The 72,089-nt window shown below is 39.8% G+C and overlaps 2 protein-coding genes across 2 annotated transcripts; both read right to left on the bottom strand.

Moving 5' to 3' along the window:
- Positions 1 to 33,793: 33,793 nt before the first annotated feature.
- On the bottom strand, positions 33,794 to 38,459 carry LOC149200694 (putative pectinesterase/pectinesterase inhibitor 51). Its single transcript, XM_089399622.1, has 2 exons — positions 38,031 to 38,459; positions 33,794 to 34,794 (listed from the first exon to the last, which is right to left on the bottom strand). The coding sequence occupies exons 1-2, from the start codon at positions 38,455 to 38,457 to the stop codon at positions 34,106 to 34,108; spliced, it is 1,116 nt and encodes a 371-aa protein (XP_089255748.1). The 5' UTR covers positions 38,458 to 38,459; the 3' UTR covers positions 33,794 to 34,105.
- A 3,115-nt stretch (positions 38,460 to 41,574) lies between these two features.
- Positions 41,575 to 43,967, bottom strand: LOC149200693 (putative plastid-lipid-associated protein 2, chloroplastic). Its single transcript, XM_089401033.1, has 4 exons — positions 43,899 to 43,967; positions 42,272 to 42,554; positions 41,995 to 42,110; positions 41,575 to 41,808 (listed from the first exon to the last, which is right to left on the bottom strand). Exons 1-4 carry the CDS (start codon positions 43,965 to 43,967, stop codon positions 41,575 to 41,577), a joined length of 702 nt encoding a protein of 233 aa, XP_089257159.1.
- Positions 43,968 to 72,089: the final 28,122 nt, after the last annotated feature.

Raw genomic sequence — 72,089 nt, 5'->3', positions numbered from 1 at the left:
TCGGCTTATTCCACCACCAAAAGTTGTGGCTTCCAGAGGAGGTTCAAATGAACCTACAATACAATTTAGATGAGGAGATATTTTAGTCCACGCAGGTCAATCTTTACTTCTGCAGTTGCAGCTTCAGTTTCTGTAGCTTCCGACTTCAAACTAGGGCAGTCAATATCTTGCAAACCGTCAGTCGGATTGACTTGATTCCACCACCAAAAGTTGCGGCTTTCAGAGGAGGTTCAAATGAACCTACAATGCAATTCAAATGAGGAGATATTCCAGTCCACGCAGGTCAATCTTTACTTCTACAGTTGCAGCTTCAGTTTCGGCAGCTTCCGGCTTCACATGTGTGAGAGAGAGACCCTTTTCTGCGCAGTAGAGAAGAGACTCTTTTCTGCGCAGTAGAGAGAGAGATGTGATGAGATGAGTGAGTCCAAATGAGGAAAAGTCCTCCTATATTTATACACAATGTTGGTGTTTGAATAGATGTGACTATTGGGCTTCTAAGCCTATACGAGTTGTAGGTCGGCTTGATAATAATTCCATAATCAAAATAAATTCATATCTCCATGAATACTTATCGGAATCGGATGATATTTATATCAATCCTACACCTCTCGATGAGAGAAATCTAATAAAAATATTATCAGCCATGAATAAGATGACCCACATGAAGTTTTTCCCTGGTTTCCAATTTTAACACTCCCTCTCAACTAGGGAGAACTTCATCTGCAATCTGTCTATCGGTCGTTACTATTCATCCATCAAAGGCATTGCCCTTGTATAGCCTGACCCTTACCCTGCTCTACTCTATTTTTCCTGTTCTGCTTTGTCTTGTTCTACCCTGTACTGATCTGTATTGTTCTGCTCTATTCTGCTCTGCTCTTGCATTGTTTTGTTCTACTCTGATTTTGTCCGAATTATGAAGAAGAAGAATTGATCGAGGATGTATCATACTAACTCAAAAGTCAGTCTCAGAGTATGTACCACTGGTCCCAAACTAGTCTCAACCAACCCAAAGTCAGCGTCATAGTGAGTACAACTCCACTGGTTCGAGACCAGTATCATCCTCCACTGACTCAAAGTCAATCTCAGAGTGCGTACCATTGGTCCCAGACCAATCTCAACTGACCTGAAGTCAGCTTCATAGTAAGTACCACTCCTACCACTGGTCCCAGACCAATATCGCAGTCTCAGAGAGTGTACCACTGGTCCCAGACCAGTCTCAACCGACCCAAAGTCAGCGTCATAGTATGTACCACTCTCATTGGTCCCAGACCAGTACTGCACTAACATGAAGTTAGTCTCAGAGTATGTACCACTGGTCCCAGACCAGTCTCAACCAACCCGAAGTCAGTGTCATAGTAAGGTACAACTCCTACCACTGGTCCTAGACCAGTATCATTGATCCCAGATCAATGGAGGTCATCCTAGCATAGGGAGTATGGTAGATACAACGATGCGTCCATCGGTACTACTATGGTCCTTAACTTCATTTCCCTGCTCATTGATCAGATGAGAGGTACTTCCCATGAGTCCCAGACTGCATGGGTAGGATGCCTCGACAAGAGAACTAATCAATCCTATCCTCATAGGAGAACACATCAATCCTGCTACAATCGCCATGGAGAAAACATCAATCTAGACCGCCATGGAGAACACATCAATCCAGGCCTCACAGGAGAACACATCAATCCTGCTACAGTCGCCATGGAGAACACATCAATCCAGGCCTCACAGGAGAACACATCAATCCGCTACAATCGCCATGGAGAACACATCAATCCAAGCGTCACAGGAGAACTAATCATCCTGCTACACAGGAGAGTGAATCATCCTGTTCCATAAGAGAGAGAATTATCTTGTCCCACAAGAGAGCAAATCATCTTGTTCCAGTGCGCATCACCAGGGAAGGGTGAGTCACCCTATGGTCGTATGTTTCTCCAGTAAGAATCGCAAGCCCTCAGAGCTCCCAGAGCTCAATGTATGCAACATGTAGGACCCTTGTACAAGGGTTTCTTGACGACTCCGAGTCGTTTGGGAAAATCACAGATTAGATCTTTCATCGGGCCTTTGACAAGGTGTATCGACCTGTACATCATCTTAATGCGATGGAGCCTCCTTTCTCATTAACTTACCATATCCCAGATGATGTCTATCTGCTGGAGCAATCGACGAATATGGGATTCCTAAATAATCGAATCCCACCTCTGGTTGTTACAGAGAATCATAGTGGTATCAAATGTAAATCCAAATAGCTCACTGAAGAGATTTCGTAACCAGACTGCCTCACACGAGGTCATGCTAGCAGCAATATATTCTGCTTCGACGGTGCTAAAAACCACCGACTTCTACTTCCTGCTCATCCAGGATATCGAAGAAGATCCCAAGGTGAAACAGCACCCGGAAGTGCTCTTATGGTCCACCACGTTGCCTGCCCAATCAACATCAGTATATCCAAGTAGTCTCACATCTCTGGCAGTGTATCTTAACCCATTGTGCCACGAAGATATCTCAGAAGATTCTTGGCATCAATCGAGTGAGGCTCAACCAAATATGAGCTCACAATGCTAACTGCAAAACATATGTTTGGACGGAGGTTCACCAAGAACATCAATGCGAATGAGTTTATGAAACTCAGAGGCATTTCCTAAATCTAGTTTGACATCACTACCATATAACTTCTAAAAGTTAAGATCCTCGAGGTAGTCATAGGCTTGCAGTCCATCATACCGAATCTTTCCAATATCTTTACCACATATTTTCCTTGAGATGGGAAAATTTCCCCTGGCTTCTACCACACTTCAAGTCCTTGGTCCTTCATTTCAAATTCAGAAGCCAACTCCCTCTTACATTTGTGAATGAGAGGGTTTGCACCTGTTAGAAAGAGGTCATCCACATAAAGCACCAGTATGAGAGGCTTGTCATCTTCAACCTTAAAGTAAAGGTTAGGATCAGCTTCACTCCTAGTGAATCCGAGCTTCATCAAGTAGCTATCGATCCTCTCATACCATGCTCAAGGTGCTTGCTTTAGCCCATAGAGAGCCTTCTTCAACCTACATACATGAGATTTTCGATCGTAAATCTCAAATCCTTCGGGTTGCTCCACGTAGACCTCTTCTTTGATCGAACCGTGCAAGAACGCGGTCTTGACATCCATCTGATGTAGGTTCTATCCTTGTGAAGCCGCAAGGGCTATGATCGAGCGGATGGTCGTATATCTAGCAACAGGTGAAAATATCACATCATAGTCTATACCTTCCTTCTGGGAGAAACCACGAGCAACAAAACGAGCCTTATACATTTCCGTACTTTCATCTGTTGCATGCTTTATCTTGTAAAGCCATTTAGAAGTGACAATTGTCTTGTCCTGGGATCTGGGAACTACTTCCCAGACATCATTCTCCATAATAGACTCATATTCTTTAGTCATAACATCCTTCCATACTTGATGCTTGACGACATCTGAGAATGATGGAGGCTCATTTTGTATGATCGTGCTCACGATGGTCAGGTATCCCTGATACCTATTAGGTTTCTTACTTTCACGGAAGGTTCCTCGGGGTGCAGCATGTCCTTCAGCATCATCAAGTATCTCCCTAAGCCATGAAGGGCTCTTCCTAGAAGAGGGAGGCTCAGGTGGATAAATAAGATCCATGGGTTCCTCCACATCAGGCATTGTTACATCATCTACCCATAGAGATAGTTTCCACAATCATACGGTTCTTCCTTTTCACCACACCATTATGCTCAGGAGTATGTGATGTAGTAGTCTCCATCTTAATGCCAGCCTCAAATATGCTTGAGTGAGCCAACTGTAATATATCAGAGGTCTTGCTATGGCTTGAGGGGAATGGTCCCCTTTTTAGCTTTCCTTCGACACATCATGGACATACACCTTCTTTCTCTACTCAGAATTTGGGCATCCCTGTCACCATTTGTCTTACATCGGGTAGAAATTTATAATGAAGGTGGGAAAACCTCCGATGCCAAAGTTTGGACTGAAGAGATGTGTCATAAGATATGACACCTAGCAGACTTCCATCGACCTGATATAATAAATCAACACGAAACCCAAGAGTAAAGGCATCTTTAACATTATTTTTCCATATATGTACCTTGCCATCGCTGAAGGTTACCTTGTAGCCTTTGTCTTCCATTGCCGAGATGGACACCAGGTTCTTTTTGAGGTCAGGTGCATTTAATACATCCTGGAATTTCTAGCCTTCTTGAATGGTTGTCCTCTTCCTTGATTCCCAGCTCTCCTCTTACCTTTGCTATTGAATTTGTCATTCCTTTGATTGCCATTAGAGGTATTTTGATCATCTTCCTGGTGTGAGTCCTTTCTATCAAGGCACTCCCTTGCATAGTGACCTGCTTTATCACAGATGTAACATCGTCCTTTTCTTCCACCCTTAGGTCCAGCCTTTCCTTTTGATTTAGTCCCGGAATTATTTCTTTTCTTAGCATGAGAAGAAAAGGCAGCAGGAGGACCTTTAGGCATGGGCATTTCTTGCTCTTCTTCCCTTGTTTCTTCTTGAATGCATCTAGCCATTAATTCCTCGAAACCAGGAATTACATTATTGTTCAGAAGAGTAGTCTTGAACACGTAATATTCAGATGGTAATCCTCCAAGAGTCATGAGTGTCATTTCCTTGTCAGTAATAGCCTCCCCAATAGATAGGATATTGTTCCTGATCTCGGTTATTCTTAAGAAGTATGCTTGCATACTCTCATCTTTACCCTTCTTGATTTCCCTCAGCTTATTTCTAAGAAACAAAACTTGATTTGCATCATTAAGTTTAAATAAAATCACCAGTCTAAGTAGATTTCCTTGGAGGTGTTCAGGTCAGAGATGTAGACCACCAAGTGCTTGTCGATAGAGTCTCGGATGATCTTCTTTGTTTTGACTTCTCCGGTTTTCCATTTGTTCCATGCAGCAGCAGATGCATTTGATGGAGGCTCAACAATATTTCCTTTTACATGGTCCAGCACTCCTTGATCCTCAAGGGTTAGATCGATAGACATCTTCCATCCGTGATAGTCAGCTTTCTCACGGAGCTTGTCTTCAGCAGGAAAGAGTGTTGACGACCCCATCGTTCTTTTAGGATAGCCTTCCCAATCTTCTCTTCACTGATTGCTCTTGATCTTGCTCGGGCTTTGTCTTCACCTCAGCTCTGATACCATGTTAAGTTATGGTATGTTCTATGCTTATAACAATTTACTTCTTTTTCTTATTATATTCCACAGATTAGCAATCACATGTACATAAAGTAAAGTGCAGATAGAACATTAAACAATCGACAGAAAACAAGCCAAGACAAGAGACACAAGATGTGGCGGCTAGCCAGGGACAAACCCCACAATGTGTGGGGAAATCCTTTGATCAAATCTTCTTTTATCTTCAATAATTTAGCAGAGAGAAACAATACAATAAATCTGATTCATATCAGCAGTAGCAAACCCTAGATCAGCAGCATTAGCATTAGCGGCTTCATCATCAAAATAGGGCAAACGATATCTCACAAATCGACTGTCGGATCAGCTTGATTCCACCACCAAAAGTTGCGGTTTCCAGAGGAGGTTCAGATGAACCTACAACGCAATTCAGATGAGGAGATCCTCTAGTCCACGCAGGTCAATCTTTACTTCTGCAATTTCAGCTTAAGTTTCGGCAGCTTTTGGCTTCAAACTAGGGTAGTCGATATCTTGCAAACCGTCCGTCGGATTGACTTGATTCCACCACCAAAAGTTGCAGGTTTCAGAGGAGGTTCAGATGAACCTACAATGTAATTCAAATGAGGATATCTTCTAGTCCACATAGGTCAATCTTTACTTCTGCAGTTGCAGCTTCAGTTTCAGCAGCTTCTGGTTTCACATGTGTGAGAGAGAGACCATTTTTTGCGCAGTAGAGAAGAGACTCTTTTCTGCGCAGTAGAGAGAGATGTGATGAGATGAGTGAGTCCAAAAGAGGAAAATTCCTCCTATATTTATACTCAATGTTGGTGTTTGAATAGATGTGACTGTTGGGCTTCTGAGCCTACATGAGTTGTAGGTCGGCTTGATAATAATTCCATAATCAAAATAAATTCATATCTCCATGAATACTTATCGGAATCGGATGATATTTATATTAATCCTACACCTCTCGATGAGAGGAATCTAATAAAAATATTATCAGCCATGAATAAGATGACCCACATGAAGTTTTTCCCTGGTTTCCAATTTTAACAGTGTTTAACCTATTTGGAGGTGCAGTCAATTGGATGAGTAAGAAACAATTTGTAGTGGCACTGTCAACTACAGAGGCAGAATACATGGCAGTGACTCATGCAAGCAAGGAAGCAGTTTGGTTGCAGAGATTGTGTTCAAGTATGGGGTTAGTATAGGGAGCTATAAGGATAGACTGTGATAGCCAAAGTGCAATCTTCTTGGGAAAGAACCCTGCATATCATTCAAAGACAAAGCACATTGATGTTCAGTATCACTTTGTGAAGGATATGATAGAATACAAAAAGGTGTTGCTGCTAAAGACAGACACTTTGAAGAATACTGCAGATGCATTGGAAACATCTATGAGCTCTAAGAAGTTCTCTTTGTGTAGAGAAACAATGGGCATTGCAGGGCTGGATAAATGACTAAGCTCTCTTGTGGCTCGTGGGCTCCAGTATTGCAGCAATAATGCTGCAACTCCTGGGACTCCCGTCTTTACTTTTTATCAACCCGGTAGTTCGTAACAAACTTAGAAGCGACGGTGTTGTATGCACAAGTACTAGCTCTTACCGCATCTGTCACTTGGTTAGGTGGCACAAGTCCGCTAGGGGCTTAAGCAAACTTCTATGAGCTCTTAGAAGAAGCTTTTTAACTGATGGATGAAAGCTAACTCCAAGGAAGCTAATCTACTTGCGGAAAGAAACTGAAAGCCAAAAGTAACGCAAACCCTAACAAACCCTAATTCTACCAGCTAATCCTACTGATGCAAAGGAAAAAATGCAAACTATTGAATGAGATGCCATTACTTCTATGAAGGTAAAATACATGTGTCTAGAGTACCTCTATATGAAGAAAACATCTTTTTGTATTTTTGAATAAGTTATTAGAATTATCATCCATGTGCTTTTAACTAGCTTTTTACTGTGCAGGGGTGGATCAAGGAGGAGAAATGCTTGGGAAAGGTTGGGAAGGTTCAGAGAGGGTCTAAGGAGTCCCTAACACCCTTCTAGAGAGTTTCACAGAGTTTGGCTATCAAGAAACCTCATTTATGAGCTTCTACAGGAAGTCTGCAGGGGTTCTACAGGATGTTTCAGGAATTTCTACAGGATGTTCAGAAATTTCTACAGGATGTTGAAGCATTGGATTTTGGAGGATGGGTGAGTGAGGGAAGATGCATGGATGGATATGGAGGTAGGATAGGGGTCTGAAGTGGCCTAGGGAGCGGTGGATGGAGTGGTGAGGAGGTGTAGATGGCTAAATTGGCTCAAAGAAGGCTAAAACAATGATTGCACAAAAAGGTAGGGTTACGTGGCAAGAGGAGAGATGTGAGACAAGGAACCTGGCCAGGAGATGGATCAGATGGCTCTGATGAAGCTTAGGCAGATGAGAGAGTGGAAGATATGCCCTGCACAATGTACACTTAACCGAATCAACGAAGTCCTACAAATAATAAAAGTCCTAGCTAATCTGATCTAACTGTCAATGAGACAAATGAACAACAGCTTTATTTGGAAAGAAAACCATGTACATCAATCATGCAAAGAAACATTTCAGAGATTTGAACCCATAACTAACTTCTGCAAATGAAAACAGTACACTAAGGATTGCATGGTCAAGCAAACTAGTGTTTTTGTTGGGGCAGCACTGTTTCTTCAATTCCAGCCCCTGATCCAATAAGGACGAGGTGAAATTGAGAGTGTTGTTGACCCTTTTCTTGGAGCTTCTTTCTGTTATTATCCTACCAATCTATTCTAAACATTTGAAGCAATTCTATTCATGACCAGTGACCTATTTAATCAACACAACTAAATCTATCCAACAGAAATATGTTTCAAATGCATAAAAGGAAAACAACAATGCATAAAGGAAAGGTAACAGTACAAAGAAGGAGGCCCTAGGCTCTCAGGTTGGGCCCAACCCTGAGAGCTATGGCTCTTATAGAAAACTCATAGTTGATATAAAATCGGACTGCTTCTCATTATCAAAAAATAGTCATAAGTCAAGAGTTATGCCAAAAATGGCTACAAGAGAACAAAATAGAGCTAGCGGCACTGTAGTGCAAAATATGCAAGAGTTTCCAAAAGTCCCTCACGAAGGGTGAGGCCTTAACATTTATACACCACGAGGGCCCTAGCTAGCCTCCTAAATCTATGGGACTTGGCTGCCCAAACTGTGAGTAGACAACTCCTTCCAAAATCTGTTTGGCTGCCTGCTAGATCCGGTTTTGGTGGCCTTTGGAGCTCGGAGTTGGGGGTGAGGATCCCGAGGAAGGCTATTTAATGCCATAGACACCCCCCTACGAATCCTCAACCCAAGCTTGGTTGTCTTCTTAGCCCATGATTGCTCGGTTTTGCTCCAACATGTGTCAAAAAACCTGAAATGAGCACGTGTTAGCCACCTAGGAAGAGTGACTACCCTTATTCGTACAAATGACATAAACATACTGAACAATAATGCATAAGCTATGAAAAATGAAGGATTGAACAAGGATAATTAGGACAAATGAGCCCAAAATGTTACCAAATTTGGGGCTCATCATCACCCCCCTGCTAAAATGATTGCTCATCCCTGAGCAACTAGTCCAGCTTCTCGTCTTTCATTGCTTTAATCGCCACCCTCACATCCCAGGCTTCTGAAGTAGTATCCTCCTCTCGGTCAAGGAATCCGGCCTTCCTTTCCACCTCTTCCCACTGCTCATGCTCTTCTTTTTTTGTTCTTCCTTCTAACAACCCCAAAAGCAAAGGTGGACTTAGCTTGAGGCCGATCCAGTTGGCCTGGAGATTTTGCATAAACTTCTTGTAGAGAGGCACCTGCGCCAAGGCTTCCCTCATTCTAGTTGGAGTGTGATATTCCCTGATTTTAAGGCTGTGGGACAATGTTTTCCACCTACGGGTGCAAGCATGAACACAATTGTCCCCTAATAATCGCTCCATATCCTCGAAGGTAGCTATGGCCTGAGCCTGCTGATCCATGTATTCTAATAAAGCCTGAGAGTTGGTTGCTAGGTGCTGGCGGGCTAATATCAATGCTGTGGGGTCCCCTGGCTCTGCTCTAATCAGCAGTGGTTCATGTAGTTCTCGGTTCATGACATTTTTGACCTCTGCCACTCTCTTTTCTTCGTGGTTTAACCATGAGGTCATTGCCATCAACTGCATATCCCCTACTTCTGTGTTGGGGTCCCATGAGGTTACATTTGGAAGGGCCAAATTATGAAGGTAGAACTCCGATAGCTTGGCCTTGTCCTCTAATGAACTGTTGTTACATAAATCCATGAACTGCTAGGGGTTTTGGATTTGGGAGATACCCCTCTGTGCCAATGTATTAATTTGGAATTGCAGCCACTGATCCCTGAGGTACAGGCCATAGGATTTGGCCAGCTGCCTACATTGCAGAGTGTCCATTGCCCAACTGGCCATGCAGGCCAGTTGTGCCTCCTTTTCTTGCACCTGTTGTTTGAGAGATTGTATCTCTATTCCTGCCTATAATTCTCTCTCTTGTAGTTGCTGGTTTAGTTCCTCAAGATCAGCTTGCATTCCTTCTTTTTCTTGAGGTTCTTCTGTGGTGTCCTCTGCTGCTGTGTCCTCTTCTTTCCTCTGTCCTTGTAGCTGTAGTTGTCGCTTGAGCTTCTCATTTTCTTCCTGTAGAAATATTCACTAGCAGTTTCCCACATGTTTTGCCATAGGCAATTCTCTTCTTGCCTCCTTGAGTTGTTCCTCCAAGGGGCCTATATCTGCTACTCCTTTAGACTGGGCTATTCTCATCCATGTGTGGGTCCTCACTCTTTCTTCCTCTAGTTCAAAGATGGTGGTCTCCCTCGCTTATAAGTGACTGATGCTTTGGAGGGGGACTTCTCCTTTGGCGAGGTAGGGGTGTCTTCAATGGTAATCGGGTCTTTTGATGGAGGTTGGGGCCTACCGGTTTTAATTCTTACACTTCTTCTCGCTTTGAAATACAGAGGAGTCTCCCTCTTTCGTTTTTCCTTTGGCTTGGGAGAGGTACCTAGGGTGGCCAACACAACTGCTGCCTCCCTAGCTAGAATTTCGGCCGATTTCTCCTTCTGCTTTCCTTTTTACGGACTTCCTGTAGAAAGTCCTGTAGTGGCTGGTTTCTGGCTTCCTGTAGAAGCCATTTTTAAACTTCCTGTAGAAGCAGACGACATTGTTTTAGCTTGCTTGGCTGAGGGTGCTTTTCCTTTTAGCTTGGCTGAGGCTGCCTTAGAGGTGCCCTCACTGCCTTGGACTTTTTCAGTCCTTTCTACCTTGCTCTGTAGTCTTTTCTCCCTGGGTGTTGGTGTAATTTTATCACCCCCTGTTTTGGCAGCTTGGTTTTTTTCTTGTGTTCCCTTCTGTTCTTTCTTTGGTGTTTTGCCCGGGGTTTCTTGTCCTTTAACCTTCTCCTCTGCTTGAGTGTGCTCCTTCTCCTCGCTGCTGGAGGAAGTGAGCTCCTCGGCCAAAATTCGGATGTCATCATCCTTGGACAGATTCCAAAACTTTTCCCAGGAGAGAGGGAAGGTGTAAGTGTGGAGTGCATCTTCCACGAGGAGCTTAATAAGCCCAGGATGGGCTAGCTGGTCTGGCGTCCCCTCTCTCAGTTTGGTGGCACACTCAATCATGGATTGCAGGAGGAAGTAAGGAATGCTCAATTTTTGCTCTGAGGGTAGGTCCATTTGGTGCCTGAGTTCTATGAGCAATCGGAAATGATAGCCATACACGATGCTAAATCACCCCTCACACGTAATATACTTCATAATCTAGAGGCTAACTTCACTCCATAACGGCTGTAGGCTAGTTCTTCGAACTCCATTCTTGTCCTCTGAAAATTGTTCCTCTGGCAAGAAGAACTCTTTTTTAGCTTTCTGACCCAATTTTCTCTCTTCCTTATCCCGGGGTACCCCCATCGGTAGATCAGTTACTCTGCTAATGAGCTGTGGGGTGAGTCTGAGGGTCAATCCTCTGAAGTTGACAACAGCCAATGTCTTTGACTTCGGCTTTAAAGACCTCAGGAATTCTTCTGTAATTTCGTCATCGTGACCTTGCAGCTTGTCACAGAATGACATCCATTGTGCACGGGAAAACAAGTCCACCACCTCAGGGGTTTCCTGTAATTTCTTGGATCCTGAAGGCTCTTTTCTAATGAACCCTCCCGGCATGGTAAAAACTGTTTTTGGTTGTTCTGAGCTTGCCTGCTCGTGTACAGAAGGAGAAATTCGGGGTTTTTCTATACAGAGCGCAGAGCTATGTCTTTGTGATGCACACAGTCATAGAAAATTCACAATTTCCCACCGGTGAGCCTTGACAGTGGCTCAATTATAATTCAAAACCCTGGAGAAAATCCTGCATGCAGACTACGACGACAATTTCATGCAGCGATAAAAAAACAGCTTTTGAATTCATAAATAGACTTCATTCACCTTTTTCCTACGTCGAATTCACCACCTTTCGAATCAATTGCATGGGAGAGTTATGTTCAGGCCTACCTTACTAGGAATTGCCACCCTCGACGTGAACAGTCCAAGCTACCTCTTAATGCCAGGCTCCCTGTAGTGCAGCTTCCTGTAGAAATTGTGCATGGCTTCTGGAGAACGTTACAGTGGTTCTGGCTTTCTGAGCGGCAACAGGATGTTAGAACAGGCCGAGAACTCGGGCTAACAACCTTCAGGGGATTGAGGACGCGTACTCGGCTGCAAAAAGGTTGTGAGTAAATGACTGCAGTGCATCATAAGTTATTCAGCCGGCCAATGTTGAATTTCTGTGGAATCCATGGCGCGGGTGTGAGCTGTCCCAGCCGATCCGTTGGCCGACGTCACCGCTATCATTCCGTGGCATGTCCCTGACTGCCGAATTCTCCCCTCTGCATACACCGCCACCATTCCTGTTAGACTGTCGCTTCTCTCCGACTGGACGCTTCCCACGTGTCCATTTCCCGTCTTTTCGACATAACCAAAGCCGTTTGGATCCAACGAGGCCATTGGACTGGTTGTGGTGGCCAGTTGAATGGCTACCTGATTTTTTCAATCCGTTCATTCTCATAGTCATGCACATTTAGAGTAATGCTTATGCAATTTGACGAAATAAGGTTAGGCACTTACCTCTGCGGCCATGGACGTGGGTTTTCTCAGGCTTCAGGATGGGAATGCTGGATCTGCTTGCTGCTGCTTCGTGCATGGGTGCTGGAGCTCCTCTTCCTTGGCTGCTGCTGGCTACGAGACCTTGAGACCGATTTCCTGGTGGTGAATGCTGCATGCACCGGCTTCATGAGCTGCTGGTGTCTTCATGGTATTTTCTCTAGTCGGATCAGCTGCTACAGGATTCCTATAGGACATCCTGTAGTTGTTTCTCCTCCTGGGGTGCATGCCGAAATAATTGAGTCGCGTTCACAGGTGCATGGTCCTGAGATCACCTTGACAGGTACAATGTGCGAGCCTCTGCATGCTTTATTTCCCACTTAAATTTTTTTCTAAGAAAACAAAGCGCTGGTATGATTGTGCATGTATATTCGACCATATGGCAGCAATGGTGGTGAAAGGAGGTGACACAAGTGGAGGATGGAGGAAAAGAGTGGTTGCATGCCTCCTCAACGGTCTTCAAGCTTCAAATTCCTCTTTATAATCGGTCCTAGCCCGCGCAAAGGTTCTACAGGATGTTTCTTGTAGAAATACAGAACTTCCTGTAGAAAGTCTTGTAGCTTCCTGTAGAAGGCTAAACCATGACCAGATTGTGTCGAAACCTTGGAAGAAATGAGTGTTCATGGAGGGAGTGTATGTGAGGTTGCCTGGTAGCTTGATAGGGATCCTTGTCTTTGAGTTGAGAGGCCTCCTTTTTGCATTGTGTTCCTGCAACCTGCAACAATTTCCAGAGATTAAACTTGTTTTTTTTCTGTCTTTTCTTTTTTCTCTTTTTTCTTTTTTTTCATCTTTTTTTTTTAAGAGACAGCAGGGGCGCCTCAATGAGGTTTTCACCCCTACTATTTGCCTTGGGTGCCTCAGAAAGGTTTTCACCCTAGGATCTTTTTATTCCAGTTCTTTTTTAGAGAGACAGCAGGGGCGCCTCAATGAGGTTTTCACCCCTACCATCTGCCTTGGGCGCCTCAGAGATGTTTTCACCCAAGGATATTTTTTATTTGCAATTTTTTTTTTTTTTTTTTTTTTAATGATGCTCAGCGTATGCCCAAAACAGAGGCAGAACCCTTCTCTATGACCAGCATCGATTTTTCCACATTTTTGATGAACTCTTGCCTCGAAAGAGGTTTCCTGTAGATCTTTAGTAGATTCTTCATCAATGGTCCGGATAAGGATAGAACCATTGTCATTACACTTCTCCACTACATATGGTCCTAGCCATCTTGTCCTCAACTTCCCCTTGAAATCCTTATGTCTGGAATCATACAGCAGCGCCCAATCTCCCGGCTGGAACTGTTTGTCATTGAGGTGCTGGTCATGCCATATCTTCCTCTGAAGTTGAACCACTTCTGAGTGGAGAAGGGCCTGCATTCGGTGTTCATCTAACCCATTCAGCTGCAATAACCTTTCTTGTTGGGCATGGTTGAGATCTAGGTCCAGCTGAGCTGCCATCCTCAATGTGTTGTACTTGAACTCAATTGAAGGCAAAGCTCTCTTCCCATAGACTAGCTCATAAGGTGTGAAGCCGGTTGTGGTCTTCCAAGTGGTGTTGTAAGCCCAAGTGGCCTCAACAAGGCGATCTGCCCAATCCTTTATGCTGCTGCTCACCACCTTAGTCAAAATCCCTTCTAATGCTCTATTGGTGACTTCCACCTGCCCATTTGCTTGAGGATGATAGGGGGTGGAAGTCCTATTCTTGATCTTGTGATGAGCGAGCAAGTCTTCAATTAAGTTGGAGGTGAATTGGCTTCCTTGATCGGTGACTAACTCTCTTGGGTAGCCAAATTTGTAGAAGATGTTTTCTCTTAAAAACTCAGCCACCTTTTCTTCTGTCGCTGCTTTGATTGCCTTGGTTTCTGCCCACTTTGTCCGATAGTTCGTGCACACAATGATGTAAGACCTTTTCCTTGAGGGAGGGTTGATAGGACCCACAAAATCCATACCCCACTTCTCAAATGGCTCAAGAGTCACTTGAGGTTGGAGAGGCATTTCGTCCCTTGGAGTCGGTTTCCCCATCCTTTGGCATCGGTCACATTAGCTGATATATCTTCTGACATCTTGATGAAGTGTGGGCCAATAGTAGCCTGTCTATAGAATTTTGAAGGCAGTTCTCTTGGCTGCAAAATGTCCTCCACAAGGCCCATCGTGACAGGTTAGGAGAATGTCAAAGACTTCCTCCTCCCTTACACAACTCCTTAAGATCTGATCGGGGCCAAGTTTGAACAGGTTACCCCCGATCCAAGTGAATGAGGCACTTTTCCTCACGATTCTGCTCTTTTCCTTTGAGGATATATGCGGAGGGAACTGTGCTGAGACCAGGTAGTTTGCTATGTCTGCAAACCAGGGAGAGAGTACTGAGATAGCGAACAAATGTTCATTTGGCATCTGGTCATCCATTGTTCCTTCTTCACCTGCAGGTAAATCCAATCTAGACAAGAAGTCAGCAACAACATTTTCTTTACCTGGTTTGTCAACGATAGTCAAATCAAACTGCTGCAACAAAAGTAACCATCTAATAATACGAGCATTCACATTAGATTTATTCATTAAATATCTAATTGCAGCATGATCAGTATGTACAAATGTTTGATAGCCAGTGATGTAATGTCGGAACTTGTTCAGGGAATGGACCACGGCCAAGAATTCTTTCTCAGTTACAGTATAATTCATTTATGCCTTGGATAAGTTTTTGTTGACAAAGTATATGGCATATGGAAGTTTTTGTTCAACTTGTCCTAAGGCTACCCCTATGGCTTTGTTCGAGGCATCAGTGTGGATGTGGAAAGGTAGGGCCTAATTTGGACCTCTCAAGATAGGGGCGGACACCAACTTATCCTTTAATTCGTTCAGAGCCCTCTGACAGTCGTCAGTCTATTTAAACTCAACATCTTTTGCTAAGAGGTCGAACAATGGCGAGGCTAGCTTATTGAAGTCTTTAATGAATCTTCTATAATATCCTGCTAAGCCTAAGAAACTCCGAACATCTCTTACCTTTTGAGGAGGTGGAACCTTTTTGATGAGAGCAATTTTGTTAGGATCCACCTGTAATCCTTGGCGAGAGATGGTATGTCCTAGCACGGTCCCTTCAGTCATCAGGAATTCACATTTTTCAGGATTGAGGGACAGGTTCATCTCAATGCACTTGGTTAGAACCTTTCCCAGATTGGACAATGCTTCCTGGAAGTTGGACCCATAAGGAGTGAAGTCATCCATATAGATTTCCATCGAATCATGGACCAGCTCAGAAAAGATGCTCAATACTGCTCTCTGGAAAGTGGCAGGAGTGTTGCATAGCCCAAAGGGAAGGACTCGGTAAGCAAAGGTACCCCAAGGACAAGTGAAGGTGGTCTTATCTTGGTCTTCCGGGCTGATTTGGATCTGATTATACTCGCTAAACCCATCTAGGAAAGAGAAAAACTTCTTTCCTGCCAGTCCATCCAACACTTGATCTATGAAGGGCAGAGGGAAGTGGTCTTTCTTGGTGCCTTTTTTCAGTTCTCTGTAGTCCACACAGATTCTCCACTTCCCAATTTTCTTGGGAACCAACACCAGAGGGGAAACCCATTCGCTGTCTGAGATGGGGTAGATGAATCCTGCATCCAACAATTTTTGCAATTCTTCTTTGATAATGTCCTTAAGGGCTGGATTCATTCTCCTCTGAGGTTGCCTAACCGGTTTAAAATCCTCTTTAATGTAGATGTGATGTGTACAGACCGAAGGATGGACTCCTTTCATCTCCTTATAGCTCCAAGCAAAAGCATCTAGATGACTGGCCAGCAAGATACACAGCTCCTTTTCCTGGGAAGGAGATAGGGAGGAGTTGATCTTTAAAGTTCTCTCGGGGCCAAACTCCACATTCTTAACTCTGGGAGAGGTTGGATCAGTCACACAGAGGTCCACTAAGGTACTGGCTTGAGTATCCTCCACCAATTTCTCTAAGGACAATGCACTGGGAGGCGGATTCTGAATCAAGGTCTTAATCAAATCATCCTCAGTTTGAGGACCTCCCCTGGTGGTTTCTAAGGTGCACAAGGGTGCAGAGTACACCTCATCCTCTTCTCCTTCTTCCAACCGAAGTGGTAAGTCATTCTCTAACAGAGGTTGGGCAGGAGGGTATATGACTAGCTGCTTGGACATAGGACCATTTTTGATGGTCATGTTTCCCGCTCGGCAGCTTATGTAAGCATCCGCAGTGGATAACCAAGGCCTTCCCAAAATAAGGGGGTATCCAGTAAGCTTTGCCTTTGGTTGAAGAACTAAGAAGTCCGCAGGATACTCCCAAGAGTCAACAGAGACCAAGACATCCTCCACAATCCCTTCGGGAGTCACGGTGGAGCGATCTGCCAACTGCAGGACTGTCGAGGTCTTCCTTAAGGAACCTTGGAGGTTGAGTTTGAGCTTGGTGTCCCTGGTCATCACGTTAATGGCAGCCCCTAAATCAATCAAGGTGTGGGGTATGATGGTGCCATTGATGTGGACATCAACTACAGGACTCCCAAGATCCAAATACTTTGGACAGATTACTTGCCCCAACATAAGATCATACAGTTGTCCTATGACATTGATAGTTGAGGCATCTCTTTTTCGCCTGTCTGGGTGCCTGAAACACTTTTCCTTAACCAATTTGTTGTATATCGGTACATCTTTGATGGCCTGGAGAAGTGGTATTCTCACACACAACTGTTTGAGTTCTCCCAGAAGTTCATTCTCTTGTGGGTTGGGTTGTGTGGTTACTGTTAGTCTCTTAGGAAAGGGTGGAATGGCTTTGGGTTCACTTTCCTGTTTATCTTCCCCGTCCTCTGGGGGAGGAGGTTGGCGATCTGGGAGAGTCTTCCCGGATCGCAGGTTGATCTCCTGGATCTCCACAGCATAGGTAGGGCATGTTGTTTCCCCAGTATATGCCTGCTGGGCCTGTCGATTGTTGGGGTTCGGGTTCGGTTGAGCAGGCATTTGGGGTTGTCTTAGAGGAGCAGGAGGTAATGGTTGTGGTTGAGCTAGTGGTGGAGGCAAAATGGCGGGAGGAGTGTTGTACTGGGGCCTCCACCCCGGTTGAGGTGCATTCCACTGAGGCTGTGGCTGGACATGTGAGTGAAACGAATGAGTAGTGGGTTGAGTATGGTATTGAGGTGGGTAAGACCATGGAGGAGGTGCAGACCAGGAAGGATGAGCAGGGGGACCCCAAGAAGGCATAGGAGCAGATTGGTTGGGGCTATAATAAGCTTGGGATGTCCCTTGCATCCCCTACTGGTAAGGTCTAGGTCCAAGCGACCTCCTTTGGTGGAGGAAGTAGAGAGGTTCAGTGGGTGCCTCAGTCCCTTGGTATATGGCTTTAAATCCTGGTAAGGTTGGGCATTGGTTTGTGGGGTGGTCCTCCTCACAAACGAAACATACCTCTACCGAGTGTAATGGACACTCATTCTTAGGGTGCTTCCTTGTACACCTAGGACAGAATATGGCCAAAGCCCTCTCAGCTTCCTCTTTCTTTTGCTGGATTCGGAATGTATCAAGTTGCATGGCAATGGTCTGTCTCACCTCACTTTTGAGGTCCTCCAGCTGATTAGCAAACTCATGCTTGGAGAAAGTAGTACTAGCTGAAAGTGGGTTTCCCCTACCTCTTTTACGGGCTGCCCTAGAGTGGTTTCTAAACACAGTCTTTATATCCTCATAAGGTAGTTGGTAAATATCTCCTCCAGCTAGCATGTGAAGGGTATCTAGAAGGTAATCAGGGTCTCCTTGGAGCAGGACCAACTTGAGAGATTCAGGGTCAAGTGTGCACCTGGCCCTTTTATAGCTAAGTTGGAACCTTTCCTCGCAATCTTCTAAAGACTCATCGTTTCCCATGGTCATCCGAAAGATTTCTCCCTTGGCTTCCTTGGACCTACAGTAGTCCCGGTATTTGGTATTGAAAGCTTGCTGCATCTGAGCCCAAGTGGTGATACTGTTTCCAGGTAACCCCATGAACCAGCGTAATGCTGCATCCTTGAGGGTAGAGGGAAAGAGTTTCAATTTTTGCTCATCTTCTGTATAATCATAGGTTCGAAAAAGGATAGCAAACTCAAACATGAAGGTATCAGGGTCTTCAGTAGTCAATCAATGGAAGTGAGGTAAAGCGGAGGGGTTTATGTTTTTCATTTTCATGTCTCCATTGGTCTCTCGAATGGGAAAGGCACCTTCTATTCTCTCATCTTCTCTTCTACCGTTTCGGTTTTCATCCATGGCTTCAGATGGAGTGTTCTCTAACTCTTCTTCTATTATAGGATCTTCGTATATCTCAGGAGGTTCACCTATAAGTTCTTCTGGATCACTGTCACCAAAGAAGAGAGAAGGGTGAATCAGTGAAGTGGTGGGGGTGTTGGGTAAGAATTTGCCGGTTTTATCTATGTTCCTACGAGGCATGAAATGGAGAGACTTTTGATTGCTTTTGTTTTTTTTTCTTCTGGTACCTGCAAAAATAAAATAGCTTGAATTGCAACTAACTACCTTGCTGAAATGAAAATGCAGAATTGAAAGGAAAGCATGAAAGGACTAAGGACTAATCTATCTTGCTCAAATGAAATTGCAGGAATTAAATGCTAGTCTACGCTTGCTGAATTGAAATGCTAATCTACGCTTGCAAAATTGAAATTTCGGAATTGAAATGCTAATCTATGAAAGCAGGAATTATCTACCTTACTTTTGTGGAAATGAAATGAAATAAACTACTTAGCAGAAGGTTGTAGGAGAAAATAGAAGAAAAGCAACAATCACCAATACTCTTACGCTTCCCCAGCAACGACGCCAAAAAGATGGTGGGCTCCAGTATTGCAGCAATAGTGCTGCAACTCCTGGGACTCCCGTCTTTACTTTTTATCAACCCGGTAGTTCGTAACAAACTTGGAAGCGACGGTGCTGTATGCACAAGTACTAGCTCTTGTTGCAGCTGTCACTTGGTCAGCTAGCACAAGTCTGCTAGGGGCTTAAGCCAACTTCTATGAGCTCTTAGAAGAAGCATTTTAACTGATGGATGAAAGCTAACTCAAAGGAAGCTAATCTACTTGCGGAAAGAAACTGAAAGCCAAAAGTAACGCAAACCCTAGCAAACCCTAATTCTACCAGCTAGTCCTACTGATGCAAAGGAAAGAATGCAAACTACTGAATGAGATGCCATTACTTCTATGAAGGTAAAATACATGTGTCTAGACTACCTCTATCTGAAGAAAACATCTTTTTGTATTTTTGAATAAGTTATTAGAATTATCATGCATGTGCTTTTAACTGGCTTTTTACTGTGCAGGGGTGGATCAAGGAGGAGAAATGCTTGGGAAAGGTTGGGAAGGTTCAGAGAGGGTCTAAGGAGTCCCTAACACCCTTCCAGAGAGTTTCACAGAGTTTGGCTATCAAGAAACCTCATTTGTGAGCTTCTACAGGAAGTCTGCAGGGGTTCTACAGGATGTTTCAGGAATTTCTACAAGATGTTTAAGCATTGGATTTTGGAGGATGGGTGAGTGAGGGAAGATGCATGGATGGATATGGAGGTAGGATAGGGGTCTGAAGTGGCCCAGGGAGCGGTGGATGGAGTGGTGAGGAGGTGTAGATGGCTAAATTGGCTCAAAGAAAGCTGAAACAATGATTGCAAAAAAGTTAGGGTGTACGTGGGCAAGAGGACAGATGTGAGATGAGGAAACTGGCTAGGAGATGGATCAGATGGCTCTGATGAAGCTTAGGTGGATGAGAGAGTGGAAGAGATGCTCTGCACAATGTACACTTAACCGAATCAACGAAATCCTACAAATAATCAAAGTCCTAGCTAATCTGATCTTACTGTCAGTGAGACAAATGAACAACGTCTTTATTTGGAAAGAAAACCATGTACATCAATCATGCAAAGAAACATTTCAGATATTTGAACCCATAACTAACTTCTGCAAATGAAAACAGTACACTAAGGATTGCATGGTCAAGCAAACTAGTGTTTTTGTTGGGGCAACACTGTTTCTTCAATTCCAGCCCCTGATCTAATAAGGACGAGGTGAAACTGAGAGTGTTGTTGACCCTTTTCTTTGAGCTTCTTTCTGTTATTATCCTACCAATCTATTCTAAACATCTGAAGCAATTCTATTCATGACCAGTGACCTATTTAATCAACACAACTAAATCTGTCCAACAGAAATACGTTTCAAATGCATAAAAGGAAAACAACAATGCATAAAGGAAAGGTAACAGTACAAAGAAGGAGGCCCTAGGCTCTCAGGTTGGGCCCAACCCCGAGAGTTATGGCTCCTATAGAAAACTCATAGTTGATATAAAATCGGACTGCTTCTCATTATCAAAAAATAGTCATAAGTCAAGAGTTATGCCAAAAATGGCTACAAGAGAACAAAATAGAGCTAGCAGCACTGTAGTGCAAAATATGCAAGAGTTTCCAAAAGTCCCTCACGAAGGCTGAGGCCTTAACATTTATACACCACGAGGGCCCTAGCTAGCCTCCTAAATCTATGAGACTTGGCTGCCGAAACTGTGAGTAGACAGCTCCTTCCAAAATCTGTTTGGCTGCCTTCTAGATCCGGTTTTGGTGGCCTTTGTAGCTCGGAGTTGGGGGTGAGGATCTCAAGGAAGGCTATTTAATGCCATAGAAAACCCCCCTACGAATCCTCAAACCAAGCTTGGTTATCTTCTTAGCCCATGATTGCTCGGTTTTGCTCCAACATGTGTCAAAAAACCTGAAATGAGCACGTGTTAGCCACCTAGGAAGAGTGACTACCCTTATTCGTACAAATGACATAAACATACTAAAAAATAATGCATAAGCTATGAAAAATGAAGGATTGAACAAGGATAATTAGGCCAAATGAGCCCAAAATGTTACCTAATTTGGGGCTCATCAGTGGCCCCCTGTGGAAAGAAAACAACAACTGGGAGAATGTTGGGTTGTGTTATATTCTTTCCATGACTAGCCCACTTAGTTAACCTGGGGGTTAGAAGGGGGGCGGAGCCCCTCCTTCGTTGCACCGATTGCGTAGCAGGGGGAGTCACAAGGGGTTTGAGGGGTGCAGGTAACCCCACTCTATGGGATCCGGGGTAGCGCCGCGGAAAATTTTGGTTTTGGACCCTATATTAGGTTGGGTGGACCTACCTATGGATTTGTACATGATTTTTGCACATGGTTTTGGACGCGATGGTTTTTGGTCCATGGTTTTGGACGCGATGGTTTTCGGTCCATGGTATTGGATGCTTCGACATGTATAAATATGTAGTGTAACATTGAAAGGAATATAATGAAAAATCAATCTGGTAGTCCCAGTTTTGGGATCCAAGGGAAAATCTCTATGTATATGTGTTTTATGTGTAATGCTCTCGCATTGTTTATTTTCTGTGTTTTAGAATTCGTATGCAGGTAATTTCTGTACGGGGTTAAAACCTACATATATCGATCGAGCACTTGAATGGATCGATTGAGCCATTGTTTTTTCCACCAAAACATAACCTATTTCACCAAAAAAATTAACCCAGCTCCATGCTTTTGCCCATAATTGATATTAATACATCGCTTTATATAATTGACATGAATACATTAAAAGGATTGTCGAGGCCACCTCAATATAATGATCTTCATCTATGTGTTTGCTGATAAAATCCTTAGGTAGCATGTAGAATCCCAATGAGGCATCAATTAATGGCTCCTCATTGAATGTGGATGGATTGATAGGATTTCAGTGAGCAAGTTGATGCATGGGTGCAGTACTGTGACCGATTACATACTTTGGTATATCTCTTAAAGTATTTGTTTGCATGGGTTTCCTTGTAACAATGGTTATCATGCTATTCATTACATGATTGTTCTCTAGGGGTGGGGGAGGAGGGAAGGGGGGACTGTTGCCACGTCACATCGAGTCATCGGTTGGTGGGGCAATAAAAACACAACCACTCTCTCCTCCCCCCCCCCCCCCCCCCCCCCAACACTTTTTCCACCTTAGTCACCCCATATGCAGATAGTAAATGTCTTATTTATTATTATTGAATAGTTGATTAATATTAGTAAATTACATAGATCATAAATCTTAGGTTTCTATGTAATCATGATTCATGATGACTATATAGATGGGATGGTCCATTGTGATACATTGATATTGTAGGGGGGTGATAACTCTTATATAAAACGGTATCAAAGTAAGAAGAGCCTATGAAATGGGAGGAATAAAATAAAAATGAGGAAGAAAATGTTATGTTAATAGAGGATAAGATGATGTTGCATAAGGAAGATTTGTTGCTAGACTTGTTGGAAATGTAATTAGTTTCGGTGATCATAATTGTTGTTGTACTCATTTCAATATGTATTTTATGTAATGAATAAGAGATGAAAAGAAAAAAGTTATTATTTTAAAGCATAGGTTTCATGCTCATTATTGATGGTATTCTAGGTAAAAGCATGTTCGTCATGCTTCTAGGGTTTGTTAGGTCATAGGAGTCACTGTCATGAGTTAAGAAAGTCAACATCATGTTTATAAGACCCTTCTAGGAAAAATTTAATTAAATAAGGAATTATTTTTTAGTCTAGAAAGTCCTGGAATCTCCAAAAGTACAAGTCGGCCCTGATAGCTTCAAGTCAGCATAAAGAAGGCAATTCAACCCCTTGGAAAGGCTATAAATACAAGTACTTTGACCCCATTTGTGACTCACTCACTCACAAATTCAATTTCAAGAAGGAAGTTGGATATATAGGTGGGAAGCAAGAGAAAAAGACAGTGGAGGCCTAAAAGAAGAAAGGAAGGACGGAAATCTTGTGTTTGGGCTCTATCTCTCACACACATGCAAAGGATTAGGGTTTTTGCAGCTTCCAAGAAGGAAAAAAATGCAGGTTCAAGTTCCAGTATCAATTAGCTAGGAGAGAAAGATATTTTGGTTTGACTTCATTGATCTTGGAAGGAGATGCCTTGATCAAGGAAGAGTTCTTGAAGCATTGACTTAGATTTTCTACAACAACTATAGGGCTAAAGTTGTAGGTCAAAGCAATAGTATTAAAGTTGGAAAGTTGAAGTTGCGGTTTGAAGTTGGTTGGTGCTAGATTATGGAAAGACATGATTGGAAGGGCTGACTTGGTACTTATAGGATGACTTGGGCTAGGGATTGGGTCTTTGCTGTCTCATTGAAGTAGATCCTATAAGAAGAGAATATTTTTTGGGTTTTCCCATTGGAGGGGTTTTTTCCCTAGCTGAGAGCCTGATTTCTGTGTCCTCTATTGCTACTATTTTTGTTCTTGATATTTGTTTGATAATAATATCTAAATAAATAACACAAGAAGACTAACTAAGTTCACAATCAAATATTAAGGTTAAGGAAAGTTGGAATTAATAGCTGCCACTTTGAATTTTTCCAACAAAACTAAGAGAAGGGGAAGAAAGTACCATATATGAAGTGTTGGACATGGAAGTTGTAAGATGTAGGAACACGAGGAACCCATGACGAAAGAAATGGTTGAAGAATGAATAAACTAAAGAATGGTTGAGGCTACAATGCTCTTTAGCTTGACAACCCAATGATCTTTGAAATTAAGAAGAAGAAGGAATTAAGGCTCTTTTTTTAATATTTATGTAGAAAATGATTAATAAATAAAGAAATTAGGCTAAGCACATTGTTAGTGTTTTCTTCCTTTGAGTCTCCACATTTAATGTATCATGTTTATATGATGATATCATTATTTATTACAACAAATGATCTATCAATTGTAGTTGTCCATACTTAATTAACATGATTAAATGATATAGATCATGCATGTTGTTGGGGTTTTGTATAACCATGGGATTCATAAAGACAATGTAGAAGTAATTTATTATAAAAAATTGACATGGTAGGAAATGGTTTCTCTTGCATCACTTTCTCATACCTACACACAACTAGCACTACCATTTCCTTAAAAGTTTTATATTAAATTACATTTGAAATTTTCAAGTCACATCATTAATTTTATTGAAGTAGTGTTTGAATTTCCTTGAATTTATGACATTTGTACTTAATTTAAAGAGATCATTTTCGTTTCTCTATTATTGCCTTTGAATTTTTCAACTTAGTTTTTTATAATTTTCTCACATTTATACCTAAATCTTTGATGATATAAAAAGTATATACTACTAAAATGGCTATATATATAAAATGGTTGGTACATATTGATAGCTATAAAAACACTTACATCATGATGCATCTCAAATTGCCAAACTTAAAAAATTCATAAAAAATAAAGACACATCACCACTTATTCACCACTTATTCTTATAAAGACACATCAACACTTATATTTTGTTTTGAACGGAACAAATAAAGACACATCACCACTTATTCTTATAATTTTTTGGGGGAAGGTGAGGAGATATATATACATGCTCATCCCTCCATTTATCATATTAAATCGATGGTTTTATTGTTATAAAACTAAAGATGTTATAAAATGTTATAGTGTCCCACACCCATTCATCTTTCCCTAATTTTATAAAAATATTGTTATTATAAAATGTTTTAGTGTCCCACACCAAAAGACCGGAAGCTTATGCGCATCTTTCCCTAATTTTTCCAACTCACGAAAAGACCAGAAGCTTACGCGCATTTATCTTTCCACTTTCTTTGAACTTACTCATCGCATTTTCTCAAATGGCATCTCTCATCATTTCAATCAAATTTTTAGCCACATGCCATTGTCTTTTCCCACTCTCACCACCCACCTAAGAGTCAACAGGTCGAGTCAATACGACAGTTTCCACATTTTTACAGGCCGACCCAAGACCCTAGGAGTCAATAGGTCTTTCTATCTCCCGCTCTATACAACAATTTCCGCATTTATCGCTGCAAGACGAGCAATCGATACCGCAAATTCTTCCTTCACCCCTCTCCTCTCCTCTCGCGCTCAATACGGCGATTTCTCTATCCCTTCCTTTCGTGTTATTGCGGCGGGGCTTCATGTAGCTATGACAGCTGCTCTCCTTATAAATATGTAGATATATATAGCAACATAACTCACTCAACTTCGCAGGGTGTTTTGAGTTTATGAGACGGAGAAATGGATCCTAAAGGCATTGTTATTATGATGCTACCGCGCTTCCTATTCATAGTGGTCACTCTAACTGTAAGTACAACAGCTGTTAATTATTCACTCTCGAAAGTACACTCCCGTGCTCCCCATGTCTTCTGCCAAATTATGATGGGCAGATTGAGTAATGATTGGACTGATAATGGATGTGCTATAATGGACGAGAAAAGTGACAAATTCCGATCATCAATGGTCCGTCACTAGAAAAGGGATGTTGAAGCTCTTCTAGCTTTTAAAAGACACATCAAATCAGATCCATCTGGAAAGCTCTCCAATTGGACGGTGGAGAATTCAGAGGAGGTGTGCTCCTGGTGTGGTATTACCTGCAAGAAACACACCAAAAGAGTTGTCACCATAATACTTCCCGGAATCGATGATGACAGATTGGAAGGTGCCCTTTCTCCATCTATAGGAAACCTCTCCTTATTTCACACACTGAATCTCTCTGGTAATAATTTTACAGACAGAAAATTGCAATAAATGTCCACAACGTCCTCTAATGATGTCCATGTCCAACCCATGCCAAGGAACTATTGTTGGGCACAAATTTCATCAAGTAGGTATGTGGACATAAAGAATCTTTCTTGTCCATCCTTAGGCAGACTCTAGTTAATAGACACATGAACATTCAGCTGAAGAGGCAACATGTCTGACCAATTGAATGGCCTTCCTTCATTTGCTAACTGATCTAACATAATCACCCAACTCCATGGGAAGGTCTCTGTGATATCTCGACCATAGATACAACATGCGAAGATGACCAAGATTTGGTAAGCCTTTACCCAACGCTTAATGATATCTCTAGTATTCACATTACTATTGGGATCAAGAATAGTGTGTCCATATGATTCACCCACTGCGCAAGTTATATATCTGATGGTAGTCTTCCATCCTGAAGGTGTCAAGCTATGTTCCACTGGTATTGCTCAATGTCATTGTCTTGAGATCAATATGTGAGACAACCCAGTCAATAACATTCATGCATGGGAAGGCAGGGTACCTGCATGCAATCTTGTACAAGCCTAACTTGTTAATGTTGAAATAGACTTGTTGATCTTCTAGATCTTCCTTGAAACTGCCTGCAAATATGCCCTTTATTTCTTTCCATGTGATCTTCATGTCCTTTTCTATGAACAGTTGTGTGTCTACATAGATAGGAAAATTCATAGGCAGTTGTTCAACTACATCTCCTGTGCTACTCTCTACAATGTCCTTTGTTTTAGCTCTCTTGGAAACCATGATGCTTGTACTACTGAGAGGCTGCTCAACAACTAATGTACCTGGAGACAAAGAGAACACTCATGGCAAGAAAGTGTTAGTTTAAAAACACATAGCACTTCAAGCATCGATCATGCAACAATTTGGGTGACTGTTGGGTAAGATTTCACAGTAGTGACTCTTAGAGGTTGGGGACAGTCAGCTGGAACTATGCATTGCATAGTCCTAGCTTCCAGTGAGATGTTTGTTAAATGGACATGTGCAGACCACAATCCAGTGAGGTTGATTGTGGACTCGAACGGTACAATACATAGTTCAGTCTACCTATGTTGTTGGCTGGAACTACGCATTATGCAGTCTAAGTGGGAAAGACTCGGCACTGTCTCCCAGAACTCCACAGAGCCCAACTGGAGGCCAATGACAGGAAGCTTCTACGCAATTCCTGGAGCCAAGGCAGAACCTTGAGGTCCAGGAATGCATAGTGCATGCCGGGCAATGCAAGATCTGGGCCAAGGAAATCCATATCTGCCCAAGGGTGACTTGAAAACGAGTAGATATGAATGTATGGGAAAATATGGTACATATATGATTGAATGGAAATTCATGCAATAAAACCAAGTGTATGAATTGGTCAAACGGAAGAACAACAGAGCTCATGAAGAGAGTCTTCGAAACATCTATTGTTAGTACAGAAATAGGGTCATGCATGTGACACTAAGGAAATGCAATGAAAAACTTGAAACAACACTTCTACAAGTTAAAATAAGCTGAAACACCAGCATTTGTTCAGTAAAACATGCAAAACAACACTCAAACAAGGCAAGAAAAGAAAAATGGTAGAAAAAGGAGCAAAAGACTTAAAAAGAAAAACTTACTCGAAAAAGATGTGTCGAAGGTTCCTAGATGCCTTGGGAATGCGAGAGCTCCAAGATCAAATGTATAGAATGAGCTTTGAGGTGTCATTTAAATAGATTTGATAGATTTAGGGTTTATGATATGCATGCCACAAATCTAGGAAAAAGTGACACTTGGCAAGAAGTTTCTAAAATCAACTTGAGTGTAACTCCCGCTTGCTAAAAATAGATCATTATTTTATAGGGATGCATTTTGCTTTTTTCTTTTTGCTTTTTCGAGAAAAGTTGTCATGCATGCAAGGAAGAATTGTGAGTTCTGGAGGGAACTGAGCAACCTACTAACACATGCAGTGGACAACAGCTGAAGAATGATTCTACACATTTCCTAGGCTGAGTGGTTCTGGCTGCCTCGCATGCTCTACGTAGTTTCTGAGCTGAAGACATGCTATCAGCTAGGTTTAAACAATTCCTAAGATAAAGCCCATTGTTGGGCTACTCTACACAATTACTGATAGTGGAGGAGGATGCCCTCTAGGACTGCATAGTTTTCCAAGACATCACAAGAACCAAGTTAATACTAAGTCACAGGAGGTCAGCTTGTGGTCAGAAAACAATACAAGTTAGAAAACACAAGATGTAAAGCCAAAAGTAAACTCAATTGAAAACACAAGTACCTAGGAAGTGCAAGACCAGCTGCTTAGGATTTTGGCAGGGAGGCTTCAAAATGAAGCTAAGGAAAAAAATTGGAGGGTGGTTGTAGCTGCTAAAACAAATGGTTATATGTATATATTATGGCAACAACTATGTATGACTCATCTTGTTTTTAGCTTTTTATGAATGGATAATGTATCTATGTCCTAATAAATGATAAGGCAATGAATGACATGAGGAAACAATGGTTCATGGCGATTCTTAGATAAGTATGAGATCCCTACACTTAATTCTATTGTTTACGCCCCTAGTTACATGTTGATGATATGTTTGACGAAATGCTTGTCATGGCAAGTAGGGGTCTGGATATGATCTTGTTCAGTTTATTGCTTTGGCATCATTGTTTACCTGTACTTTTACCAATTTTAAGTTATCATTCCATTATGGGTAGTGTTTTGGGCTCTATGCTTGAAAAGGTGGCTCAAATCCCAAAATTGCTAGCCAAACCGAGCATTACCCTAGAGACTAACGCATTTGGCTAAGGGCTGGAGAGAATTATAACTCTCCTGGGTTGTGTCTAGGGAGTGTTACTCTGGCCTAAGTTGGTCAAAACCTCAGTAGGTCCCAGGGGCAAGTTGTCTAAGGTGCTTGTTTGGTTACTGTGGGTCCCGAGGCTCATGTTGGAGGTCTATGTGTTATGATTCCATCTATTCCACTTGCTTAAGGTCACATAGGAAGTTGAATCCCATCATAGTAGCCTCTTTCACATGTTTATCCTCAGTCGGCTAGTTATGTGGGTAGATGTTGGAGGAGGGTGTTATAGAGTGACATCTGAGCATGGTTCAACTCTCGGACTAGATGGGAAGTGTATTGATCATGCATGCATGTTATTTGCATGTGTGTCTCTTACACTTGCATAACATGTGCTTGTTGCATTTGCTTGATGATTGATTATGGTTGTAGTATGATTATCATGGAGATAGTATGGTTATCATGGAGAATTTGATATTGATTTTGTGAAATGTGTTTTCATAAGTATGTGAATGACTGTATATGGATTATATGTCGCTTATATGTTGATTTTATGTCACCTACTTACATCCTTGTATGTTAGGTTACATTCTTAAATATTTTGATTACATGTATTAGTCTTGTAGGTTGATTACAAGAATTGGTCACTTATGCTTGACTACATGCATTTATGCGTAGGTGTAGTTGATCTAGCATTGCTTATGCATGTTGATAGTTGGATATGGAAATGTGTACAATGGAGTAATGGTCACTGTCATGCATGAGGTCATAGTATGCATTATTGATATGGCCTTGCATTGATGACTCGACCCTAGCTAGAGTGATGTTTATGTGTTGATACATTCATTTGTGTATGTCTATATGATGTTATGATTATGTTGTACATGTATCATGCTGATTTGGTTATCTTGCAGATGAGGTAATCTCCCCGAGCTATACTAAGGTACGTTGGTTTATTGTGATTTGGTTGATCTGACATATTATGCCTTGTTGGAAGAAATACCAAATGGATAGCAAGATGGTTGACTACAAAGACTCTCCCTATGAATCTGAAGAGCAGTATGGTGTTGGGAATCCTTTTGATTTGGCAGTTACACTAAGAAGCTTAAAGAAGAGATAAGAAGTTGCAAGGAAGATAATGACTGAATCATATAGGCATAAGAGAAGCAAGTAAAGGTTAATGAAATACCTCTTCATATTTTATTAGACTTGTAGTGACAAGGGCTGCTTCGGATCAGCCATGGACTGGAACTAATGGGGCATATGGCAGTAGATCTCCTGGTAGACACAGGTCAAATAGATCTAACACAGTGAGAGATGGCATGCTTTGGACACTCTGGATAGGAGGGGTGATGAGTACATGTATTGTTCTATTTATGGTTCTAATGGACATCATAGTCATCATTGCTATCATCCTTATAGAAGGAATAATAGGGGATACTTTCCGGATGAATTCAAGAAAGCAAAACCACCTACTTTTGATGGAGATGTGAAGAAGCCGGAACAGGCAGAGGTTTGGATACTTGGAATGAACAAATCCTTTGAGTTGCATGAGTACATAGACAACATGAAGGCTAGAATAACTATATTCAGTGTGAAAGGTAAAGCAGACATCTGGTGGGAAGATGTTAAGCGGGTTAGAGACATCAGGACAGATGACTCTAGCTGGAGGGAGTTCAAGAGGCTTTTCATGAAGAAGCACTTGTCAGAAAGGTACTATAATAGTAAGGAAAAAGAATTCTATGAGCTAAGGTTGGGGTTAATGACAAAGTAAGAGTACACGACCATGTTTCAGGAACTATTGAGGTATGTACCGTATCTTACTCATGAGAAGGCTAAAGTTCAGAGATTTATTAGTGGTTTTCCATTAGAATTTAAAGATCAGATTGAGTATGATGAGCCTCGGTCACTTGAGGAAGTCATTGGGAAGTTGAATCATTGCTATGAATAATTGAAGCATAGAACGGAGATGTTATAAAATGTTTTAGTGTCCGACACCCATTCATCTTTCCCTAATTTTTCCAACTCACAAAAAGAACGAAAGCGTATGCACATTTATCTTTCTACTTTCTTCCAACTTACTCATTCCTCACTTTATCATAGAAATTCTTCCCCATTTTATCATGGAGATTCTTAACTTGCAAATTGATTTTGTTACAATACTATGGGCCAATACCATGACTCACTAATACCACATTGCCTAAAAAATCATAACTTATGTTGATATGACACATGTTAATATGACATTTTTTTATTAATCATTTTAATTAAAAGAGTTTGAGATAAATCTCAATCTTTATTTTGTGACTATTTTAAAATATTGTGGAAGTTAAAACCATATCATTCACTTAATAATTATTGACAGTTAAATTGAAATCTTCAAGTCTTATTCTGGATGATATCACCATAATTACACAAAAAAGTAACGAAATACCAATAATAAATTTGAAATTGAAAAAAATATTTAAAACAATGACATTATCCATAACTCAAACATGACACTGTAAACGATGTGTCATGGTAGTGTGGTCATTTTTTTTCAAAAAATTTGACATGAGGAGTGCTTGAATCTTGTTTTTGATGGTGGACATGGATTCAACACCACCAAAAATAGTTGGGCACTCAAAATCTTGAAACCATTGTAACCTAAATTTCCAAAAATTTGAATCAAACTTATAATCAAAATCATATTAAAATATCTATTATTTTTCTGACAAAAATAACACCTCATTATATTAAGATTATTATTATATAAAGATTATTATTATAAAATGTTTTAGTGTCCCATCTTATGCGCATCTTTCCCTAATTTTTCCAACTCACGAAAAGACCGGAAGCTTACCAGCATTTATCTTTCCACTTTCTTCGAACTTACTCATCACATTTTCTCGAATGGCATCATCGTTTTAGTCAAATTTTTAGCCACACGCCACTGTCTTTACCCACTCTCAAATTTTTAGCGGCCATGATATCTCAAAGTTTCAAAGTTTAAAAAAAATTCATAAAAAAAATAACTAAATTATAATTTTATTTAAAATTATTACCATTAATTATAAAAAGGATTGATATATGAATTAAATATATATACATTTAAAAAATAGGCAACAAAATTCTTAACCATAGATATTGTCTCCCATTTTATCATGGGGAGTCTTAACTTGTAAATTCAGTTTGTTACAATACCATAGGCTAATACTATGGCTCACTAATACCACATTGCCCAAAAAGCCATATTGAGATTGATATGAAACATGTTAATATTCCCTTTTTTTATTAATCATTTTAATTAAGAGTAAATAGAATATAACTACTTTTGAGATAAATCACAATCTTTGTTTTATGACTATTTCAAAATATTTGTGGAAGTTAAAACTATATCATTCACTTAATAATTATTGATAATTAAATGGAAATTTTAAAGTCTTATTCTAAATGTATAATGACAAAAAAAACAATCAAATACCAATATAAATTTAAAATTGATAAAAACATTTAAACTATGACATTATTCATTACTTAAGCATGAGAATGTAAACAATGTGCCATAATTATATAAAAAAATAATCAAATACCAATTATAAATACCAATAATAAATTTAAAATTGATAAGAACATTTAAACTAGCATTTGCACCACATGTTGCAAAAGAAACGCCGTAAGGCAATGATATGAAAAACAATAGCATAGAAGAGAGAAGTCAAAATTTTATGCAAATGACATAAGAAACAACAGCATAGAAGAAAGAAGTCAAAATTTTATGCAATTTTGTTTCTTTACCGGTGTTTATTTTTTATCATCAACAAATGGCCAATTCGAGGCAATGCTAATCTACATTTTTGACAAAGAAAAATCAATAAAAGTCAAAAACAATTATGGATCTAGAATTGAATCTCAACACAGAGGTGTGCCTTACTGTCTAGCATGTATGAGTGGATATCACAATGAGACTTTTCAGAACATTATATACCTTAGTGTCAAACAAGGGATGAACAAAGAGGAATCCAAGATAAAATGGAGACTTCTGGCTTGTTTTAAGTTTGATACATTATAAGTGCTACATGCTTTTTCCAACCCTAGCGTTGCTTCTGATCCTAAATGAATTCCACAATGTTCTGATTTTTATTGAGAGCTGAGAAAGTGTTAAAACATGTGTACAAACTCATAACGTTAAAGAGGAGTATACTATAAATATAAGATTTATCCCACGTGTCTATCTAGTCCTGTCAGAAAATCTAAAATAACTGATCTTACCATTGGTTTAGGAGCCTACAATACAATTAGATGGATATAAACTCAATTACATCTTAGAAATCATGGGAAGACAATCATATGGATGGAAATGATAAACATACATAAAGTTGAAAAAAGTGAATGCATCATTGCTTGTGTGCAGCATAAGGACACCCACAGGGAGATATATTTTGAATAACATCACTCCTTGGAAAAATCAAAGAGAGTGTATGCAAATTGTCACACAGAATAAGCCATGACGTTGTCGAGAATAACATGCTGTTAAAAGTTAAGTACCTTATTCTTCAAATGATCAAAGTATTATCCAAACTTATATTGTTCTAGAATCTATTAGTTCCAACGATGTTTAAATTATTCTTCATTGTGGTTGTCTTTTTATTTCTGGTATTAATAATAGTTTGTATCTTATACCAGGAAGGTCAAACTTTTATAACTTTCTAGGTCCGGTTTTTATTTCAAGCCTTTTAAAAGTCTTTTGGTTAGTTTAAAAAGTATGCTGTAATGTTGTCGTAGAGTCCTCTATTACCAGAAAGCTGACCCATAGACTGGTTTTTGCTTCTGTTCACCAAATCGCTCTGCACTTACACTCAACCTGTATAAGTTGCATGTTTTTTTTTTTATATTAAGAACATATTGAGAACTTGAATGATATCTACTTAAAACTTGAGAGTCAATATTATGTTTGGTGGTTCAATAAATCCCTGTAATTTTCATTCAACCAATTTTCATGATTTAAAAAAAAAACAACAACAAATACAGACACCCAAACCTTTAGAGTTTATAACATTTTTCCAAAAGTTTTATCCCATGCTTCAAACATAACTGCGGGAGGATTCGCCCAATCACAAAACAGTGCTGCGTTGAAACTTTCCCAGTAACAAAACAACTTTCCTCTGCACCAGGTACAAAATTATTCTGCCATTTTGGTCATCAATGTCGATCAAAATAGTGCAGTAAAAATTGCAGACAAGTACAAATAACATTTTCCTCCAATGAAAAGCAAGTGGCTCCTTCATAGCAGATTGAAATTGCAATACTCCAAAGACAGATGAAACAGTGATAGAAGGAAACAATGTGGCTCATGGATTTTTGGGTTGCAACTGTCTGAGAATTTTTAGTCCCATTGCTTCCCGTTGAATTCTTCACCATCATCAGGGAACAACAACAATGTAGAAGAAAATCACGCATTAGAAGATTGCATAGTAACCAACCTTTGTTTTTGGATTAATTGATTGTATCTGGCAGCCATTCGTCTCCCTGTATAAAGTTTCCAACAGTATACATTCCTACATTTCTCTCAGGTATCTGATTAGACCATGGCATTCTTCCAGAAACCTTAGCCCCCGGCCCATAATTCTGGTATTCCCCATAGTAAAGCGTGTTAAGAGCAAAGTCCTCTATCCACGGCATCCATCCCTCAGGGCTAATGGCCTCTTCCAAATATGAATTTATGTAGATTGCTCTGGAGTACATCTTCCATAGCCGACCCAAATAGCCTTTGTAAATTTTTGGGTTGGCATAGTAAGCCCTCATATATTCTTCAGTTCCATTGATAGTGCAGTTATGGAAAACAAATCCTGTGGGCTCGGCTGGATCTGTTCGACCCTGTGCAGTGACAGGATCTGATGATCCTTTGTCTGAGTTTATTTGACGAGGACGCAGAAAAATGAGACAGTTTTCAAAGATGGCTGCCGAGTCTCCAAATATGAAGTCAACAGTGCCTTCTATTCTGCAGTTTCTATAGAACTGGCGAAGAATATGAGTGTACAATGTATCCTGGTGGCCAAGAAAGTCACAGTTGTAGAAGGCAGAGTGATCACTATCTACTCTTAGGGCTACCGCTTGTTGACTACCTGGCCCTGCTGCATTTTCGAATGTTATATCCTGTGCTAAGAAGCCATCAGCATTTACAGCTGCAATTGTGAAAACAAATAAATTAGCAATCCTCAACATCTAAAACAAGATTTAGTGGGATCGAGGAATATGGATTGATTGAATTTTCCTTTGATAAGAGTTCAAAACCAAAGAACGATGGTAATTGTACGTATTAAATTCCGTCTTTGTTTAGAAATAGCATACACATATTTATCTAGTTATCAGAATAAACAGAGGATCTGATTTTAGCATATGCCCATTGAAATTTCTCAAACTTACAAACCCCAATGCATGTTGAAAGACATTACACCTATCATATGAAAGGGTTCCAAATATCTTATTCTTAAAATGTAAAACCATAATTAATTTTTTTGCTGCTTTAATAGGATGAAATAAGTGCAGAATCTGCAAAAATAAATGTTATTGCTCTCTTCTTTTCAGCAACCTACAATCTGAAGAAAAGCATTATTGCTTCCCTTGCAAATGACGGATTGCATTCCAAGCACTGCTGGATTTTGATTGTTTCCTTCTCTCATTTGTATTTTGTTGATGCTTTCTAGATCAGCATTCCTTTGCAAGGGAATTAATCTGGGTTGAAATCAAGTAGAAAATTTCTCTCTCATTAATTGGATGGTCATTTTCACAATTGATTGTCTCCAAAGAAGTCTTGTCAGCCAAATCTCTACCTTTCCTCAGGCTTTTAAGTTTAACCAGCATGCAGGCCCTCAGTGTTGTGGTTTGGCATTTTTATCCAGTAGTTCTTAGCAACATGGCAGAAAGGGCACACTTTATGTCCATGCAGAAGGAATTGGAAGCAATGGTAGTGGATTCCTTGGCCACAGAATTGAACAAGCGTTTAAAGCCCTTTGGGTTCTGCAAGAAGACCCATAAAAATCTGCAAATGTATCAAAGAGAATTGCTTCCTAGATCATACTTGTACAATAAGTGATCATAGTAGAAGGTCATTTGATTGTGAAACCGTTGTGGGATTCAATCCAAGTGACCTGAATTTACTGTAGATAGACGTCCTCTTTGATATCCATGTTTATCTCCATTCAGGGGCTAGGATGTCACTAGGGCATCTAGAGAATAGCTAAAAGGAGGGAGGCACTCTTTGAAGAAAAGCATTATTGCTTCCCTTGCAAATGACGGATTGCATTCCAAGCACTGCTGGATTTTGATTGTTTCCTTCTCCTCTCATTTGTATTTTGTTGATGCTTTCTAGATCAGCATTCCTTTGCAAGGGAATTAATCTGGGTTGAACTCAAGTAGAAAATTTCTCTCTCATTAATTGGATGGTCATTTTCACAATTGATTGTCTCCAAAGAAGTCTTGTCAACCAAATCTCTACCTTTCCTCAGGCTTTTAAGTTTAACCAGCATGCAGGCCCTCAGTGTTGTGGTTTGGCATTTTTATCCAGTAGTTCTTAGCAACATGGCAGAAAGGGCACACTTTATGTCCATGCAGAAGGAATTGGAAGCAATGGTAGTGGATTCCTTGGCCACAAAATTGAACAAGCGTTTAAAGCGCTTTGGGTTCTGCAAGAAGACCCATAAAAATCTGCAAATGTATCAAAGAGAATTGCTTCCTAGATCATACTTGTACAATAAGTGATCATAGTAGAAGGTCATTTGATTGTGAAACCGTTGTGGGATTCAATCCAAGTGACCTGAATTTACTGTAGATAGACGTCCTCTTTGATATCCATGTTTATCTCCATTCAGGGGCTAGGATGTCACTAGGGCATCTAGAGAATAGCTAAAAGGAGGGAGGCACTCTTTGAAGAACTGAAGACGCCTTTAAAAAAACAGCACATTCGCTAGACAAAGGGGCCTGTGGAGGCAATCTAAAAAAGGCAAAGGGCCAGATAGGAGTTTCCTGTGAAGAAAGAAGACAAGTCCAAAAATGCTCTCAAGGAAAAAGGGATGAATGCCAAACTGTTTGTACAATGGGTTATGGAACTGTTTGTTTATGCTAAATCATACACTGTAGCATGAGGAATTGGACTGTCTCAGCCTGCGCGCAGTCAGGTGGTAACGAGGTAGGCCCCAAGATTTCAACACCGTATAGTACTATAGGTCTGTTAATTGTGTCAAAAAATGCATCTCATAAGAGATGTCCTGAAAATGCATATGGAAGTATTGTCGGTCAAGCATGGAGAGAGACCTATAACCCTTTCTAAGTTTGGGTTGAAAGACATGCCTTAAGCTAAACCTAAGGGCTATGGATCAGATCCCATAGATGTATAAGCAATGGTAATCTCCACCTCGCTTCCTTTGAAGAAGAAGTGGAAGTTTGTTAGGGTGCTCTTGGATATTTAAATCACAACCTCAGTTTCACTAAGGTTCACCACCATCATTCTATGACCATCACATTGGCAGGGGCATCAAGCTATCTCTGAATGTCCCTAGGGGAGGAGGCTAAAAGGATCAGATCCTCTGCAAATAAGAATAAGGTAAACAAAACATGGTGTAAAACGTAAACATCTCCCTTGTGGAAGTACTCGCTCGGTTATGCTCTAACCCATTAATGTATATCCCATGGAATTTCATGAAAGAAACTATGAGACACTCAAAGAAGCCAATTTAACGTAGTCTCCAGAACGATAATTCCCTTGGAACAGAGTCCAAAAGCCTTCTGAAAATCCACAAAGCAACAGGACTTTAGATGAGGGACGTCAGCTTCCTTGATAATAGCACACAGGCTAAAAATGTGGTCACTAGTTTCATAATCTCTTCTAAGACTTGGTTGCCCCATAGCTTTGAATTTGTTCCTCTCTAGATGTTGAGAAAGCCACATGTTCACGCCCATAACATAGAGTTCGACAAAGGCACGCCCAATCATAATATTCCTGTAATTATTTCTATCAGAAATATCCTTCAATTGGAAGATGGGGTGGATGATATTTTGAGACCATGAAGAGGGAAAGCCAATGCAAATTCAACTTGCAGACCTTACTCATCTACTTCTTTGCTGGTGCTCAAGATCCTAACAGCTCTTTTAATGTCTCTTGGGGTGAATTAGTGACAAAAGGTGAGAGAGGAGAGAATATGGACTAAGGTTGACCCGAAAAATCACAGAGGGATGTGGTCCGCAAGAACCATGTGTAATGATCAAAACATGTTGGAAGAGCAGATTTTCCAATTTCAATTCAAGGCATCTCAAATCTGCCAGGAACCACACCATGATCAAACACAATAACAAAACCAAACTCAGGCAAAGAAATAAATTCCAACTTAATATGAAGAGGAAGAGGAACAATGATGAGCATTACCAACAGTTGCAGAGCCATATGTACTTGGAACACCAGGTAGGGATGGCACACACATAGACCCCGTGATCACAGTCTTCTCCATGCCATCACCCACAAACATAAGATTAGTTTTACTGGGAGGAACCCTAGCAATCTCCTTATACACCCCAGCCTTTATATGTATCACGAATCTCCGCTCAGATTTATCCGGTGCACTGTTCACCGCCTGTTGAATACTCATAGAGGATTCATCCTTGGACACAGTCACATTGGGAACCAATTTATCAACCTCTAATACATCCCAAATTTGATTATAATGATGGTAATAATCTGCAGTACTAGAGGAATTGGATGATCTCTCTGTTTTTGGAGGCCTCCATAGGACCATATTCTGTCCGTATGTATCCAGAGCATCTACCATGCTAAGGGCATTGCTGGTCAAGCTCATGACTGTAAGAACAGGTTACGTTACACAGCGGCTGCTCAGCGAGATTTGAAGCAGCAAAAAAACCCATTGTTTGATTATGTATAATAAATTAAATATAATCAAAACAATGTAGTGACTTACAGTTCTGCCATCTTAACCTGGTTGGAGTGTTCAGAAGTTTTCTTCGCGCAAGGATAGTAATCGACGGATTTCAAGGGGCAGGCCTGCCTCCCCTGATTCAACCACTCTGTCAAAGCGTTATCTGTCCTGGGGATCTCCATCTCTGTCCCTTCCCCAGCTCAGCCGCAATGCTTGTCTCCCCCGATGCAGCTAACGAATCTTCCAGTGGAGTAAATACGCAGAGGAAAAATACGAAGACCGGCAAGAACAGCGAGCCTGAAACCAAATCCAGAGCGAGGGCAAGCGTTTGATCTGAGGTACAAACCCTGCTGCCCGGATGAAACTATTCGATGAAACGCCCAAACCGTTTGGGCAACCCCGATCAACGGCTGAAATGGTTGCAATCGTCTAACATATAATCCTGTGGCTTACAAGATGACAGGTAGGCAGAGAGGGGAGTTGATCTCAGAGGGAAACGCCTTACGGCGTAATTAATATAAAATGAATAAATTATATATATTTTATAAAACTTAGTTTTAACTTGTTATATTTAATTTAAATATAATTTTACTTGAATTTTATATTTTACAACTTGGCCACATGTTCACTTGTTCCACCTTTCAATTATCCAATCTGATGATGCGAGTTTGATGATAGAATAATTGCGATCATAGATTCAGAGCAGGGTGACAACCATCACAGCATTTTGAGAAGCCCTGAAGTGGAAATTTCGTGCAGGTTATTTACCTGACTTCAAGTCCACTGAAACCAGGTAACTGTATTTACTTTTTCAGTCTATTCAAATGATTGCTATAGAATTAAAGAACCAAATATATTATTGTGGCCCTTTAAATCAATTATAGAACACATTGTACAATTTAACTAAACTAAGAGTCATCAGCCTAGGAATATCTTTTTTGACAATGATATTCTCTGAGCTTGATGCAGTCAGCCAACCAAGCTCTCATAAATTACATTTCTCTGCATCATTTTTTTTGACAGCTAAGAACTTGCAAACCTTACCCAGATATCTTTTCTCCTGCCACTCGTTCAAGGAGAAAGACATTACCTTTGTCATCCCTACCAATCCTAGTAATATTGTCAACATATCTTTCCCCACATTAAGGACCATCATTCATGTGACCAAAATCACTTTTAACTATTGCACACTTTCAAAATTAAAATCAAATTGCAGCCAATTCAATATTTTCACAGAGAAAGAGAAAGAAGTCCTCTAATTATCATAGGAAACATATGGTCAAGGATACGTTATTTCCAACCAGCCTTGGGGATTGAAAATGCTGAGAAGTATATCATAGTTCTTTCGGAACAAATTTAGTAACTGCAAATCACAAACAGCAAAGACATTTGCAACCTCACAACCGAAAATTCCATGCCAAATCTTGTTAACAACCTGTATTTCTGAAACAAAGTAGCCTACCGTTTCAGGGGCAATGGCTGATCTTTCAAACTGGATGTCAACGCGCTGGTTGGAAAGAAGGGCAGGATTAGTTTAAATACTTATGCAAGATTGAGAAACTGAACAATGTTGACTATAAATTTTGAATGAATCAAATCAAGGAATAGGAAAAGTCATGAAACAGCAAATTGAATTTGATCTTGAGCTGGTGAAATTCAGCCCTCAACCTTAATTCCATGTTCATTAGGCACCTGAGTTTTCCCTACGATTTCGGAAATATCAGAGCACACCTTTTGATTCTATTCAAGAACATAAACTAATGCATATTGTAATAAGTTTTCCACAATGGCTCAATAGATATCAAAGTGTAAATTTTGATTCTATTCAAGAACATGGACTATTCCATATCATACTCAGTTTCTCCCAATCGTTTGGAATATATCAGAGTGAACATTTTGACTTATTCAAGAACATGGACTAATCCATTATAAAATCAGTTTCTCAACATTAATTGGAAGACCTCAATGTGCACGGTAATGCTCGAGGTTAGAAAAATCAATACCTTAACATGATCAACATTTTTTGGCACACCAATAATCTCTTGGGAAAAGTTTTGTTTGAGCAAAATGAAATTGAGGACAAGCTTCTCCTCCACACGAAGTAGCTACACCTGCTCTATCAACTTATGGATCAGCGTATGTAACACATGGAGGAAACTATTATTCACGTCGAAGATTCACCTCCCCCGGGAAAATTTGAGCATCCTACACTTGACAATTCCATGCCAAATCTTGTTAACAACCTGTATTTCTGAAACAAAGTAGCCTACCGTTTCAGGGGCAATGGCTGATCTTTCAAACTGGATGTCAACGCGCTGGTTGGAAAGAAGGGCAGGATTAGTTTAAATACTTATGCAAGATTGAGAAACTGAACAATGTTGACTATAAATTTTGAATGAATCAAATCAAGGAATAGGAAAAGACATGAAACAACAAATTGAATTTGATCTTGAGCTGGTGAAATTCAGCCCTCAACCTTAATTCCATGTTCATTAGGCACCTGAGTTTTCCCTACGATTTCGGAAATATCAGAGCACACCTTTTGATTCTATTCAAGAACATAAACTAATGCATATTGTAATAAGTTTTCCACAATGGCTCAATAGATATCAAAGTGTAAATTTTGATTCTATTCAAGAACATGGACTATTCCATATCATACTCAGTTTCTCCCAATCGTTTGGAATATATCAGAGTGAACATTTTGACTTATTCAAGAACATGGACTAATCCATTATAAAATCAGTTTCTCAACATTAATTGGAAGACCTCAATGTGCACATTTTGATTCTATTCAAGAATGTAGACTAATCCATATTACAATCAGTAAGGGTTAGGGTTTGGAACCTTAGGGCTTGCAATCTTGAAGGAAGCCTCAATAGTTAGCTCTCCTGTGAGCATGCCCAAGCTGGCAACACTGAAGCCAATGGTGTTTACTGCTTTTCCCTACATTCAGAGGATTAAGATTTCAAAACCCATATGGGTCCCTACAGAAATCAACGCCATGAACACCCAAGCTTTTCTGATATGATTTTGAATTTAGAATAAAAGACAACGCCATGAACACCCAAGCTTTTCTGATATGATTTCGAATTTAGAATAAAAGACAAGCAATTCATGAATGAATGAAAAACTGGATAGCAGAGCCACCTCTTTTGTATTGATAGTCTGCACAAACTCCCCCAAAGCAATAAAGTCCTGGAGACCTAGCTTTGTCCGTTTAGAGCCCAGGATTGTTATTGTACTGTATAAAAGCTTCCACCGGCCTTCGACCTGGTAGAAACTTCACATTAGGGCATCCATGATATCCTATCCATGCCCAAATCTAATTAGAACATGGGATCCCAAATCTTGAAATGGAATAATAGCGCTAATTTCTTTTGTAAATGCCACCAACCATTGGACTAGATCCACTTAGTTTCGGAACCCAGATTCACACTGAAATACAAACGCATTTACCATTTGGAGATTTTCAGTAGGATTGTGTACAGGGTTTTGTTCTTCAAGCAGCATTAGAAGCTTCTCTATTTCGGTCCTTTTAGCCACTGGAACGCCGAAAACACCCCTGTTCAGGCCTTGCATTGACATTCACAAAACCCAAACGGGCAATCAGCAATTTACTTTCAGAAAAGGCTTAAATCCTTCAGCTCCGAATTACTGTTATCATCCAAAATGCAATAAGGACCCCAAATTCAATAACAGAAAGCATAACATACCCATGTAAGAATAAGCTAACCTTGTAAGGAATTTTTTAGGGCTATTTTTAGTTGATCAGTGCTCCCAACCTCTGGAGTCTCCATGGAAAGCTCTGTTCCTGCACTCGCATTCAGAGACCTGATCTGCTGCACATCGCATCTGATGGCGCCGCCTTTGATGGCATGATCCAGCAGCCTATGATCCAGTGGAGTAAATACGCAGAGGAAAAATACGAAGACCGGCAAGAACAGCGAGCCTGAAACCAAATCCAGAGCGAGGGCAAGCGTTTGATCTGAGGTACAAACCCTGCTGCCCGGATGAAACTATTCGATGAAATGCCCAAACCGTTTGGGCAACCCCGATCAACCGCTGAAATGATTGCAATCGTCTAACATATAATCCTGTGGCTTACAAGATGACAGGTAGGCAGAGAGGGGAGTTGATCTCAGAGGGAAACGCGTTACGGTGTAACTATGACATTATTTATAACCTAAGCATGAAAATGTAAACGATGTGTCATGGTAGTCTAGACTGTGGCCATTTTTTTCAAAAAAATCTTGTTTTCCCACTCTGTCACGCCATTTCTGTTGACTTACTCACCACCGACCCAAGACGCCTAGGAATCTCCCGCTATATACGGCAGTTTCCGCGTTTTTACGCAATTTCTGCCTTTATCGCTGCTAGACCAGCAGTCACTACCACAACTTCTTTCACCTCTCTTCTCCTCTCCCGGTCAATACGGCAGTTTCTTTATTCCTTCCTTCCATTTTATTGATGCGGGGCTTTATGTTATGATAACGGTTTTTTATAAATATGTACATAAATATTAAGGATCAATATCGTGGCTTATTTATACCATAGGTCTAAAAAACAATAATTTTATTTTATATGAGATATGCTCATATGATTTTTTTATTAATCAATTTAATTAAAAGAGTAGAAAGAGCACAACTCCTTTTGATATAAAGTTCAATCTTTATTTTATAGCTATTTTACAATATTCGTGGAAATTAAAATATATCAGTCACTTCATAATTATAGATAACTAAATTAAAATATTAAAGTCTTATTCTAAAATAAACATGACTATCATCATAATTACATCAAGCCCTCTTACCAGTATGGGGATATAAAAACGTAAACATATAAATGTAATGTTTAACATTTAACATTTTTAATCTATGTTGGCCCTATTTAAAAATCAATCTAATTATTATTCTCTAAATACAATATAAATTTAAAATATAAAGAGGTTTACGAATAGCGAAAAAAGTATGGTAGATAAATAAAAATACAAATAAACTAGAGGTATGGTAAATAAATAAAAGCTCTTTTTATATTTAATCCAGACCTATGGTAAATAAATAAAAATATAAATAAATTAGAAGTATGGTAAATAAATAAAACCTCTCTTTATATTTACTCCATAAGCCTCTTTATACTTACTAACATGCAAAAAAGAGGTTTTATTTAGGTGAAGCCTATGGATCAAATACCATGGGACAAATACTTATTAAGAGCATGGGCGAAAGACCATATTTATAAAAGAAGTATGGTAAATAAATAAATATAAAAGAGGTATAAATAGGTATGGTAAATAAAAGACATATCAGCAAAGAGAGGAGATCTTGAACTGGAAGCGCCGACGAACATGGTGGAACCCTAACCCTAGTTTCGATACAGACACGAGTTTCTCCATGGCGATGATCGGTCTGAGTGCTGGATTCACGGACCATTGACTGGCAGCTACGCGACAACCAGTTCACGGGGTTCTTGGCACCTGGGTTTACTCTGCGGTCCCCCTTCGGTCATCCCAGCGCACAGGCTCTCCTAACTTTCCGTCGGGCGGTCCCCTGGTCGGTTCTCTGGGGCATCTCTGTATTGACAGGCAGCATGGGTGAAGAAGACCTCGTAGACTACGAGGCGGACCCCACGCCTCACCAAGACATCTGGGCACATACTAAACGGCCTTCTATGAAACCCCGGAGTATTGAGCTTGCTTCTGAGACAGCTGCCTCATCCCTACACCCGCATCTGCCGCACTCAGGGAAGAAGAAACCCTCGGATTTTAACCTGGCCGACCTTCCGGCCCTTGAATGCCCGCCCCTTTCACCAGCAACGCTCCATCTATTGGGTTCCTGCTTACAGACCTCGCCTTCTTTTGATTCTCCGCTACAGAACCCTCCTCGACCTGCCTTACCGAATCCCCCACCGCCTCCGCCTCCATCGACCTCACATTCACCCTCCGTCTCATTAATGCCGCAGAACCCACTGGATTCATTGCGCCCCCCCCGTTCTCTACTCCCGGGCACTAGCAGTATTGGCCCTCGCTCCCCCATCCGCTCGGGCTGTTTTAACACTCCGTTGCTTCCAGTTCGTTCTGCGGGATCCGCACAGCACAGTTCATCTGATCCGTGCCGCAAACTACTAAAGGACCTCCCATTTGGTAAGCGCTCAGAGAAACTGAAAAAAGGCAAGTGCCTTCGTGCTATAGATTCTGATTTCAACATCACCTTTGGCGAAGAAGCTCAGATGCCGGATGTTTTGGAAACTGCCCGTAAAGTCCTGGTCGGTAGGGTAAGGGGTCGTACCTACTCAGTGGAAAGACTCAAGCTATGGGCGGAGGAGATATGGGGCACTCTTCTTAAAGAACTTCCTGAAATCAGGGTCCTCGCGAGGGGCTGGTTCGCATTGCACTTCCACAGGCCTGAATACACCCAATGGATACTCTCCCAATACTGGCATATTGAGATGGCACCAGTCCTGCTAAAGCGCTGGGATCCTCTTTTCGACCCGGAGCGTGAACAATTGGGGGCTGGACCCATCTGGGTTCGTCTTCCTGGACTGCCCATGCAATTTTGGACCCCGTAAGTCTTCAAGAGAATAGGCGACACTCTAGGCACTTACCTGGAGCATGACAAATCCTATGAGAAAACTGGAATCATGACAATGGCTCGCATTCTCGTTCATCTTGACACCAGGCCGGGACTGGAGGAGAAAATCACACTGCATCACAGACATTTCTCGCGCAAGCAGCTGCTGGACTACGAAGGTGTACCATTTCGATGTCGAAGATGCCATAAAATTGGTCATCTCTACAAGGACTGCCCACTGAATTCGGGGGTGACATCCGAGGATACCAAAGGCCCCAGACAGCAGCCTACAGTGGATCAAAACATAGGAGTTAATATTCCTATGGAAGGGGAGCAGACTCAACATGAGACTCCAACAAAGCTGGCTACTGAAGGCGCCAAGAAGAACACCAGAAGAAAGGCTTCATCTACACCTGCCCCGCCGCGCACCCGTTCCAAGACCGCGGAGACTGTTTCATCTCACCCGGGTAATGTTTCTGTTCCCATCAGTTCTCATAATTTTTCTGATGTTTTGCATTCTGTTATGCACTCCTCTTTGCGGTCCCCTCAAATTGATCAAGTACCCTTTCCCTCCATCCCCTGCACCATTGCTCCCCCTCCACCCACCTTCTCCACCACACCCTCCTCTCACAAATTGGAGCTGGGCCTCCCCGAACCCTCATCCTCCCCGGTCGGCTCCGGATCACACCCCTACCATCTCAGACCCCGGGCTCGATCCAGATTGCTTGGTCTGGGATCATCCCCTGGACGATACCGCAAGCCAAAGAGGGGTAGACCATCTAAAATCAACTCGGCCATACAAAATGTTGTTGCTGATGTCGCCCAGGGGCGACAGTATACCATTGAACGGGCACTTAGAGCAATTGAGCCCCTGACTTGTGGTTCCCCATGATCTGGCTCTCCTACAATTGCAGGGGACTAGCCAACCCCAAAAAACGTTTGGCTCTGAAAAGACTTATGCATGAATCAAGATGTGATATAATATTCCTTCAGGAAACCTTATGCACATCTGAGGTGGCGGTGCGAAGCCTACAGGCTCTTCACCCAGGCTGGATATTCCATGGAATGGATGCTAGTGGCCGATCAGGTGGTCTGGCCATTGGCATAAATCCAAGAAAAAGCAGGCCTCTCTCCATATGGGGGGGCAGAGGTTTCCTCGGCATGGACATCTTCATGGGCGAATTGGGTTCCCTATCAGGATTATTAACATATATGGCCCCAACCAGAATAGGCTATCATTCTGGCAAAACTTTCTGAATGGCAATCACATTACACAGAATACAGTGCTGGGGGGCGATTTCAACTTCTCCCTGGGGGTTGGAGAATCCTGGGGACATCATGCTCAGATTGATCCTATCGCGGATCAAATGAATATGTTAATTGATGCACATAGACTTGTGGATATCCCTATGAATAAGAAGCTCCCAACTTGGCACAATCAGCGTACTGGGGAGGCAGCTCTGGGGCGGCGTTTAGACAGATTTATGATGCATGAGGATCTGATTCCTTTGTTTCCCCTATATAGACAATGGGTCAGCACAGGTGGTCTTTCTGATCATCATCCGATTCTACTACAGGTCAGCGATAAAAAAATAAAGCCCCGCTCCCCTTTCAAATTCTTTGCTGGATTCCTAAAAGAGCCGGATTACATTAATATGGTCTCGGAATTCTGGGCATCACAACCCCCCCTGAGAGAGCAGCGGAAAGCGGTGGATTTTTGTGATAGACTAAATAAGCTAAAGAAACTGACTGAGACCTGGGCGAGGAGAAAGCGTCTCAGCGATGAACAGATGCTTAATGATACTGAAGCACAGATAGCTCTATTGACAGACGAAAAAGGGACTGGCTACCTAACTGATGCCTCGAAATCATTACTGAACCAGCTGCTTGGGCAAAAAACAAAGATTCTACAAGAAAAGGAGGAGCTGTGGAGGCTTAAAAGCAGAGCCATTTGGCTCAAAGCTGGAGACAGTAATACCAAATACTTCCATAACCTTGCAAATGGCAGAAAGGCATCAAACACTATTTGGAAATTGCCAAGTGAACCAGATGGTTGGGCTTCCACGCATCAGCAACTTGCCAAATTGGGGGTCTTACATTTTAAGCAACAATTCACTGCTCCGAATGACATCAATCTACCTGACATCATCAATCTTGCAGGTCATTTTCCTCGCTTTGTGGGTCAGGAGGATATTGAAGATCTCATTCAACCGGTTACCAAACAGGAGTTGGAAAGCACCCTCAAATGGTTCAAGAAAGATAAGAGTCTGGGGCCGGACGGATGGCCAGTGGAGTTCTATATTGCCTTCTATGATCTGCTGGGCGAGGACTTATTGGAGGTCATTGAGGAGAGCTGGATCACAGGGCACATCCATCCCCCTATGAACTACACCTTCATTGCCCTGATACCCAAAACAGATGACCCTACATCCTTCAATGACTTCCGTCCTATTTCATTATGTAATTGCCTCTACAAAATTATTGCTAAAATCATTGCAAACCGCATAAAACCTATTCTGTCCTCACATATCTCTGCTGAACAGTTTGCCTTCCTCCAAAATCGCCACATCCAAGAGGCTATTGGCACTGCCCAGGAAGCCTTACATTCCATAAAGCATAAGAACCTCAAAGGCATATCTCTAAAGATCGACCTTGCAAAGGCTTTTGACAAGGTAAACTGGCTCTATTTGAAGATGATTCTCACACATTTGGGCTTCCCCCACATTCTCATAAACTGGATAATGGGTTGCATATCTTCTGTCTCCTTTGCTATCCTCATCAATGGCTCGGCCTCTGCTCGCTTCAACATCAACAGAGGAATCAGACAAGGCTGCCCTCTTTCCCCACTCCTCTTTCTTATTGTTATGGAAGGGCTTAGTAGGCTCATTGCAACAGCAAAAAGGAATGGAGACTTCAGTGGACTCAAAATCACTGAGCAGTACTACCTCACTCATCTACTGTTTGTTGATGACATCCTAATCTTCTTGAATGGAAGTGTCCGGGACTCCATTGCACTAAATGATATTCTTCAACTCTTCTGTAAGGCTACGGGAATGGTGATCAATAGAGAGAAATCTACCAGGTCCACGGCGGGGTGCACATATCAGGAATCACAGCTGGCGACTCAGCATTTCCCCTTCTTGGAAATCAATTTGCTGGATGGCATCAAATATCTTGGCTTTAGACTAAAGCCAGATGGTTACAAAATAGAGCACTGGTCTTGGCTCATCAACAAAATAGAAAAAAGGATAAATTGCTGGCATCATCGTCTCCTATCTAAAGCAGGTAGACTTCTGCTGATCAAATCTGTTCTTGAGGCTACCCCAGTATACTGGATGTCCCTCACATGGATCCCAAAGGGCATTCTCCAAAAAATTCAACAAATATGCAACAGATTCCTTTGGAATGGAAACAAAAAAGGGAAGATTTTTGCCTGGACGAGATGGTCATTGGTCACTACACCAAAGAGATGGGGAGGGTGGGGACTTAAAGCTCTTTCGGAATTTGCACAAGCATTGACAGCCAAGCAGGGCTGGTCACTACTCAAACAGAACAGTCTTTGGGCGGAAGTTATACACCAGAAGTATATTTGGCCCTCAAACATCATCGACTGGATCCGAAGACCCCATTGGAACCGACAAGGCATATCTGCGATCTGGAAGGCCACTCTAAATGCTATGCCTCTCATTAGAGACAATCTTTTATGGCGTATTGGTAATGGCTCTCAAGTCCGCATAGGCTTAGATCCTTGGCCAGGCTCTGGGAATGCGCACATACTGCCGGAAGGGCTGGTTCGATATCTTAACAACAGGGGCATTAAATACCTTGCGCAGATTGGAGATCAGCAACATTCTTCCATCTTCTCACAGGCATGGATAACAGACCGACAGTGGCAACTGACAGATGAATGGAACTCTAACTGGAAAGATTACATACAGGCACTAACAGAATCGCACATCAGACTAAAAGAGGAAGAGGATGAGCTAATCTGGGCGGCTGCCAAATCTGGTAATTATGCGCCGAAGATCGGCTACTACAAGCTGATTGAGGCAAAGAACCCCGACTTGCATAAAAGCTGGTGGTCAGCTCTCTGGCACCTACAAGCTCAACCAAGAACTCGACTTCTCATGTGGAACATTCTTGCAGATAAATTACCTACTGGTTCCAACCTCAGGAAAAGAGCATTTGCTGGACCAACATGGTGTGTCCTTTGCAGAAAAGAGGAAGAAACATCTCTACATCTATTTCTTACCTGTGAGGTCACAAAGGATCTATGGAACCAGGTCACCCAGGCTCTCAATATAAATACAGCTTGGCAGGGGGAAGATATACCTACGGCCTGGGAACAGTGGTGGACCGCAGTGGCTTCAGAAAAGTCCAGGAACTTACCGCTTTTGGTGTCCTGGTACATCTGGAATAGGCGGAATGCAATCATCTTTGAGGACTGCATTGTAAATTGGAACCTTCTCCCACCTTCCATATGCGCGGCATATACAGAGATCCCCTTTGAAAATAAACAGAACACCCCCAAGAACATTATGCCAGAAATCATAAACAAGGATATGCCGTGGGCATATTTTGATGGGGCAGCTCCGAGACAAGGCTGTGGGGGGGGCATACTATTTCATCTATCAGACTCACACTACTTTCACCTGAGATTGGGACTCGGTCCGGGTACAAACAACCATGCTGAACTAATTACACTGAGACATCTCCTTTATTTTGCTTTGTCCAAAAACTGTCGACAACTACAAATTTTTGGGGACTCAAAGATTGTGATTGATTGGGTTAACTACAAATCCATCTGTCATGCATATTCATTGAAACATATCTTGGAAGAAATTGTTTTTTTCAAAACACATTTTGACCAGATCACTGTTTCTCACATTTACAGGGAAAGAAATTCAACTGCTGACCGGCTCTCGAAAGAAGCGGCGGATCGTCCTCTAGGAGATTGGCTGATCGAGGAACACAAACCAGATGGGATGCACAGATTTTTCCATCGTCCATATATTGAAGGCCTCCCACGGGGTGGCAATGCCCCCATCTAATTTTCTGCTCTGCTATGATATTTATTGTATATAACAAACACAGCTCATTTTTGCACCTGTATAGCGGATATACTTTACAGAACTGTTTGTTTTTGTTTTTTGAGACAATGCACTTTCTCTGAGGGATACAGATCCACCGTATCTCTATGGGTACTTTGATGTAATTTTGTTTTCTGTACAGTGGAAAAAACCACACTACAGCATATGCCAATGGCATCAACAACATGTACAGCATATGCCAATGGCATCAACAACATGTGAATTCTCTTTCTTCGGAAAAAGGTATGGTAAATAAATAAAAATATATTAAATATGATTATAAACCAACATCAAATTATATATCAAGTCTTTGGGCCAAATGCCATGGTAAATAAAAGAGATGCCATAAATAAATAAAAATACAAATAAACCGGAGGTATGTTAAATAAATAAAACCTCTTTATACTTACTAGCACTCATAAAAGAAGTTCTATTTAGGTGGGTCAAATTATTATTAACACCATGCAAAAAAATATTAGTGTTATTATTATTAAATCTAATATTCATATTAATATATTATAATATTAATATTATTAAATTTAATAACTTGGATTAATACAATATTAAATTTTCTATATTATAATATATATTAATATATCATGATATATATTAACTCTAGATATATATGGGAGGGAAGAACAAAGACATAAAGTGATAGAGGTGGAGAGATAGGGGGAGTGTCATGCCCCTATGCCGGGGGTAGTCTTTCAATGACGCATAGGCGGGTGCGACACTGCTACACTTTTTCTCTTCATCAATATTCAAATGTACGAGTTATGCCTAACCAAACACTTAATCAATTATTTACTTCAAGTGTTCTTATCGCAACGGAATAAACTCTTCAATTAATCATTCATCAATATAAATGCATAGTGGAAAATCATTCAACACATCATCATAAGTGGGAGGGGAAACTATATATATATATATATATATATATATAGATATATATATATATATATATATATATATATATATATATATATATATATATAATGTAATTAAATTGTACATGAAATCATACAATTCGGTGTTGCCAACAAGCCTTGGCCTGCACACCTTTACTTTACAAATCGTGCTTGCCGAGTTCGTGCCTCATGCACGCCCAACCGAATACTGGACTGCCTCTCGACACAACCATGCCCACTGCACTTCTTCCTCAGCCTACCTGCACTCTCGTCCTTCCTCTGGCAGCTTACCTACACTTCTTAACCCCTTGGCACACCCATGTGCCTTTCATGCAACATTGCATGACGTAATACAACTCGGCGCCCTACGCTCTTCACCCAGACTTGTATATCGCAGTGTGTCTGCGGGATAAGCGTGGTTTGAATAAAGAAGTACATGCATATTCTTGGTTAGTGCAGTTGCCTACAAGTACTAAGAAATGATTTCATCATTGGGTAAGAGTTTGTGCATTTGAGTTGAATGGTATGTTTACATCAACGCATATGAATGTACATCCATTGGGTTCATACAATATGCTTCTAGGTATGGATTGGTTGTATCTTCACAGTACTAAGGTGGACTGCTATGATAGGGCTATTGAGTGCTTTGATGATAATGGAGAGTAGAGATTCTTGCATGATAAGAAGAAGGCGACACGGATTAGAATTGTTACAGGTATGTAGGCAAAGCACAATTATAGGAAAGCGTGTGTCTTATTTGTAGTGCATATTTCCAGTGACAAAGGTAAGGATGTTGAGGATGTCGAAGTCTTGAACAAGTACCCAGTTTTACAACAGTTTCAGGATTTATTCCCAACAAATATCTCAGATTTATTGCCTCACAAGGAAGTGGAATTTTCTATTGAGTTGGTACGATGAGTAGCACCAGCATCAAAGGCACCGTACAGGATGAGCACTCTAGAGTTAGTGGAATTGAAGTTGCATTTGAAGAAAATGCTTGACAAGGGATACATTAGGCCAAGTGTGTTGCCTTGGGGTGCACCAATGTTGTTTGTGAAGAATAAAGATGGTGCCCTCAAGTTATTCATCGATTATGGGTAGTTGAACAAGGTGATGATTAAGAATAGGTACTCTTTGTCGAGGATTGGTGACTTGTTTGATCAGTTGAAGGGAGCAGCTTTGTACTCAAAGATTAAGGGTTAGTTTTTAACCCTCGATCGAGCTATTTTTTTAGCACCCGGAGCTCGATCGAGCGCTTGAATGGATTGATTGAGCCATTGTTTTTTCCACCAAAACATAACCTATTTCACCAAAAAAATTAACCCAGCTCCATGCTTTTTACCATAATTGATATTAATACATCACTTTATATAATTTACATGAATACATTAAAATAATTGTCGAGGCCACCTCAATACAGTGATCTTCATCTATGTGTTTGCTGAGAAAATCCTTAGGTAGCATGTAGAATCCCAATGAGGCATCAATTAATGGCTCCTCATTGAATGTGGATGGATTGATAGGATTGCAGTAAGCAAGTTGATGCATGGGTGCAGTACTGTGACCGATTACATACCTTGGTATATCTCTTAAAGTGTTTGTTTGCATGGGTTTCCTTGTAACAATGGTTGTCATGCTATTCATTACATGAATGTTCTCTAGGGGGTGGGGGGTGGTGTTGCCACGTCACATCAAGTAATCGGTTGGTGGGGCAATAAAAACACAACCTCCCCCCCCCCCCTTTTCCACCTTAGTCACCCCATATGCAGATAGTAAATGTCTTATTTATTATTATTGAATAGTTGATTAATGTCAGTAAATTACATAGATCATAAATCTTAGGTTTCTATGTAATCATGTGATTCATGATGATTATATAGATGGGATGGTCCATTGTGATACATTGATATTGTAGGGGGGTGATAACTCTTATATAAAACAATATCAAAGTAAGAAGATCCTATGAAATGGGAATAATAAAATAAAAATGAGGAAGCAAATGTTATGTTGTTAGAGGATAAGATGATGTTGCATAAGGAAGATGTGTTGCTAGACTTGTTGGAAATGTAACTAGTTTCAGTCTTCATAATTGTTGTTGTACTCATTTCAATATGTATTTTATGTAACAAATAAGCGAAGAAAAGAAAAATTTATTATTTTAAATCATAGGTTTCATTCTCATTATTGATGGTATTCTAGGTAAAAGCATGTTCGTCATGCTTCTAGGGTTTGTTAGGTCATAGGAGTCACTATCATGAGTCAAGAAAGTCAACATCATGTTTATAAGACCATTCTAGGAAAAATGTAATTAAATAAGGAATTATTTTTAGTCTAGAAAGTCTTGGAAACTCCAAAAGTACAAGTCGGCCCTGGCAGCGTCAAGTCAGACTAAAGAAGGAAATTTAACCCCTTGGAAAGGCTATAAATACAAGTACTTCGACCCCATTTGTGACTCACTCACTCACAAGTTCGATTTCAAGAAGGAAGTTGGATCTATAGGTGGGAAGCAAGAGAAAAAGACAGTGGAGGCCTAAAAGAAGAAAGGAAGGACCGAAATCTTGTGTTTGGGCTATATCTCTCACACACATGCAAAGGATTAGGGTTTCTGCAACTTCCAAGAAGGCCAAAATTATAGGTTCGTGTTGCAGTATCAATTAGTTGGGAGAGAAAGATATTCTGGTTTGACTTCGTTGATCTTGGAAGGAGATGCCTTGATCAAGGAAGAGTTCTTGAAGCATTGACTTAGATTTTCTACAACAGCTACAGGGCTAAAGTGGTAGGTCAAAGCAATAGTACTAAAGCTGGAAAGTCGAAGTTGCAGTTTGAAGTTGGTTGGTGCTAGATTATGGAAAGACATGATTGGAAGGGCTGACTTGGTACTTGGAGGAGGACTTGGTCTAGGGATTGGGTCTTTGCTGTCTCATTTGAAGTAGATCCTATAAGAAGAGAATATTTTATTGGGTTTTCCCATTGGAAGGGTTTTTTCCCTAGCCAAGAGCCTGATTTCTGTGTCCTCTGTTCTACTATTTTTGTTCTTGATATTTGTTTGATAATAATATCTAAATAAATAACACAAGAAGATTAATTAAGTTTACAATCAAATATTAAGGTTAAGGAAAGTTGGAAAAAATAGTTGCCACTTTGCATTTTTCCAACAAAACTAAGAGAAGGGGAGGAAAGTACCATTCATGAAGTGTTGGACATGGAAGTTGTAAGATGTAGGAACACGAGGAACCCATGACGAAAGAAATGGTTGAAGAATGAATAGACTAAAGAATGGTTGAGGCTACAATGCTCTTTAGCTTGACAACCCAATGATCTTTGAAATTAAGAAGAAGAAGGAATTAAGGCTTTCTTTTTAATATTTATGTAGAAAATGATTAATAAATAAAGAAATTAGGCTAAGCACATTGTTAGTGTTTTCTTCCTTTGAGTCTCCACATTTAATGTATCATGTTTATATGATGATATCATTATTTATTACAACAAATGATCTATCAATTGTAGTTGTCCATACTTAATTAACATGATTAAATGATATAGATCATACATGTTGATGAAGTTTTGTATAACCATGGGATTCATAAAGACAATGTAGAAGTAATTTATTATAAAAAAGTGACATGGTAGGAAATGGTTTCTTTGCATCACTTTCTCATACCTACACACAATTAGCACTACCATTTCCTTAAAAGTTTTATATTAAATTACATTTGAAATTTTCAAGTCACTTCATTAATTTTATTGAAGTAGTGGTTGAATTTCCTTGAATTTATGACATTTGTACTTAATTTAAAGAGATCGTTTTCGTTTCTCTATTATTGCCTTTGAATTTTTCAACTCAGTTTTTTATAATTTTCTCACATTTATACCTAAATTTTTGATGATATAAAAAGTATATACTACTAAAATGGCTATATATATAAAATGGTTGGTACATATTGATAGCTATAAAAACACTTACATTATGATACATCTCAAATTGCCAAATTTAAAAAATTCATAAAAATTAACTAAATTACAATATTATTTAAAAAAAAAATCATTATAAAAAGAATTGGTGTATGAGTTAAACATATATACATTTTGAAAAATAGGTAACAAAATTCTTAATCATGGATATTCTTCCCCACTTTATCATGGAGATTCTTAACTTGTAAATTGATTTTGTTACAATACTATGGGCCAATACCATGAGTCACTAATACCACAATGCCTAAAAAATCATAACTTATATTAATATGACATTTTTTTATTAATCATTTTAATTAAAAGAGTTTGAGATAAATCTCAATCTTTATTTTGTGACTATTTTAAAATATTGTGGAAGTTAAAAATATACCATTCACTTAATAATTAAACTATGCTATTATAAACTAAATACACACCCTAAACCTAAGTTGTGAAATATATAACATTAAACAACTTCATTCACTTAAAGATCCAAGCTTACCTCTTTCAACCAATATTATTGTCTCAAGCTATCTAAAGAAAATTAATTAACACATTAACAATTATTAAAAATTCAAATATAACAAGTTATTATAAGAGTAAAATAAAATAGAAGTGGAAAGCATTTTGTTTTGAACTGAACAAATAAAGACACATCACCGCTTATTCTTATAATTTTTTTGAACTGAACTGAATATATATACATGCTCATCCATGCATTTATCATATTAAACGGATGGTTTTATTGTAAAAAGATTGATATTATAAAATGTTTTAGTGTCCCACACCCATTCATCTTTCCACTTTCTTCGAACTTACTCATCGCATTTTCTCGAATGACATCTATCATCGTTTCAGTCAAATTTTTAGCCACACGCCATTGTCTTTTCCCACTCTGTCACGCCATTTCTCGTGACTTGTCACTCACCACCCACCCAAGACTCCTAGGACTCAATTTCTCATGACTTGTCACTTACCACCCATTTCCCGTGACTTGTCACTCACCACCCATTTCTCGTTACACCATTTCTGGTGGCTTGTCACTTGTAAAATTTTTGACTGGTCACTCACCACGGAGTCAATACGTCGAGTCAATATTAGCCACACGCCATTGTCATTTTCCACTCTCACCAGGGAGTCAATACAGCACTTTCCGCGTTTTTACGGCCCGACCCAAGACGCCTAGGAGTCAATAGGTCTTTCTATCTCCCGCTCTATATGCCAATTTCCGCATTGACCAGCAGTCAATACCTCAACTTCTTCCTTCACCCCTCTCCTCTCCCGCTCAATACGGCGATTTCTATATCCCTTCCTTCCGTGTTATTGCTGTGACAACCGCTCTCCTTATAAATATGTACACATGTCTAGCAACACAACTCACTCAACTTTGCACAACGTTTTGAGTTTCTGAGACAGAGAAATGGATCCTAAAGGCGTTGTTATTGTGATGCTACCATGGTATTCATGTGAGCATAGACTATTTAAAGGGGAAATTCTATCATCTTAGATCCATATTAATTCTGGGTCTACCAAGTGCTCAGAGGGATAAATAGATTTCATCCCCCTAAGAGTGGTAGATGTGGAGTTAAGATGGATATAGGTTGGTTTTTATGATAATGAAGATATTAAATAGACTTAGGAAATTATATTGTAAAAACATCTTAAGATGAATGGTTAAAGCATATACATTGGACAAGTATATTTGTATACTTTTGTTTTAAACTGAAACAAATCCAGGGCTAAAAGGAATGGATTGCTTGCACTAGTCATCCTTCTATAACTTTCCAACATATGCTGGAGTAAACAGATTGTAATTTGGGTAATTTTTCTAATTGCAAATAGGAACATACTTGTGTATTGGCAGGGTGGTTATGAGGTCCCGAGAAGTGATGAATTTGAATTTTTCTTGGTTTTATATATAGTATTAGGTTTTTTCTCATGCTTTCTGTGAATGGCATGGGTGAATTTTATCCTACACCCACTAGGTGTGATGAATTTGAATTTTTCTTGGTTTTATATATAGTATTAGGTTTTTTCTCATGCTTTCTGTGAATGGCACGGGTGAATTTTATCCTACACCCACTAGGTTATCAATATGTAATTTTGGTAATTTTGATTTCAAAAGATATTTTAAAGAAATGCAATGATTTCATTTGTGTATTCAATAAACACAAGATTTTATAATTGAGTAAAATATTCGCCATGCCTGGTGAGAGATTCGCCAAAACATTATATATACATATCATATTATTGATAAAATCGCCTTCCATTTTTCCTATATACCATGGAGATTCATACATGTAAATTTAGGGGGGGTTCTTAAAAATTTCCCTGATCAAGCATGGGTGCACGATACTTGAAATCAAACCTACAAGAATGATACATGTAACCGGGCATATACTAATGTAACCAAACATAAAAGAATGTAACCAATAATACTACAATGATACATGTAAGTGACATAAATCGACATGTAACCAGTCATATACTCATGATGATGCATTCCACAACAAAACATCAAGTTTCAAATGACGAGATCACTTCAACCATGAACAAAATCATGCAAATGCAACAAGCACATCGAATTCAAGTGTGAGAGAAACACATTAAATTAACATGCATGCATGACCAACACATAGCCCATCAAGTTTGAGGGGTGAGCCATGCTCTGATACCACTCTGTAACACCCTCTTCCCACATCTACCCAAGCAACTGGCCAGTCGGGGTAAACATGCAACGAGAGGCCACTATGATATGAATCAACCTCCTAAGTCACGTTAAGGAAGTGCAACCGGTGGAAACACACCATACAAACATTCAATATCAACTATAGGACTCTTAGGAACCAATTCAATACTCTAGACATCTTGCCCTTGGGTCCCACTGAAAGTTTGGACAACTTAAGCCTTGGTCGCTCTCATGTTGTAGTCATGACAACGTCAAGAAACTGAAATTCGCTCTCACATGATTACCTGCTAGCGACCAAAGACTACATTTGTCAATGATATGCCAACAACTCTGGGATTTGAGCCACTTTTTTAGGCCCAGAGCCGAGGTCACTGCCAAGAATTGAACCATCTCTTCATATCAGTAAAATAACATGGAAATGACAATACTAAAGAAAATACTTATTCAAGACCTTCACTCGACCCCTACTAGCCATGACAGGCATTTCGTCAAACATATCGTGAATATGTAATCTACAGGTGTAAATAAGAGTTCTGAGCATAGGGGTCTCATACCTAGCTGAGAATCGCTAAGAATCATTGATGCCTCAACACATCAATTGCCATTCCATCCATTAGGTCATAGATACATTAATAATTCAATTACAAGTAAAAACATGATGAGAGCCACACATGGCTGCTATTATAAAACACATACATAACCAACATAATAGGGACAAAAATATCAATGAAATCATAGTCATATATACCACATATAATCCATCATAATACTCATAGAAATAAAAGGAGAAATAAGCTTTCATTAATGATACAAAATCTAAACTCGGGATGGGACTTCCACGTTCCACCCAATCCTAGAATGGCTAAGCAAAACCTCTCTTCATCCATAAACCCCTGTGCCATATTATAAGCATGAATGTGGGATCTCATAGAACACATCAATCAAAACCATCCAGGGCTTCCAGAGGCCATCCACCTCAACCCATCAAATAGTGATTCCACCTCACTATCAGACATCACAAAACCATCATCAGATTGGTCTCCATCCAAGCCTTCCAGGGCTTCCAGAGCATTTGTCCAACCAAGGCTTCCGATACTAGTAACTCAACCCACATATTATGTAGGGCTTCTATAGCATTTGTCCAACCAGGGCTTCTAGGACTAGTAACTCAACCCACTTAGGGATTCTAGAGAATTTGTCCAACCAAGGCTTCTAGGACTAGTAACTCAGCCCAAGCTAACGAAATGTGAGAACCAACCGAAAACAAACAATGAAAGTAAATCCATAATCACCATGTCTATCCACGAAATGAAAATTCTAGGGAGTCCAATGTCAATCCTGGCCATCCTCCATGCTAATGACAAATCACAACCAAAAATCCACATTTAGATGCGATGCATACCAGAACTAGTGAAGGAAACATAACAACTCGGTACCTGCAAGAAAATATGATGTAACTATTGATCTCGATGCCCTCTTGTTCTTTCCTGCTCTTCCTTTACCTTCTTGATCCAAGAATCCAAGTATACCACACCCACCAAGAGTGCTCCAAGAAAATTCTAAGTCTCCAAGAGTATGAGAGAGAGAGAATAATGACAAAGTTCCAGAACTGAACTGACAAAAGGTTACCAACTGATCCTTAAAAGCGTTTTTATCAATGAGGCCTCTATTTTCTTCATTTTCCATTATTTTCCTTCAATTTTCTCCTCACATGCAACCCGTGACCTTTCATCTCCCTTTTCTCCCAATTTCCATTATTTTCATAATTAAATGTGCCAAAAATGGCATTTTTCCTTTCCAAAGCCTTAGCCATTGCCTTTGCTAATTTCCTTAGCCATAAATAATCACAAGTGATCCCCATCACTAGGATTTTGCCCAACATTCAACTTGGAATAAGTGTCCCATCATCTGTGGTTATTATTTTTCCTTTATTTACTTTTATTACATTGAATTTGAACCAGATCTGTTACAAGATCTATGAATAATGATGAGTATACTAGCAGGTTCTTGGATTTATTGAGGTATATACCTTGTCTTATGGAGGATAAACCTAAGATTCAAAGATTCATCATTGAGTTGTCGGTAACATTCAAGGACAAGATTGATATTGATTAGCCTATATCAATGGAGGAAGCCATAAAAAATTTGAAGTGTGGTTATGAGCAATCGAAATATATGTATGAATCCAAATAGGAGTGGAATGGTAATGACAATAAAAAGGGAAAGTGGGATAAGAAGCGAGGAATATTATTGGATACAAGCAACAAAGAGAACGTAGTGTCACATAAGAGGTTCAATACAACTGACAAAGGACAAGGATTTTAGTTTGAGGAGTAGAATAAGGGTGATGGCAAGAAGCCTTTACAGTATTGGACTTGTGGCTAGGATCATCGCAGGAGAGATTGTGTGCAACATTAGGGTGGCATACTACAGATTTACAGTGCTTAAGAAGCACAGACGATTGGGGATGTTGGACAGAGTATTCCTCGAATTTATGCATCTTTGGATAATAAGCAGGTTGATCAACATGCATATATTATTGAGATGGAAGGTAAGATTTGTGATCAAGTTGTTTCTATTTTGATTGACCCTGGATCTAACTATAGTTATATCAATCATGACCTGGTGGATAAGCGTGGTTTGAATAAAGAAGTACATGCATATTCTTGGTTAGTGCAGTTGGCTACAGGTACTAAGAAATGATTTCATCATTGGGTAAGAGTTTGTGCATTTGAGTTGAATGGTATGTCTACATCAACGCATATGAATGTACTTCCACTGGGTTCATACAGTATGCTTCTAGGTATGGATTGGTTGTATCTTCATAGTACTAAGGTGGACTACTGTGATAGGGCTATTGAGTGCTTTGATGACAATGGAGAGTAGAGATTCTTGCATGATAAGAGGAAGGCAACACAGGTTAGAATGGTTACAGGTATGTAGGAAAAGCACAATTGTAGGAAAGGGTGTGTCTTATTTGTAGTGCATATTTCCAGTGACAAAGGTAAGGATGTTGACGATGCTGAGGTCTTGTACAGGTACCCAGTTTTACAACAGTTTTAGGATGTATTCCCAACAAATATCTCAGAGTTATCACCTCATAGGGAAGTGGAATTTTCTATTGAGTTGGTACCATGAGTAGCACTAGCATCAAAGGTAGTGTATAGGATGAGCACTCTAGATTTAGTAGAATTGAAGTTGCAATTGAAGGAAATGCTTGAAAAGGGTTACATTAGGCCAAGTGTGTTGCCTTGTGGTGCACCAATGTTGTTTTTGAAGAAGAAAGAGGGTACCCTCAAGTTATTCATTGAATATGGGCAGTTGAACAAGGTGACGATTAAGAATAGGTACCCTTTGTTGAGGATTGATGACTTGTTTGATTAGCTAAAGGGAGCGACGTCATTCTCAAAGATTAAGGGTTAGTTTTTAACCCTCAATCGAGCTATTTTTTTAGCGCCCAAGGAGCTCGATCTAGCACTTCAATGGATCGCTTGAGCCATTGTTTTTCCCTCCAAAACATAACCTATTTCACCAAAAAAATTGACCCATCTCCATGCTTTTGCCCATAATTGATATTAATACATCGCTTTATATAATTTACATGAATACATTAAAATAATTGTCGAGGCCACCTCAATATAATGATCTTCATCTATGTGTTTGCTGAGAAAAGTCATAGGTAGCATGTAGAATCCTAATGAGGCATCAATTAATGGATCCTGATTGAATGTCGATGGATTGATAGGATTGTAGTGAGCAAGTCGATCCATGGGTGCAATATTGTGACTGATTACATACCTCCGTATATCTCTTGAAGTGTTTGTTTGCATGGGTTTCCTTGTAACAATGGTTGTCATGCTATTCATTACATGAATGTTCTCTAGGGGTGGGGGGGGGGAAGGAGGGGGTGTTGCCACGTCCCATCGAGTCATCGGTTGGTGGGGAAATAAAAACACAACATCGCCCCCCTCCCCCCCATTTTTCCACCTTAGTTACCCCATATGCAGATAGTAAATGTCCTATTTATTATTATTGAATAGTTGATTAATGTTAGTAAATTACATAGATCATAAATCTTAGGTTTCTATGTAATCATGTGATTCATGATGACTATATAGATGGGTGGTCGATTGTGATACTTTGATATTGTAGGGGGTGATAACTTTGATATAAAATGGTATCAAAGTAAGAAGAGCCTATGAAATGGGAAGAATAAAATAAAAATGAGGAAGCAAATGTTATGTTCATAGGATAATATGATGTTGCGTAAGGAAGATTTGTTGCTAGACTTGTTGGAAATGTAACTAGTTTCGGTCTTCATAATTGTTGTTGTACTCATTTCAATATGTATTCTATGTAACGAATAAGAGAAGAAAATAAAAATTTATTATTTTAAAGCATAGGTTTCATGCTTATTATTGATAGTATTCTAGGTAAAAGCATGTTCGTCATGCTTCTAGGGTTTGTTAGGTCATAGGAGTTACTGTCACGAGTCAAGAAAGTCAACAATAATAAATTTAAGATTGATAAAAATATTTAAACTATGACATTATTCATAATTTAAGCATGAGTGTTAGTCGGAATCAGGGCATTTTTTTCAACAAAATTGACATCAAGAGTGCTTGAACCTTGTTTTTGATGGTGGAAATAGATTGAGCACCATAAAAAACTATTAGGGCACCCAAAATCTTGAAGCTTGACAATAGTAACCTAAATTTCCTAAAAATTTAATCAGATTTATAATCAAAATCATGTTGAAATTTTCATTATTTTTCTAGCAAAAATGACACATAGTTAAACTATGCTATTATAAACTAAATACACGGCTAAACCTAAATTATGAAATATAAAACATTAAACAACGTCATTCTAAGTGAATCTAAGAGATTCAAACTTACTTCTTTCAACCAATATTATTGTCTCAAGCTATTTAAAATAAATTAATATGGTTGTCTCTAACTATTTAAAATAAATTAATTAACACATTAACATTTATTTAAAAATTCAAATAGAACAAGTTATTATAAAAATAGAATAAAATAAAAGTTGAAAGCATTTTGTTTTGAACGGAACAAATAAAGGCACATCACCACTTATTCTTATAAAAATTCAAATAGGACAAGTTATTATAAAAGTAAAATAAAATAAAAGTTGAAAGCATTTTGTTTTGAACGGAACAAACAAAGACACATCACCACTTACTCATCCATGCATTTATGATATTGAACCGATGGTTTTATTGTAAGAAGATTGTTATTATAAACGAAACCGATGGTTTTATTGTAAGAAGATTGTTATTATGATTAGAGATGTTAGAAAATGATTTAGTGTCCCACACCCATTCAACTTTCCCTAATTTTTCCACTTTCTTGGAACTTATTGCATTTTCTCGAATGGCATCTCTCATCGTTTCAGTCAAATTTTTAGCCACTCTGTCATTTCTGGTGACTTGTCACTTTGTTACGCCATTTCTGGTGGCTTGTCACTTGTCTTTTCCCACTCTCACCACCCACCTAGGAGTCAATAGGTCGAGTTACTTTATCTTTCTATATCTCGCGTTTTTACGGCCCCACCCATGACGCTATATCTCCCGCTCTATACGCCAAGACCAGGAGTCAATAGGTCTTTCTATCTCCCGCTCTATACGCCAATTTCTGTGTTTATCGCTGCAAGACCAGCAGTCAATACCTCAACTTCTTCCTTCACCCCTCCCTTCTCCTCTCCCGCTCAATACGGTGATTTCTCTATAAATATGTACATATGTCTAGCAACACAACTCACTCAACTTTGCAGGGCATTTTGAGTTTCTGAGACGGAGAAATGGATCCTAAAGGCGTTGTTATTGTGATGCTACCATGCTTCCTATTCATGGTGGCCACTCTAACTGTAAGTGCAGCAGCTATTAATTTGAGTAATGGTCGGACCGATTCTGCTTCTTCTGATGAATTTGCTTTTAATGGACGTGCTGTGCTGGACGGGAAAAGTGACAAATACCGATCATCAATGGACCGTCAAGAGAAAAGGGATATTGAAGCTCTTATGGCTTTTAAAAGACACATCAAATCGGATCCATCTGGAATGTTGTCCAACTGGAAAGCAGAGAACTCATAGCAGGTGTGCTCCTGGCATGGTATTACCTGCAGGAAACACACTAGAAGAGTTGTCGTTGTAATACTTCCTAATACACACGGATTCGACGAGGATCACGGATTGAATGGTACCCTTTCCCCATTTTTTTCCAACCTCTCCTTATTGCACACGCTGGATCTCTCTTTTAATAATTTTAGAGGAGGAATTCCAGCTAGATTCACGCAGCTTAAAGCGCTGAGAATACTTGATCTTAGCAACAATTGGTACCTGGGAGGATCTATTCCCAAAGCACTGTGTAATTGCACACGCCTCAAAAGGATCGACCTTTCAGATAGCTACCTCAGAGGGACCATACCAGTAGACTTTGGTCGCCTGATCGAGTTGGAAGAGCTCCGCATAGAGGGTAATTATTATCTGGGTGGAAGTATTCCAACTTCTTTGAGCAACTGCACATCTCTCCATACATTATCCATTCCAGGTAACAATTTTACAGGAGGAATTCCAGCTGAATTCGGGCAGCTTAAAGCGCTGAGAATACTTGATCTTAGCTACAATCAGTACCTGGGAGGATCTATTCCAAAAGCACTGTGTAATTGCACACGCCTCAAATGGATCGACCTTTCAGGAAGCAACTTCACAGGGACCATACCAGCAGACTTTGCTCGCCTGATCGAGTTGGAACAGTTCATGATCAATCATAATCCACTGGGTGGATCTCTGAGCAACTGCACATCTCTCAGTGAGTTGTCTATTTCAGGTAACAATTTCAGTGGTCCTTTCCCTTCCACCTTAAGCTACATGAGAAACCTGTCTTATCTTGACCTGGGGGGGAACAATTTCAGTGGTGCACTCCCTTCCACCTTGGGTTCGCTGAGAAGCCTGTCTTATCTTGACCTCTCATATAACAATTTCAGTGGTCCTCTCCCTTCCACCTTAAGCTACATGACAAACCTGTCTTATCTTGACCTGCGGTGGAACAATTTCAGTGGTCCTCTCCCTTCCACCTTAAGCTACATGAGAAACCTGTCTGACCTTCACCTTTCATCTAACCATTTTAGTGGTCCAATCCCTTCGACTTTGGGTTCGCTGATAAACCTATCTTATCTTGACCTTTCATCTAACCATTTTAGTGGTCCAATACCTTCGACTTTGGGTTACTTAAGAAACCTAGATTTTCTTTATCTCGAAAGCAATTATTTAAATGGTCACATCCCTATGCATTTGGGCAATTGCACTGCATTGACGTCCATTCATTTATTTGATAATATTTTGGACGGTAAAATACCAAATGAATTGGGGTTGTTGCATAACTTAGAGGAGCTTAGTTTAGAAGAAAACAAATTGTTTGGGAGCATACCATTTCAATTGGGTAATTTGAGCAATCTTGTGGTTATGACATTGCAAAATAATAATTTTAGTGGTGAAATTCCAAAGGATTTAGGAAATCTTCATTCAATCCAACTCCTAAATTTAAATTCAAATAATTTAACGGCCATCCCATATAGTATAGGTCAATTAAAATCTCTTAAGGCTTTGCACATAAACAATAACAATATTTATTGCCCTATTCCTAATACTATTATTGGTCTAGTTTCATTGATCATTTTAGATCTATCTCAAAATAGTATAGAGGGACCAATTCCTAAGAGCTTTGGCAATTACACTTCTCTACAATGGCTAGATTTAAGTGCAAATAGGTTGACAGGGGAATTGCCTAATCACCTTGCATTATTCCATAACTTGGTGATGCTAAATATTAGCTATAATAATATCCATGGTGATATTCCTAAATGGATTACAAATCTCACAATGTTGAGTTATTTGGATTTATCCAACAATAAATTGAGTGGAAGAATCCCATTTCACCTTGAGAGACTTAGGGGATTTGCACCCAATGTATCTTCACTTGGAGAAAGATATGGAATACATATCGCAAATTTTCTTCCATACCGATATTCATTCTCCCTTTATGTGGAAAACACTTTCTTTGATTTGTCTAACAACAATCTTGTAGGAGAAATACCTGCAAGCATAGGGAGTATGAGCGGCATGCGATGGCTAAATCTGTCTGGGAACCAATTTGAAGTGTCAATACCTACATATCTTAGTAACATATCTGCTTTGGAGGTGTTGGACTTGGCCAAAAATAATTTGAGTGGAAAAATTCCTCAAGAACGCTCTAACTTACTTTTTTTGTAGGTACTAGATGTTTCATGTAACAGCTTATGCGGGCCAATTCCAACAGGGACACAATTTTCAACTTTTGATGTGGCTTCATTTCAAAGTAATAAATGCTTATGGGGGTGTCCTATAGATCGATGTAGTAATCAAAAGGAAAACCCTATGATATAGGGTAATAATACTAGCAATAATCCTCATGTTAAAGTGGGATGGTTGAGTCGTGTAAATGAAAATATGTCATTGTTAGCATTGAGTATAGGAATAGGGATTGGATTTGGGGGAGTTGTTGCTATGTTCATATTGTGGGAGAAAGCTAGGTTTTGGGTGTTAGCTTTAACCCCAAAAAAGCCACAAGTCTTTTATGGAGTGTATAGACTCCCTACATAGTAAGTAAGACATTGTATATCATTACATCAAAACATGAATAAAAGGAACTAGTACCGTGTGTTGTTATGTGCTATTATGAGATATATATGCTTGTCTGTTAAAATAGAAAATAAAAAAGACAAAATTGTAACTAATAAGCAAGAAAAAAATTCTTCCACAATTAAGTTATTGTGTAAATCATAATACACATAAAATTAGATATTTAAATTTTTCTAATTAAAAAAAAAAAAAAAAAAAAAAAAAAAAAATCTCATTTCATAATACAAAATAATACTTATAAAACACAAAATCGTTGTCATGTTGCTGTTATATATAAATGTTTATATTATTAAATATAATATGGTTTATTTTTTTTTGGATAAGAAATAAAATATATATACTTTAAGTATATATTTATGTTTCCCTATTATCGTCCAACTCAGTGACTCAAGAGCACCACTTTCTTCACCCTACACCATGCGCGGTTTCCATCCATTCTTTACCACTCACGCCATCTGTCTTTGTACGTTCACTTGACTTTTCCAACACACCCATTACTGTACGGCTTACAACGCGACCCACTACTATATGGCTTTACAATTGTTTTCTGGCTCTAAAGGCCATTTTCTGTAGGTGAGTGGTATTCCTATGGCTACAACCATATAAGCAAATGTCCCTCAAGCAAGCTAAGAAGGATAATAAATTATCACCAAAGTATTATGATCCGTACAAGGTGTTGCAAAAGATTGGTACCATGGCATACAAATTGGAGCTTCCTGCAGCTTCTCGATTGCACCTAGTTTTCCATGTTTCATGTTTAAAAAAGGTTATAGGCGAAAAGCTCCCAATTCAAACAATATTGCCAGAACTTGACGAGGAAGGAAAAATTATATTGGAACCAGAAGCAATCATAGAAACAAGAACTCAACAGCTACGAAATCGATCAATTTTGGAGTATCTTATCAAGTGGAAGAACTTATCCATTGAATATTCCACATGGGAGGATGAGAATTTTATACAGAAGCATCTAGAATTACTCAAGCGTTGAGGACAACACTTTTTTGAAGGAGAGGAGCATGTTGGGTCCCTATAATACTAGTGATTACCCCATTACTATTGTAGTTGCATCCCTTATTAATATTGTTGTGCCCTTATTATCCCCATATTGTTATCACTGTGCCCCATAGAATCCCTCTATTGTTATTTTTGTGGCTTTATATTATTATTGTTAGGTTGGTTGGGTTATATTATGACTCCTTAGACTCCTATATATAGAAAGGAGGTTTTGTCATTTGAATCATCCAAGAATTGTTCATTTATGTAATGTAAAGGAGGTTTCCCCCTCGAATAGGCTAAATTCTAAGGCATTGATCTATCTTTTCTATATTTTCTTGAGTTGGTTTCATAACAGGGTCTAGTCATCAATGCATGATCTCAATAACAACACACACCACCACCTCATGCACGAAAACCACCATCAATGAGTCACTATACACTTGACCCATAGGAAAACATGAACATGAATAAGTGATGCATAACCATCCGCATATATGCCTAAACATGTTTGATCAAGAATGGGTTCACAATACTGGAAATAAAACCTACAAGAATGATACATGAAACCAGGCATACAATAACATTACCAAACATAAAAGAATGTTACCAATCATACTACAACGATACATGTAAGTGACATAAATCGACATGTAACTAGTCATATACTCATGATGATGCATTCCAAAACAAAACATCAAGTTTCAAATTACGAGATCACTTCAACCATGAACAACATCATGCAAATGCAACAAGTACATTGACTGCAAGTGTGAGAGAAACACATGAAATTAACATGCATGCATGACCAACACATAGCCCATCGAGTTTGAGAGGTGAACCATGCTATGATACCACTCTGTAACACCCTCTTCCCACATCTACCCAAGCAACCAGCCAGCCAGGGTAAACATGCGATGAGAAGCCACTATGATATGACTCGACCTCCTAAGTCACATTAAGGAATTGCAACCAATGGAAACACACCATAAAAACATTCAATATCAACTACATGACTCTTAGGAACCAATCCAATACTCTAGATAGCTTGCCCTTGGGTCCCACTGAACGTTTGGACAACTTAAGCCTCGGTTGCTCTCATGTTGTAGGCATGACAGCGTCAAGAAACTGAAATTCGCTCTCACAGGATTACCTGCTAGCAACCAGAGACTAAATTTGTTAGTGATATTCCAACGACTCTGGGATTTGAGCCACTTTTTCAAGCCTAGAGCCCAGGTCACTACCAAGAATTGAACCATCTCTTCATATCAGTAAAATAACATGGAAATGACAGTACTAAAGAAAATACTTGTTCAAGACCTTCACTCGACCCCTACTAGCCATGACATGCATTTCGTCAAACATATTGCGAATATGTAATCTACAGGTCTAAATAAGAGTTCTGAGCATAGGGGTCTCATACCTAGCTGAAAATCGCTAAGAATCATTGATGCCTCAACACATCAACTTCCATTCCATCCATTAGGTCATAGATACATTGATCATTCAATTACAAGTAAATACATGATGAGAGCCACACATGGCTACTGTTATAAAACACATACATAACCAACATAATAGGGACAAAAATATCAATGAAATCATAGTCATATATACCACATATAATCCATCATAATGCTCATAGAAATAAAAGGAGAAATAACCTTTCATTAATGATACAAAATCCAAACTCGGGATGGGACTTCCACATTCCACCCAATCCTAGAATGGCTAAGCAAAACCTCTCTTCATCCATTCACCCCTATGCCATATTCCAAGCATGAATGTGGGATCTCATAGAACACATCAATCAAAACCATCCAGGGCTTCCAGAGCATTTTTCCAACCAAGGCTTCTGATACTAGTAACTCAACCCACCTAGGGGTTCTAGAGAATTTGTCCAACTACGACTTCTAGGACTAGTAACTCAGCCCCAAGCTAAGGAACCATGAGAACCATCTAAGAAAAAACAATGAAAGTAAACCCGCAATCACCATGGCTATCCACAAAATGAAAATGCTAGGGAGTCCACTGTCAGTCCCGGCCATCCTCCATGCTAATGACAAATCACAACCAAAAGTCCACATTTATATGCAATGCATGCCAGAACTAGTGAAGGAAACATAGCAACTCAGTACCTGCAAGAAAATATGATGTAACTATTGATCCCGATGCCCTCTTGTTCTTTCCTGCTCTTCCTTTACTTTCTTGATCCAAGAATCCAAGTATACCACACCCACCAATAGTGCTTCAAGAAAACTCTAAGTCTCCAAGAGTATGAGAGAGATAGAGAATAATGAGAGAGTTCCAAAACTGAACTGACAAAAGGTTACCAACTGATCCTTAGAAGCCTTTTTATGAACGAGGTCTCTATTTTCTTCATTTTCCATTATTTTCCTTTAATTTTCTCCTCACATGCAACCCGTGACCTTTCATCTCCCTTTTCTCCCAATTTCCATTATTTTCATAATTAAATGTGCCAAAAATTCCATTTTGCCTTTCCAAAGCCTTAGCCATTGCCTCTGCCAATTTCCTTAATCATTCACAAGTGATCCCCATCACTAGGATTTTGCCCAACATTCAACTTGGAATAAGTGTCCCATCATCTGTGGTTATTATTTTCCTTTATTTACTTTTATTCCATTGAACTTTCACCAGAGTTGTTACAAGATCTATGAATAACGAGGAGTATACTAGCAGGTTCTTGGATTTATTGAGGTATATATCTTGTCTTAAGGAGGAGAAACCTAAGATTCAGAGATTCATCATTGGATTGTCAGTAACATTCAAGGACAAGATTAATATTTATGAGCCTAGATCATTGGAGGAAGCCATAAAAAATTTAAAGTGGGTTATGAGCAATCAAAATATATGTATGAATCCAAATAGAAGTGGAATGGTAATGACAATAAAAAGGGAAAGTGGGATAAGAAGTGAGGAAGATTACCGGATACAAGCAACAAAGAGAATGTGGTGTCACACAAGAGGTTCAATACAATTGACAAAGGACAAGGATTTTAGTTTGAGGAGTAGAACAAGGGTGATGGCAGGAAGCCTTTACAATATTGGACTTGTGGCTAGGATCATCGCAGGAGAGGTTGTGTGCAACATTAGGGTGGCATACTGTAGATTTACAGTGCTCAAGAAGCATATACAGTTGGGGATGTTGGACAAAGTATTCCTCGAATTTATGCATCTTTAGATAATAAGCAGGTTGATCAACATGCATATATTATTGAGATGGAAGGTAAGATTTGTGATCAAGTTGCTTCTATTTTGATTGACCCTGGACCTAACTATAGTTATATCAGTCATGACCTGGTGGATAAGCATGGTTTTAATAAAGGAGTACATACATATTCTTGGTTAGTGCAATTGGTTACAAGTGCTAAGAAATGATTTCATCATTGGGTAAGAGTTTGTGCATTTGAGTTGAATGGTATGTCTACATCAACGCATATGAATGTACTTCCATTGTGCTCGTACAATATGCTTCTAGGTATGGATTGGTTGTATCTTCATAGTACTAAGGTGGACTGCTATGATAGGGCTATTGAGTGCTTTGATGACAATGGAGAGTAGATATTCTTGCATGATAAGAAGAAGGCGGCACAGGTTAGAATGGATACAGGTATGTAGGCAAAGCACAATTGTAGGAAAGGGTGTGTCTTATTTTTAGTGCATATTTCTGGTGACAAAGGTAAGGATGTTGAGGATGCTGAGGTCTTAAACAGGTACCCAGTTTTACAACAGTTTCAGGATGTATTCCCAAAAAATATCTCAGAGTTATCGCCTCACAGGGAAGTGGAGTTTTCTATTGAGTTGGTACCAAGAGTAGCACTAGCATTAAAGGCACCGTACAGGATGAGCACTCTAGAGTTAGTGGAATTGAAGTTGCAGTTAAAGGAAATGCTTGACAAGGGTTACATTAGGCCAAGTGTGTTGCCTTGGGGTGCACCAATGTTGTTTGTGAAGAAGAAAGATGGTACCCTCAAGTTATTCATCGATTATGGGTAGTTGAACAAGGTGACGATTAAGAATAGCTACCCTTTGTTGAGGATTGATGACTTGTTTGATCTACTGAAGGGAGCGGCGTTGTTCTCAAAGATTAAGGGTTAGTTTTTAACCCTCAATCGAGCTATTTTTTTAGTGCCCAAGGAGCTTGATCGAGCACTTGAATGGATCAATTGAGCCATTGTTTTTTCCACAAAAACATAACCTATTTCACCAAAAAATTTAACATAGATCCATGCTTTTTCCTATAATTGATATTAATACATCGCTTTAGCTAATTTACATGAATAAATTAAAATAATTGTCGAGGCCACCTCAATATAATGATCTTCATCTATGTGCTTGCTGAGAAAAGCCATAGGTAGCATGTAGAATCCCAATGAGGCATCAATTAATGGCTTCTCATTGAATGTGGATGGATTGATAGGATTGTTGTGAGCAAGTTGATGCATGGGTGCAGTACTGTGACCGATTACATACCTCGGTATATCTCTTGAAGTGTTTGTTTGCATGGGTTTCCTTGTAACAATGGTTGTCATGCTATTCATTACATGAATGTTCTCTAGGGGTGGGGGGAGGGGGGAGGAGGGGGTGTTTCCACGTCCCATCGAGTCATCAGTTGGTGGGGAAATAAAAACACAAC

The sequence above is a fragment of the Pinus tabuliformis genome, chromosome 2_1 (assembly GCF_031772625.1).
Source record: "Pinus tabuliformis cultivar Carrire ecotype Pingquan chromosome 2_1, CPIR1, whole genome shotgun sequence".
Taxonomy (NCBI): domain Eukaryota; kingdom Viridiplantae; phylum Streptophyta; class Pinopsida; order Pinales; family Pinaceae; genus Pinus; species Pinus tabuliformis.
The sequence above is the reverse complement of the archived record's forward strand: the minus strand, read 5'-3'. Positions and strand labels throughout refer to the sequence as shown.

Bases quoted from the DNA above. Each gene is read 5' to 3' on its own strand.
- LOC149200694 (XM_089399622.1), bottom strand. From the start codon at position 38,457: ATGAGCTTGACCAGCAATGCCCTTAGCATGGTAGATGCTCTGGATACA. The intron at 34,795-38,030 runs GTAATGCTCATC...TCACAATTGCAG, and splicing joins ATATGGCTCTGCAACTGTTG to CTGTAAATGCTGATGGCTTC.
- LOC149200693 (XM_089401033.1), bottom strand. From the start codon at position 43,967: ATGGTCCGTGAATCCAGCACTCAGACCGATCATCGCCATGGAGAAACT. The intron at 42,111-42,271 runs GTTAGCTTATTC...TGTCAATGCAAG, and splicing joins CCTAAAAAATTCCTTACAAG to GCCTGAACAGGGGTGTTTTC. The intron at 41,809-41,994 runs GTAAATGCGTTT...AGTTTCTACCAG, and splicing joins CTACTGAAAATCTCCAAATG to GTCGAAGGCCGGTGGAAGCT.